Source organism: Haliotis asinina, chromosome 13 (genome assembly GCF_037392515.1).
Source record: "Haliotis asinina isolate JCU_RB_2024 chromosome 13, JCU_Hal_asi_v2, whole genome shotgun sequence".
Classification (NCBI taxonomy): Eukaryota; Metazoa; Mollusca; class Gastropoda; order Lepetellida; family Haliotidae; genus Haliotis; species Haliotis asinina.
The window spans coordinates 41,695,086-41,767,174 of NC_090292.1; the positions used below are offsets into that span (position 1 = coordinate 41,695,086).

The 72,089-nt window shown below is 39.5% G+C and overlaps 3 protein-coding genes across 5 annotated transcripts in view; 2 read left to right on the forward strand and 1 right to left on the reverse strand.

Annotated features, from left to right (window-relative positions):
• The first annotated feature begins 3,686 nt into the window (after positions 1-3,686).
• On the forward strand, positions 3,687-45,776 carry LOC137259985 (probable methyltransferase-like protein 24). Its single transcript, XM_067797650.1, has 10 exons — positions 3,687-3,762; positions 4,428-4,540; positions 15,197-15,271; positions 20,252-20,329; positions 20,594-20,671; positions 26,719-26,786; positions 36,396-36,524; positions 37,095-37,169; positions 38,774-38,909; positions 41,066-45,776. The coding sequence occupies exons 2-10, from the start codon at positions 4,460-4,462 to the stop codon at positions 41,360-41,362; spliced, it is 1,017 nt and encodes a 338-aa protein (XP_067653751.1). The 5' UTR covers positions 3,687-3,762; positions 4,428-4,459; the 3' UTR covers positions 41,363-45,776.
• Positions 45,777-52,265: 6,489 nt separating this feature from the next.
• On the reverse strand, positions 52,266-56,764 carry LOC137260134 (cholinesterase-like). Its single transcript, XM_067797835.1, has 4 exons — positions 56,721-56,764; positions 53,974-55,452; positions 53,400-53,575; positions 52,266-52,832 (listed from the first exon to the last, which is right to left on the reverse strand). Exons 2-4 carry the CDS (start codon positions 55,449-55,451, stop codon positions 52,711-52,713), a joined length of 1,776 nt encoding a protein of 591 aa, XP_067653936.1. The 5' UTR covers position 55,452; positions 56,721-56,764; the 3' UTR covers positions 52,266-52,710.
• Positions 56,765-58,621: 1,857 nt separating this feature from the next.
• The window catches only part of LOC137259773 (acetylcholinesterase-like), an 18,186-nt gene continuing 4,718 nt past the window's right edge, over positions 58,622-72,089 (forward strand). The window contains exon 1 of one of the 3 annotated variants that reach the window (XM_067797386.1): positions 58,622-58,899. The gene's annotated coding sequence lies outside the window, so the exon portion shown is untranslated. Of the gene's footprint in view, positions 58,900-61,120; positions 61,245-72,089 lie in introns of those variants that run through there. The other 2 variants (XM_067797387.1, XM_067797388.1) reach the window with 2 other exon arrangements.

A 72,089-nucleotide genomic window follows, 5' to 3' on the forward strand; every position in this document is an offset into this window, starting at 1 on the left:
CCACCACCACTACATGCCAATGTCTCCACCTACACACCACTACCACTACATGCCAGTGTCTCCACCTACACACCACCTCTACTACATGTCAGTGTTTCCACCTACACGTCACCACTACTACACGCCAGTGTCTGCACCTACACACCACCCCTACATGTCAGTGTCTCCACCTACACACCACCACCACTACATGTCAGTGTCTCCACCTACACACCACCACCACCACGACATGTCAGTGTCTCCACCTACACACCACCACCACTACATGTCAGTGTCTCCACCTACACACCACCACAACCACTACATGTCAGTGTCTCCACCTACACACCACCACCACTACATGTCAGTCTCTTCACCTACACACCACCACCACTACATGTCAATGTCTCCACCTACACACCACCACCACAATATGTTAGTGTTTCCACTTACACACCACCACCACCACTACATGTCAGTGTCTCCACCTACACACCACCACCACTACATGTCAGTGTCTCCACCTACACACCACCACCACTACATGTCAATGTCTCCACCTACACACCACCACCACAATATGTTAGTGTCTCCACTTACACACCACCACCACTATATGTCAGTGTCTCCACCTACACACCACCACCACTACATGTCAGTGTCTCCACCTACACACCACCACCACTACATGTCAGTGTCTCCACCTACACACCACCACCACTACATGTCAGTGTCTCCACCTACACACCACCACCACAATATGTTGGTGTCTCCACTTACACACCACCACCACTACATGTCAGTGTCTCCACCTACACACCACCACCACTACATGTCAGTGTCTCTACCTACACACCACCACAACTACTTGTTAGTGTCTCCACTTACACACCACCACCACTACTACATGTCAGTGTCTCCACCTACACACCACCACCACTACATGTCAGTGTCTCCACCTATACACCACCACCACCACTACATGTCAGTGTCTCCACCTACACCACCACCACTACATGTCAGTGTCTCTACCTACACACCACCACCACTACATGTCAGTGTCTCTACCTACACACCACCACCACTATATGTCAGTGTCTCCACCTACACACCTCCACTACATGTCAATTTCTGCACCTACACACCACCACTACTACATGTCACTGTCTCCACCTTCACACCACCACCACTGCATGCCAGTGTCTCCACCTACACACCACCACCACTACATGTCAGTGGCTCTACCTACACACCACCACCACTACATGTCAGTGTCTCTGCCTACACACCACCACCACTACATGTCAATGTCTCCACCTACACACCACCACTACATGTCATTGTCTCCACCTACACACAACCACCACTACATGTCACTGTCTCCACCTACACACCACCACCACTACATGTCAGAGACTCCACCTACACACCACCACCACTACATGTCAGTGTCTCTGCCTACACACCACCACCACTACATGTCAATGTCTCCACCTACACACCACTACTACATGTCAATGTCTCCACCTACACACCACCACTACTACATGTCAGTGTCTCCACCTATACACCACCACCACCACATGTCAGAGACTCCACCTACACACCACCACTACATGCCAGTGTCTCCACCTACACACCACCACCACTACATGTCAGTGTCTCCACCTACACACCACCACCACTACATGTCAGTGTCTCCACCTACACACCACCACCACTACATGTCAGTGTGTCCACCTATACACCACCACCACCACTACATGTCAGTGTCTCCATCTACACCACCACCACTACATGTCATTGTCTCTACCTACACACCACCACCACTACATGTCAGTGTCTCTACCTACACACCACCACCACTACATGTCAATGTCTCCACCTACACACCACAACACCACTACATGACAGTGTCTCCACCCCCACACCACCACCACTAAATGTCAGTGTCTCCACCCCCACACCACCACCACTAAATGTCAGTGTCTCCTCCTACACACCACCACCACCACTAAATGTCAATGTCTCCACCTACACACCACCATCACTACATGTCAGTGTCTCCACCTACACACCACCACCACTACACGTCAATGTCTCCACCTACACACCACTACCACTACATGTCAATGTCTCCACCTAGACACCACCACCACAATATGTTAGTGTTTCCACTTACACACCACCACCACCACTACATGTCAGTGTCTCCACCTACACACCACCACCACTACATGTCAGTGTCTCCACCTACACACAACCACCACTACATGTCAATGTCTCCACCTACACACCACCACCACAATATGTTTGTGTCTCCACCTACACACCACCACCACTACATGTCAGTGTCTCCACCTACACACCACCACCACTACATGTCAGTGTCTCCACCTACACACCACCACCACTACATGTCAGTGTCTCCACCTACACACCACCACCACTATATGTCAGTGTCTCCACCTACACACCACCACCACTATATGTCAGTGTCTCCACTTACACACCACCACCACTACATGTCAGTGTCTCCACTTACACACCACCGCCAATACATGTCAGTGTCTCTACCTACACACCACCACCACTACATGTTAGTGTCTCCACCTACACACCACCACCACTACTACATGTCAGTGTCTCCACCTACACACCACCACCACTACATGTCAGTGTCTCCACCTATACACCACCACCACCACTACATGTCAGTGTCTCCACCTACACCACCACCACTACATGTCATTGTCTCTACCTACACACCACCACCACTACATGTCAGTGTCTCTACCTACACACCACCACCACTATATGTCAGTGTCTCCACCTACACACCTCTACTACATGTCATTGTCTGCACCTACACACCACCACTACTGCATGCCAGTGCCTCCACCTACACACCACTACCACTACATGTCAGTGTCTCTACCTACACACCACCACCACTACATGTCAGTGTCTCTGCCTACACACCACCACCACTACATGTCAATGTCTCCACCTACACACCACCACTACTACATGTCACTGTCTCCACCTACACACCACCACCACTACATGTCAGTGTCTCTACCTACACACCACCACTACTACATGTCAGTGTCTCTGCCTACACACCACCACCACTACATGTCAATGTCTCCACCTACACACCACCACCACTACATGTCAGTGTCTCCACCTACACACCACCACTACTACATGTCACTGTCTCCACCTACACACCACCACCACTACATGTCAGTGTCTCTACCTACACACCACCACCCCTATATGTCAGTGTCTCCACCTACACACCACCACTACATGTCAATGTCTCCACCTACACACCACAACACCACTACATGTCAGTGTCTCCACCTACACACCACCACTACATGTCAGTGTCTCCACCTACACACCACCACTACTACATGTCAGTGTCTCCACCTACACACCACCATTACTACATGTCAGTGTCTCCACCTACACACCACCACCACTACATGCCAGTGTATGCATTCAATGGCAATGTCACGAACGTGAAAATTACCGCTATAGCAACCTTCCTCAATTTAACTATGTGTATTGATTGGAAATCTGTTCATTGGTCTCCTTTCCCATTGTGAATGTCTCTATAAAGGCCCAACAACACGACATGACCGGCTGTATTATATTATATTTGAACATTCACTGTCCCCGATTCCCGGTATCTACCCATTGGCCAATAGATCTGCCTGTACGGACGGCGATCTCACACTAACAGCGTACTCACTTGCTTTGCACACGTGGAAGGTAGGTCTATCAGAGTCTTATCTGCATTGTGTTTGTTTAGGGTTTCCGTCACACGAACTTTGTTCTGGGCTGTAACAGCCATTTTCGTACATTCGGGGGACCTTTCTAAACCCACATGTTGCGAATAGTCGTCGGTGTTGATTTTCTAGATTTTATGACTTGCTGTTGACTTCGATTTGCAAAATTGCACCTTCATAATGCAAATATTTTTTTAACACGTATTGAGAAGAGTAAAACACCCATGTGAAATTGGACCGGGATAGTCTGTGTTTTGAGATTCACAAAATGAAAAAGAAAGTGTAAAAATACTGTTGACCTTCCTCAATTACGTTGTACTTTGCATTTTATCAAACTGCTTCACATGTATAACAAGTGGTGGCCATGGTCCCGTAGATATCAACACCTGATACTCTCTTTAGCTTCATGCTTTTCAGTGTTAACGTTCGTATTAACTTGAAGTGACTGACAACGCTTTCAAGTACCATCGCTCATTTGAGTCGAAATCCCGTGGCACCCTGTATCATGGTCCACAAAGTTAAAATTGTATCAGAATATTGGATTGTTTTACATTTCTATAAGGAGCAAACACTATGTAAATGTTGCTACGTTGCTAGGAAATGTCATTGATTTCTGATATAGCAGTCGTTCTGTTGTCCTTATAACAGGTCAGTAGTTGAAGTCTCATTGTGAGGATACCATGACGTCCAAAGAAAGATTTGCCGGATTTATAGTTGGGCTTGCTTGTTCAGCCATGTTTCTTCTCGTCTACTCCCCGCTGGTGAGTTGTCTATCTTTGTGTAGAAGGTGAAGACAATGCTGTGTATCCTGTTATGTATGGCCTGGGTTATCCAGTGTTCCAAGTGGAATGACAACGCATTTCTCGCAGTCGGAGAACACTGACATATCACTACCCTACTCAAAGCACTCACTATATATGAAGATATACAACATACATTTTTCAGTTCGTGCATGCCAAATTTGTAACACATTCGGTGTCTTTCGGTAGGTATTTGAAATGTGTGATTTTGTTCCATCTTTTATCGAAATGTTTATTTCGTCCCCAATACCATACCCACCATATCCGAGAAATCACTCGATCAGATCGAATTGTTGTATTGAATACAAACATCACCTTCGGCATATCCTTGGGTCAGATCAAAGAAGTGTTGTTTTGAATGAAGATACATATGTACATACTTGGTCAAATTGGTAATTTTGTCGAAACTGTCCCTTAAAGTATCAGTGAAATTGGTTCCCCATCATGTAGCAGTGAGATTGGTTCCTGCAACAATACTTAAACGGAAACTGAGGGACCTAAGGGAAAGTCACTCTGTAAAAAAATAAATAAATAAAAAAAATGAACAAATAAATGAAAAGATTAAATTTAAAGAAAGAGTATAAAGGAAGCAGAAAACACATCATCGGGATAAGTCAATCACCTTTTTGCATAAACATTATTCGTTTCTATAACACAATGATTATTCCTCGGAGCACTGCAAGTCGTTTGGTAAAGAATTATCAATGTTCCCGGATCAGTCAATCTCATTGCTCAATCTCATTGCACATTCAAAGGGACAAACATATTTCTGTGGCTGAGTTTACAATTGCAATGCTGTATATTGACATGACTAAGTAGAGACAGTTAGTGGTATTATGGACCCGTGAAGGTCTACCCGGGGTAGAATAAACCCTCCGCAACCCATGCTTGCCATAAAAGGCGACTATGCTTGTCGTAACGAGTCGACTAACGGGATTGGGCGGTCAGGCTGGATTGTCTGGTCCAGACTCGATTATTTACAGACCGTCGCCATATAACTGGAATATTGCTGAGTGTGGCGTGAAACTAAACACACTGGTGGTACTATGTTTTTATCACCTGGACTCGGTAATATTTTAATCATGAAAAGCATTTTCTCTTCTTAATTTATATAAATGTTCACACTACATGGCTTACAAATGAATACAATACAATGCAGTAACTTAATACGGCTAGCATTTCCCCAAATAAGCACGAAGTTTTTATCACCAGAGCTTTCCTATGTATGTTTGTCGCAGTATCAGAGGTGTCTGCTATGGAATGTTCATGTTTTCAGTTCGTGAATGACAATCATTGGACATTTGGGTAGAATGTAGTTTACCGGGCTCGTCCCAACCAGCGTAACTTGATCGGCGTGGAGCAATTACCTCACTATAGCGCGCTCGCTATGTGGCTGCTGGCTCACGCTTTAGAGCTATATCAGAACCTTTTGTTCGGCGACGGTGCATATATACTTTTGAACAACCGCCTTGTTGTTACGCATAAATACATGTCACGAGGCTGGGCATTTGAAATGTATTTTTATATAAATACAAAAGAATCTTTGAATGACATTTAAAAGTGATACACATTAAGGCAAGCTATTCATGGACGCCAACTTCTTTATTGTATTCATACAACGTTTCAGCGTATAGTCACGTGATGAGGTAACGTCAAGAAACATGTCATCCTCTTTAGAAAACACGCATTCCAACCAATATTGTTATCATGTTTACAACCGGCGTAATTTTTTAACAACTAAGGGGTTGAGAAGCAGAACGACCTAACGATTTAGGTTGTTGTGACATAGCAATTTACTTTATGGTGAAATTACATAGAATTTCAGACAGTTGACTATGCATGTTTTATGCGAAAAAAGACCAAAGTCAGACTTCGGTTGTCCTTTCTCTGAATGGACCTGACTAAAGTTTTTTTGTTCCAATACTCTTCTGAGAGGGAGACAAATGGTCACACTGGCAGGAAACTCTGACAAAAATGAAAATTACTTCAACTCTTGGACTAAAATTAGCACGTATTGAGCAAAACTTTCAAATGTCAGGGTACACACTAATAGTGATTTTGTGTGAAAATGACAACATATGTATGTAAAACATACCCAAATGTGGATTAAGGAACAGGGTTGTTTTGCCATAAAATTGTTTGAAACATACATATTATACATAAATAAATCATATTGTAAAACATTTAGGCATTTGTAAAATTATGAAAAATAACTGTTTGATGGAAACTTTCATCACACAAGGGATTATCATAGTGTCATCAATTAGGCTGACAGGGGACATTACTAGGTGTATTCGGGCTAACTAATGCAATTTGTAAGTCCCATTTTCTCTTGTTGGAGACCCCTGTTGAAAGGATTCCAATGATCGGATTGCCAGCAGAACTCCAACTTGAAGGTCTGCAGTATAAATCCCCATATGCAATTATACAGAATGTAAGGGTTGTCTGTAGACTGTTCCGTGAACCAGTAGGAATTTGGTATCTGTAGTAAGAATTCACATATGTCTGGACCTTCAACTTCTGTGACTGTTGTGTGAAACTTTTCCCATTTATTTGCCACTATGCGTTAATCTTCAAAAGCCAATTGTGAGTATCCAGCATGATCCCCCCTTCACGAGCAATGTTGGTCAGATTCCCAAGCGTATAAATCTGACATTTTTAGGGTGGATTGATTATGATATCCTAGTTGTCTTCGGTGCTTTAATTGACACATGGATTAAGAGATTTAACTGACGATCATCAATTGGAAATTGTGAGGAGGGTACCAAGCCCCCGTAACGTGACCATTCGTAACTTGACCATTCGTAACTTGACCATTCGTAACTTGACCATTCGTAACTTGACCATTCGTAACATGACCATTCGTAACATGACCATTCGTAACTTGACCATTCGAAACATGACCATTCGTAACTTGACAATTCGTAACTTGACCATTCGTAACATGACCATTCGTAAAATGACCATTCGTAACTTGACAATTCGTAACTTGACCATTCGTAACATGACCATTCGTAACTTGACCATTCGTAACATGACCATTCGTAACTTGACAATTCGTAACTTGACCATTCGTAACATGACCATTCGTAACTTGACCATTCGTAACATGACCATTCGTAACTTGACCATTCGTAAAATGACCATTCGTAACTTGACCATTCGTAACTTGACCATTCGTAACTCCAAACCTGTTCCAGTTGACACAATGCAGTAGATTATGCCAACCAGGAAAAGACTGGCTTTGACCTTGCATTTCCGAAAGAGGTCGAGTGTAGCCATTGACTTTGTTAGAGAAATTTGTTTTGGCGAAAGCATTACGGATTATATTTAACATGATTTTAAAGAAGAAATGGATTTACTGTGTTCCATATCCAAAGAGAGCATGTGCATTTGATGATAGTAGTCAGTGACTGTATGAATTAAGTAGGCACCGCGTTCGTCTGTTATTTTCAAAATGGAGAACCTCACAACTGTAATTGTGAATAATACACATGATGTTTAGTGATGATTCAGAGAGTGGCACTGGTTCAACTTTGGAACTTGGGAGCAGTCAGAAAACTATGGAATCCGAGAAGGGACATTGTCGCGTTGTCGCATTGTCGCGTTGTCGCCCTCTCAATAACAAGCAAAATGAGGCAAAAATTAACCAAAGCGCGACAATGCGACAGTGCGACAACGCGACATTTCGCCTGTTTGTCGCATTGTCGCGATGTCGCGTGTCGCGTTTCGAATAATATTTTCTCTGTTCCTCCAAAGTGCGACACGCGACATAGCGACACTTTTCAAGGTCAAAATATGTCGCGTTGTCGCATTGTCCCCCTATCTACGATGTGTAAAAAAATCCCTAAACATTTACTAAAACGCGACACGCGACAATGCGACATATTGAAATGTCGCGTTGTCGCGTTGTCGCGTTGTCGCCCTTTCCGATTACCGATGCGCATGCGTAGAAAGTAAATTATAGTACGCATGCGCAGGAAAAGTTAAACTCTATTTCACACTTCAATGGTCCTTTTGCTACTTCCAATGGTTTTTAAAATGAAGTAGTGCTTGAAACGGCAGTTGGACTGCTTTTCTTGAACTTAATGCAAATCTTCATTGTTGGTTTGAAAATTATTTTATATATAAATGTATTTAGTGAATGATGTGTGTGTTTAGCAGCAAGACAAATATTTCATACTTTTCATTGTAATCAGGGCACTCGTTTGCCTTGTCATTCAAGGCGGGGCAATTTGCTGTGCAGATTAATGTCTCTTTGTCACACCAGATAGCTATTATCATAAGTTCGAATCCCAGCACCATACACATTAATCACTTTGGACATTTCGCCGATATCCAGATGACAGGTTGTGAGAAACTGAAATATTGTTAAAATTCAAACCACATCGGCAGAAACATCAGGTCATGTCCTCGAATGGGTCACTGTGTTTCATAATGTGGCTCCTAACACAGTTTCATGGTACAGTCCTGTCCGACGCTGATGAATTTGTTCGAGATCTGCCTCTGTTCAGCCAGCAGTGGATGGATACCAAGTAGAATGAGATATCACGTAACCACCCGACACCTCAAAGACAGTTTAGGTCGGCTTTGAACGTGATAATGGGAAAACGCCATACAAATGGACTGGTATCATTGTGACATGCTATCCCAAGAAATAAACGCATAGACGAGAAATCTGTTGAGAAAAGTTTCAAACGTGTATAACTCGTCCATAAATAGACTTTAGTGCATAAATTTTGCATCAGTAATGAGTGCATGTGCTTTAGAAGAAGGTAATGTCTATAAAACAAATAAATAATAAGCGAAGACGTTGATGACGACGTAGCACGACCCTGACGTCGGTTTTTCTGGTTCTCAAACGAATCTCTTTCAGCCTGTTCCGTACAGTTTGACCTGACATCCTCTGAGGCCCGGGTGCCCTGGCTGTTGTGCTCTCACCCGTGGGAGTACCATCACGCAACTGTAGTACCCGCATGTACCTATTTGAGCTGCAGTGGTAACGCTAGGTCTGCCTGAAAGGGGGCGGTGATTTCTTATATCTGTTTGGCTGCAACGAGTTGCAAATCATTATATCTTACTCAGACTAACATTGAGACGCCTGGCAACAGAAGAGTTGTGAAAATACAAATCGCCTATGCGTTTCTTTTGGAGGAATGGTTTATTAGAAACGATGAAATAGCTTGGTAGTGTTGCGTACCCTTGAAGTGCCAGAAACCAACTCTCCCTCCCTCACTCCTCCTACTCTGCGAAGCTCCACTCTATTCCACACCACACCTCTCCTCTCCCCTCCTCCTCCTTCACTCCTCCGGCGCCCCGTTCTACTCCACTCCACCCTAGCCCACTCCTCTCCGCTTCGCTCCACACCACTCCTCACTCCTCCGCCGCTGCACTCTCTCAAGCTTTGTTAAGCTTCGCAAATTAGCCAGGTATTTCAATACAATAATGTGTTGTCATGTCTGTTTTTAGTTCTATTTGAATCCTGTCTTATTAACCCTGCACATGAGATAATTCACAATATATCTCATACTTTTCTCATATGGATACTTGATCAAGTGATACTTATGTACTACTTTCAAACATGCACCTACTGAATCATAATATTCTTCAGCAAAATGGACAGTTTGAATGCGCCATTAACCACGCACCCTTAACCCACACACTACACGGCAACATGGATGTTCATTTATCATTGTTCTGAGTTCGAATCACGGGTATCTCAGCTCTTAAAAAGCATATAAAAATGATCATGCTTGTGATAGTTTTTGGATTCCGCCGTAACTAATAAAACGCGACACGCGACAATGCGACAACGCGACATTTCATCAAAATGTCGCGTTGTCGCATTGTCGCGTGTCGCGTGTCGCGTTTTAGTAACTATCTTATAATACATACTGTAGTCAATATTTTAACAAAACGCGACCCGCGGTAATGCGTGAATACATTTCATCAAAATTTTATTAGTTACGGCGGAATGTAAAAAAAACAACTGTGACAAGCATGATTATTTTTCGATATTTTAAAGGGTTCAGATAGCCAGGGATCGACATAAGAACAATGATAAATGAACGTACATCTAGTCGTAAAGTCCAGAGGGGTTGAGTGTCGTTGCATAACGGAATGGTTCTATTCAGACTGACCCTTTTGCTGAATTGTTTTTTTGATATAGCAGCCGTAGGTTTGAAACGATACAAGTACCTGTGTATCGCTGGATCTAGTATCCGTATGAAAAAATTATGAGGCATATTGTGAATCAGGCTATGTGCAGGATTAATAATATAGGATTCAAACAGAAATGAAAACGGGCATCACAATACATCATTGTAATGAAATACCGTGCTATTTATACCAATAAACCTTGGGTGAGTGGAGTGGAGCGGCGAGAAGAGTGAGAGGAGTGAGGGAGGGAAAGCTGGTTTCTGGCACTACAAGTGTACGCAACTCTACCAAGTGATGTCATTGTTTCTAATATCATACTGCTAACAGTCCATTCGTAAGGCGTTTTCCCACTATGACGTTCAAAGTCGACCTAAACTGTCATTGAGGTGACGGATGGTTAAGTGATATTTAATTCTACTTGGTATCCATCCACTGCTGACTGAACAGAGGCAGATCTCAGACAAATTCATCAGCGTCGGACAGGACTGTACCACGAAACTGTCAGGAGCCACATTGTGGAACATAGTGACCCATTCGAGGACATCACCTGATGAATATGCCGATGTGGCTTTAATTTTAACAATATTTTAGTTTTTCACAACCTGTAATCACAACCTGTCATCGAAATCTCCAAAGTGATTAATGCGTATGGTGCTGGAATTCGAACGTATGATAATAACTATCTGGTGTGACTAAGAGACTAACTCTGAACAGCAAATTGCCCCGCCTTGAATGACAGGGGGCCGTGATTACAATGAATAGTTGCGCTACTAATTCGTTTTGCTGCTAGAACACACTTGACTGGCTAAATCCATTTGCAATATGTAAAACAATAAAGAAAGATTTGCATTAAGTTCAAGAAGAGAAGGCCCATTGCCATTTCGAGCACTACTTCATTTTAAATACCATTGGAGGTAACGAAAGACCAGTAAAGTCTGGAATAGAGTATAACATTTTCCGCGCATGCGTAGATTAATTGACTTTCTACACATGCGCACCGGTAACAAAAAGGGCGACAACGCGACAATGCGACATACATTTTGTCGCATTGTCGCGTGTCGCGTTTCAGTCAATTTGTTAAATGCATACTATGGTCAATATGTTAATAAAGCGCGACACGCGACAGTGCGACATCGCGACATTTTGATGAAATGTCGCGTTGTCGCATTGTCGCGTGTCGCGTTTTAGTGAATTCTTACATATCTTTGATAGGGCGACAACGCGACAACGCGACATATTTTGACCTTGAAAAGTGTCGCTGTGTCGCGTGTCGCACTTTGGAGGAACAGAAAAAATGTTATTCGAAACGCGACACGCGACACGCGACATCGCGACAATGCGACAAACAGGCGAAATGTCGCGTTGTCGCATTGTCGCATTGTCGCGCTTTGGTTAATTTTTGCCTCATTTTGCTTGTTTTTGAGAGGGCGACAACGCGACAATGCGACAACGCGACAATGTCCCTTCTCGGATTCCATAGAAAACACTTCAAGACTCTATCAAATGTGCCATTGACTCTGTGGCGCTCAGTTCAGTGAGTTCAAGTTTGCATGAGTTTGAGATTATTCCATTTGGTGACTGACGCTCAGTTCCAGAGTGTTCCAGTTTGCATCGGTTTGACATTCAGTTTGGAGACTGAGGCTCGGGTTCATGGTTTTCCTGTTTGCATCGGTTTGACATAATTCCATTGAGTGACTGACGTTCAGTTACAGAGTTTTCCAATTTGCATCAGTTTGACATTATTCCTTAGGTTGACTGACGCTCAGTCACAGACTTTTCCAATTTGCATCAGTTTGACATTATTCCTTAGGTTGACTGACGCTCAGTTACAGAGTTTTCCAATTTGCATCAGTTTGACATTATTCCTTAGGTTGACTGACGCTCAGTTACAGAGTTTTCCAATTTGCATCAGTTTGACATTATTCCTTAGGCTGACTGACGTTCAGTTCCAGCGTGTTCCACTTGGCATCAGTTTGAAATTATTCCTTAGGGTGACTGACGTTCAGTTCCAACGTGTTCCACTTGGCATCAGTTTGACATTATTCCTTAGGTTGACTGACGCTCAGTTCCAACGTGTTCCAGTTGGCATCACATTGTATCTACCCTCAGTAAAGTCGGATCAACATGTTCTTCCATGACAGCTACACTTTTTCTGGCAGAGCAGAAGTGTCGCATCTTCATGGATATTACATGAGAAATTGACAGTTATATTGCTTGTCCTTTACAAGAAGGGTAGATGAGACAAGACCTTTACTTGAACTGGTTTGATTGTTGCAAGAATTCTGCAGTATACATATTATATTGCATAAGGATGAATTTTTATTACAATTTCATGTTCAGAATATTTAATGTTTGAATAAAGTTGATAATAATTCTAACATGGAGATGGTTATCACTCATTATTATGGTCAATAACTGTACTGCACTCTTTAAACAAATGGACACGCGTTACTAGTCTTCTGTAAGTTTGAGTTGAGTCTTAGAGAAAACACATCGTTATAAATACTCCTCTCTGATGTTCACAAGAAGCATGTGCAATGAATGCATACATTTTGTTTTGTGTCTTTGTCAAAATTTATTGCGTTACGATTTTATGCATAATTTCTTAAACTGTTTTGCTTCTCAAAGTTAGTGACTTAGGCTGTTCTGACACGTAAAATATCCCTGACTTGTTATTCTGCCTGAAAACGGTAATTCCATAATCAGTTTTTCCTCCATAATTCGGAGCATTTTTATTGAAACAACGTTAAACTAACACATGACTCATTTTATTCCACCACGCAAGTCTAACAAAGAAAACAATGCCTTTACTCAGTAGTTTTCACGAATACAGTTTTTCGTCTCTACTGAAAACCTACAAAAAATGAATGTTCTGCTTCTCAACAATTCAACTATCTGTATAGATGTTACATATGAATACACCACACATGCGCGCGCACACACACTCAAACACACACACACACACACACAGACACAACGTGAGTTAAGTCTTGCATACTGTTCACCTTTTGGGTCCTCATAGGGAAATAAGTGCTTGAGATCGGGAATTTGTTTAAAATTTTAACACAATAATATTGTTTTGCATGCTGCTTTACATAGGTCAGAATTATCTAAACAAACAATCCTTTGTTGTAAAAATTAGTCTGCACATTCCCCTTGTTAGACATATGTAACTGCTGAGTGTGACGTTAACCAAAAAACAAACAAAAGAACTCCCAAGATTCGACGAAACGAAATATCATTAAAAGTATGAATGGATCTAAAGAATATTTTGAAAGCCTGTGAAGGCAGTTTGTGTTGCTTTGCCTTGAAATCGAACTCGATTTTGATTTTTGATAATTTGTCCTAAACATTATCTTTATATCTTTCATAACTTGGTTTCATCTATTGACTGAATAAACAAATATTGCTGAGGTTCATCAAAGCATATTTTTACTTACTGACAACGAACCAAAAACAAAAAATCAAATCAAAGACATTTGCTTTGCGCTGCATATCCAGAGTGCTCCTCATGTGCGCTTAGTCGAGTGCTCGTTTGACGAAGATGGATTTGGGACAAGATCGGAAACTTGATATTTTCCGATTTTCTGACGTTTTCAGGTACTTCATCTGTCAAACACAAGCAGCCAGTTATGTAAAAATGTTGTGAAAATGTGTTTCATCAAACAGAAACTTTGGTTCTGTGATGTTTTTTGACTCCCTTCACTTGTGACAAATATCTCTTCTCTAGACAATTATCTCTTCTCCGGCGCAACTAAACTCAGGTTCACCACCCTCGATGTGTCAAGAACATCGCTGCGAGACATGTGACAATTACACGCAAAACTGACCACATCATTCTTCTTAAACAGCTCTCAGTTGACAACAGAATGTGTTTCAAAATCCTCTGTTTTGTTTACAAATGTATTCGTTATACTGCACCATCTTCAGGAACTGGTGGAAAATTTATGCTCAAAGTAGACCCTTCGCTCAGAAAACAAAACCATGTAAAACCATGTATAACTGTCCTAAAAGGAAGAACATCACAACTTGGCAAAAGGACTTTTACTTAGGCAGCATCAGTCTTGTGGGACATCCTGACAAAATATCTGGTAGACAGACACACGTTAGGTTACAGCCTGTCTCCTCTCTGATGACGTGTCTCTCCGTGCGCTATGAACATGCAATCAGTCATGAATACACAAATACAAGCGTTCTTATGTTTTATTATTATTTTAGTATTATGTGTTAGTGTACAACGCGTCATAAAAACATCAACCTATTCTCTCGTTCATTAACCCACATTCATTATACAAAATATTATCGGAGAAAAGATACCTCATCGGAAGGATAGCATCTCTGGACTGCTGAACTCGACAAGAAGCGAAGGCGGGTAATTAATACCAGACCTTTATCCACGTCCATATATACTTATCAAAATGCATCTTTAAAAAATCATTTGAAATCATTATTTTCCAGCGTCAATTCACAGAAGGCACCGATGGAATCAATGAACCCCCTACGGTGACCAACCTTGTGGCGGAGCAGAACATGGTAATTTAAAAGGGTGTCCATTTCTTAACCATATATTTTCTATGTGTGTATTATTTAGTTTTTGTCATTTGAATAAACCATCTAGTTTGGTCCACTGCTCCACAGGTAGTATTCACAAGCAACGCGGTTAAAACCAAACTGGGTTGTGATTAGTAAAACTATTAAAAAGTGATTAGTAAAAACATTGAAAATAATAAATGGCTCCACATTTTAGACGCTGAACAGAATTTATTGCGAGAAGAATTTCCGGTACAATAAACAATCACAGTAAAAATAAGCTGGTTTCCGAAACACTGAAACCGAGAGGAAACGTCATGGAAACCAACATTTCCAGTTGGTTTCCAGGGAGTTTCCTATAGTTTCATTGTGGTTTCCATGCAACTGAAACTGCACCATTTCAGGATGGTTTCCAGTTCGTTTCATTACCCACTCCTCCAAGCGGGATCCAGTTGGTTTCCATGTATGAGTTTATTGTAGGTTTCAACCTGGTTTCCATGTATGAGTTTATTGTAGGTTTCAACCTGGTTTCCAGGTATGAGTTTATTGCAGGTTTCAACCTGGTTTCCATGTATGAGTTTATTGTAGGTTTCAACCTGGTTTCCAGGTATGAGTTTATTGCAGGTTTCAACCTGGTTTCCAGGTATGAGTTTATTGTAGGTTTCAACCTGGTTTCCGTGTTGCAGTTTCCAACCTAGTTTAATACCTAGTTTCCATGAACTGAAACTTGCTCGTGTCGGCCCTTTACCCGGTCCTCCGGAAAAGATGTTGTTTCATGTCTCACATGTAGCAAATCAGGTATTTTATACAATTGCATAATGGTAAAAGGCTTCAGGATGACAAACAACAGAATAAAACATAAATTCATTAAAATTTTATTTATATTCAACAATATGTTTGTAAACAAATAATATGGGGACTATTCAAGTTAGTAAATGAAATAAAAGCAAGGGAATAATTAGCAGTGAGTACAGAATATTTTTCTTAAACACACTGTAGACCAGCCCATATCACTTGGCTTCCTAGTTTGAAAAATGTTAGCTCTTTCCCCAAGAGAGGAATAACTGTGTGCTTCTTCTCCTCCGGCCAGTCAATCGTTTCACAGCCTTCCTCCTTTCCAGCTTCTGAAATTTAGAAAACAAACTATCAGTACAAACAAGCATTCGTCTACGATATCCATGGCTAGAGAAAAGAAAACGGTCAAACATCGCTTGAGGTGAAATACACTGAACCCCATGTCCGATAAGCGAAGAGATCAAAAAGTATAAACTGAGCATTTGACATCAAAAGTTTCAATCGCAGAACAGCTTATTGATATATAATAGAGTGCAGAGACATGAAGATATTCGCCTTTGAAAGCCATAATTTATTTTCTGAATGTTACTTACAATGCACATTATGAGTATAGAACTACGATTTATCCGTTATTGTGAAAAGACATGTTTTCTTAACCAATAACGTGGAGTCATTCATCCAGACAAGCAATGAATATGGGGTCACAAGCAAACGCTGCAGCATAATGTGCTGCATAATATTTAAAACTTTTTAAGCTGTATTTTTCAAAGGATAAATTGCACTTTTTAAACAGTGTTCATTTTGAAATTCCTTTAATGTACATAGAAAGAATCGAAATTAACTTGATATTTTAAAGGTTTCCTTAAAATGTTTAATCTCTGCAAGATGTAAAATGACTAGAATACGTTTACTTACTCTGAACTTTTTGCCTTTCTTTGCGTACAAGCCGTGGGCCTCCGCTTTCCCCACACCTTCTTAAGTGATCCATCTTGTTCATCCAAACCCATCAAAAAGCTTCTGAAAGGAGACATGTGCATGATGCATAACTATAAGTGAAACATGTTTCCAGTTGGAGGTTACAAGAATAGTGACATGCGCCATGCATTCTTACTGATTCCTAAGATTTACATTATTTGGTTATGTTGTATGTACATTATGTACTGGACGGTTCAGGTTATACATACCTTTTGTATGTCAAAATGAGTTGCTCCTGACTGCCTTCTTCAGTTTTTCCAACACTGCCCTCCATTATGCTGGAAACGTAGAAATGCATCGATTAAAAAAAGTCAGGAACTTGTCATATTGCACTCTTGATAACAATAAAGTGTCGAATAAAAAGAATAAATATGAATTTGCAAAGTGTAGAATATGCTAGATGAAAAGAATCCAGGTCAGTAAATTCATATACTATTTTGGGTTGGCAATCCATCATTGTATACCCATATATTCTTTTTATCAAAAACTCTTCGTAACCTTTTCTGTGGGACTAACACAATCCACATTTCTTCATTCAGAGTTCGTTAAATCTTGATATGATAAGCATAACACTACTTACAACAGATGACAAATCTAAATTATCTCATAAATCAATAATAAAAATATTCAATATTAGTTTCTAAACATTGTGAAATTTCAATTTTGAAATTTCACTCAAACAATGCACCAAATCTGGTCAGAGAATCCCTAACCTACAAATGCAAAATGACACACTATCCCCGACTACATTGTTTTCAAACGTGCAAATATCAAAAGCAATATGAAAAGGATTTCTTAAATAAATATTCGCATTTATAAATACGTTTGAAGTTATTTTGAGTCGTAACAAGCACATAAGCAATAATATACTAGAGATATTTGTGATTTATTTTTTTCTTACAAAGATGATTTTTCATTCATTAACACATTGAACCATTTTAATCGTGTGTGAGCTGATCCAAATCACAGTAATATTGAGTTTTTGAATTAACCGAGCGCTGAGTGAAGGAAGCCATACATTTCTCTTGCTAAGAATTCGACACGCCTTTGTTTACCGAGGTCCATCAAGTCTAAAATTTCATATGTATTGTAGTAGTTACTTATTTACGTTAAACATTACGAATAACATGTGCTATTGCTTATTTCAAGAAAATAACACTGTACCTGACCAGATCGTGGAATGTTCCTTTTCTCCCGCTGCGATCGACGACTGCTGCTGTTTCACGTATCCGAATCTCCAAAGCTTCTATTGTAAATCTCATTGCCAGTCTCTTGAATCAGATAACACGGGCAAACGTAGGAATACTGCACTGTGTTGACTTCCTTGTCGTCGTTACTGGACATACCGGGTGAGAACTGCTTTCAAAATAGTCGTCTCAAAACAACTTGGGATCAAGTGACAAAATGGCGGCAACCGTGCGTAGGGGCATTGTGGGTAAAAAGAAATACCTGATCCTTTTTCGATTGGCAGGCACGAAATCCTTCTCTGACCCAATTTGGATGTGATTTTAAGACAAAGACTGAAAACCACCACTTCAGTACATAGAACTGTTGCTTTTATAAAATGTCACGAGTTCGCGTGCCCATGGATTACCGGTTCATTACTTCCGGTTTTGTCTGTCAACACCTGACTCAGGTAAGTTCTATTGTTTTTACAGCTTAGCTTATTTTGATAATAGGAGCCTGTTAAGTGGGGACTGCCCCAATGAAGCCGACACACGAATGACCTGACACTGATTAGTTGTCAAGTATTTGAACTCAGTGTCAAAGTATGCCAACTATAAATGCTTTTAACGCAAAACTTTACGCACTGCCTCAGTTTATTGTATAATTCACGTATATTCTGCATAAATAGCATCATGTAAGTACCGAACTGACAATTGTTTTTATGACTTATACTAATCTTCCTAAATGCTTATACTCTTTCACATTCCCAGGAGTTGGCAGTCTATAGCCTGTTTTTTTATATATATTGCATCATTTACCTTTTAATTATTAATATATATCTGAACTATTGCTATTGCTAAAGTGGCTTTAATTTTATTTATTTTATACAATATATTTACCGAAAGGAAAAAGCCCGTACACAACTCAATGATCCAATAAGTTATAATTAATATATAATAAAAGTTTGAGCAATGTTTCTATGCAGAGTCAACCTTTTATTCTTGTATATAGATATCACTGTTTTATTATTTCTTTTCAGATAAAGGAAGCGTATGATTCTCAATTTGACAAAGCAGACAACAGAAACCTGGACTTGCCCCATTCATCCCAATCTAGAGAAACAGAACTAAGTGTGCCTCGCGCAAATAGCTGGGCAAAGGCCATTTATAGCCATTCGTCCTTTCACCTCCTTTCACCATTTGCATGTTTAGTACGGTTATTGTGAAGTTTGTGTTGTGTGCATGGTAGTTGGAATATGATGCTTCATTACATTACGAATAAACAAGAATGTGAAGGAAAAAAAGTGTATAGTTTGTTCTTGTATCATCAGTTTGAAGCCACATTTAATATTGTGATATCCAAAGAATGATGCGTCAACAATTTACTTTTGTTGTCTTGTTCATCTAAGCAATGATACGAATCTACTATTCCTTCCCCAGGCACATTCAGATTGAATTATAACACCTCGTGAAAGCTAAGTCAGGAATGGAAACCAACACATGACCATAGCTTCTTGTCAGTTTCCATCACTGGAGCTTAGAGTATCCATTATGGATTCTATTTGGAAACTAGGTCACCCAGTTTTACTGAATGGATACCAACTGGATGTCAGGATGGTAAACAATTACACATTTTATGTTACTTAGTTCAAAACAGCAATGGAAACCAACATGAAACTACATTTTCTACTTTTATGTTGGTTTCCATTTAGTGAGATCTGAGAGTTGCAAATTCCAGGTATGGAAACCAACAAGAAACCCCCGAACTTAGTTTCATTTTGGTTTCCATTTACAGGAATACCAAAATCACATTTCCAAAATGGAATCTAGTTGGAAACTCAGTTAGTGAGTTTCAGGGAATGGAAACCAACTGTATTCCGCAATTACCCACATTACGGATGGTTTCCAGGTTTCTGGAAACCAAGTCATTTTTGTAGTGAATGCATCAGCTCACAGTAGTATATGAATATGAATAGTATAGTATACGAATTGTTTTGTTTACTCAACATCTAGAACTACAAGCACTGTATTCGTATCTGTACTTCAGCAAAGAAAACCAGACTGGAAGTTGCAGCCAGACAAAAATATGGATGGACCACTGAAAGACTTCCGTCAGCAGGGACAGGTATTGGTTGCCCAAGACCAATTCTAACCTGGATCTTCACGGTTCATATGATCCAGAAAGATAATAGTTGTCTTGGATGAATACGATGAAACTGAATTGGCGGCTTGTGAGCCTGAGCTGTTTGGACGCTGAAAAGATTTTCTGGAAACAGAATGTTGCAGTAAACAAAGTGTTTCATTCGTCATTTCAGAGAAGTAAGTTAAGACTCGTTTCGTCAAGTCAACATCCGTAACTACAAGCATTGTATTCCCATCTTTGCTTCAGCCAATAAAATCCAACTGGGAATTGCGTGCAGAGAGAAATATGGATGGACCACTCAAAGACCTCCGTCAGCAGGGACAGGTATGAAATTTCTTTTGCATCATCCCATCATTTTCAAGCATATGGCGCCAAACTCGCCGTGAACAGTTGTCTCCCTTCGCAGCGCCAGTAACCTATGACGTTTAGCAGCAACATACACATGTGCACTTCATCATTGGTAAAACTGTAACATCTCCATCACTTTAGGCGTGCAGGAATCCATGGGTCCGAATCCCGCTATTCTCGTGACTACATGTATCAGTGAATTAACACTGATGACAACATCGATACAGCAAATTCGCTCATACACCAGAGGGATATCTCTGGGTAACCTGAGATAAAGAGAACAAAAATCAGAGAATAAACAGTAGGTGGATCCTGGCACAGCTAAAGGAAGCAACTCTGCAAAGAAAATGGTCCGCGCTAAACAATGTCCTCGCTGCCTTGTCTATTACAAAGCCTACTGTTCATATATTGCATGTGTGTCAGGTAAATTACATTTAATGCGTGCTAATTCCTATACTTGAAACAACCTGTTCTAGCAACAATTGCATGAGACCATTCACCATTCAGATACGATTCACATCTAGCCTATCAAAAATGTGAATGTTGTAACTGAAACGTTTATATGTTGGAGAAACCTAGAGACAAGCATATATTTTGTACACACACGCACATACATGCACACACATACACACACACACGTACACACACATATACACACGTATACACACGTACACACACATACAAACGTATACACACACGTACACACACGTACATACATGCAAAAACACATACACACACACGTACACACACGTACACACACGTACACACATACACACATACATACATACATACACACATACACACACACGTACACACACATACACACACGTATACACACACGTACACACACGTACACACATACATACACACACACACGTACACACACATACACACATGTACATACACACGTACACACATACACACACGTACACACATACACACACGGACACGCACGTACACACACACGTACATACATGCACAAACATATACACACATACACACACGTACACACACGTACATACACATACACACACACGTACACACACACGTACATACATGCACAAACATATACACACATACACACACGTACACACACAAAGACACACACGTACACACACATACACACACACGTACACACACGTACACACACACGTACATACACATACACACATACACACACGTACACACACGTACACACACGTACATACACATACACACACACGTACACACACGTACACACACACGTACATACATGCACAAACATATACACACATACACACACGTACACACACGTACATACACATACACACACACGTACACACACGTACACACACACGTACATACATGCACAAACATATACACACATACACACACGTACACACACGTACACACACACGTACATACACATACAGACACATACACACACGTACACACACGTACATACATGCACAAACATATACACACACGTACACACACACGTACATATATACATACATACATACATACATACATACATACACACACACACATACATACATACATACACACACACATACATACATACATACATACATACATACATACATACATACATACACACATACACACACACATACACACGTACATACACACATACACACACATACACACGTACACATACACACGTACACACACACACGTACATACATACATACATACATACATACATACATACATACATACATACATACATACATACATACATACATACATACATACATACATACATACATACGCCAGGAACCAACACAATTTGACCGCCGAATTTTCATTGGAAATGCAGGACATGACACCAAAACATGACACAAAAAACCACGAACAAGTATAATCTTGAAAACCTTCATGGATAACAAGTTCTTTTGTTTCGTAAATGTGTACGTTTTGATACTGGTTCTTGTACAGTTGTACCAACGTTGAAACCAGAGACATAGTTGATTTGGCATAGTGGAGGAGGTCATCATCAAGAGATGGAATGAAATGTCCTCGATCTAGGTTGACAGTTGGATTTGGGCGTTTGAACTGAACAGTTTTGGTGAGTTTGCGCTCAGTGATGTCCGTCTGATTGTTCGCAAAGTCGCCGTTGGCCTTTTGTGTAAATGTTTTGAAAGCGAAAGTTTTGAAACTGGAAAAGCCGATATATTTGTAATTGTCCACTCTTTTAGTTTCTGCATTATCAATTATCAGAGGATGTTAGGGTGGATATTGGTTTGGTGCGACAAAGACTTTCTTCACGTTCATTTTCTTCTTGCAAGATGGGCGGTGGGGAGGGGAGCTGAGACGTACGCTCCTGGGGGCAAACACCACTTACAATTCTTTTAGGAGCTGTCTTCAAGTGCAAGGGGTAGTTGGGTACCCAAGTGGTTAAAGCGTCCGTTCGTCATGATGAAGGCCCCGGTTCTATGCCCCATATGGGTACAATGTGTGAAGACCGTTTTTGGTGTCACCCATTGTGATGTTGCTGGAATATTGCAAAATTGTCTTGTACATTTTTGCAGATCACACCTATAGCGATTAGTAATATAACATTATCTTTACATTAGGGTCTAGCACCTTCTCACCCTCTAAGGCATTTGATTGATGTCTCATTATTCCATAAAACGTGTTTAAAGACCAATATGAACGTGTTGTATGATTTTTGAAAAATGAACGTATCTGCAATTGACATTTGAACCGAAAACGTTATAAACTACGTGTAGCACAGCACATTCATGCAATATTCGAGACCCGTAAAGGTCCTGGGTTGATTAGGCTTTCAGCAACACATGCTTGCCATAAAAGGCGACTGTGGTCGTCGTAAGAGGCGACTAAGGGGATTGGATGGTCAGACTCGCTGACTTGGCTGACATGTGTCATTTGTTCCCAATTGCACAGATCGATGGTCATATGTTTGATCACTGGATTGTCCGGTCCAGACTCGATTATTTACAGACCAACGCCTTGTAGGTGGAATATTGCTGAGTGCGGCGTAAAACTAAACTCACTCACTCACCCTTTCACTATGGCGTTCGGTCTATGATATATGCCATATTTGTGTTATTTACAAACATTTATATAACATCTTAAACGAGATTTCAGAGTCTTGACATAAAAAGCTCCCACGCAACTGGATCATCTATTCATTTGGGTACATGGTAACAATAACGAAACAAAATTATTTTAGTCTTGAGATCTGCCATACAATTTCCTGTTGTATATAGTTGCAATGGCGAGAGGCGTCAAAGTAGTTTTACAACTAACAGCAAAGATAATGTCATGGTGCCCTATTCGGGACAACCTTCACCCAAATACTTCATAGACCAAAACAAACATCGCGAAATCATGTGATACTTAATTGTTCTAATTTATTTACAGTAAACTGTATTTTTAAATCCTTATATCACTACCGCAGTGTACATTATCTTGCCACCTACCCTGCACCACTCTGTCTAGACTACCAGTTGTCCGACTTCCATTTTGTGGAAGTCGAGGTGGCTGAGCGGGATAGGCTGCGGACCTTGAGTGCTGGCGATTAGGTGCCTGACTTTGAGGGTGCGGGTTCGAATCCCGGATGGGACTTAACCCAAAAAGTACTAGAATATGTACTTTACTTAGAAAGTGAAATCCCAAATATGATATATGTTACTGTATATGTATATGAAACCTTAACTGACCCCCCCCCCCCCCCCACACACACACACACACACACACACACACACCGTGGCTGGTTCCTCGACGACCATATCCACTCGTTGTCAGCATCACTGTAACAGCGATAAGACCCCTCTGAAATATACCACTATCACTGGAGCGACGAATTTGTTGACACAGCCAACACATGTTAATAGCAAATAGTCTTTCTACTATGTTTGACTTAAGGGCAAAGGAACAATTTATTCACCTATAATGTTTGTACATGGGTCTTTAGAAGAATTTAATCTCTGGGCTGGATGCCTTTCAGACATGTATTCATTCAAGGCAAAAAATACTGCGTTTGTGCAAAGGTACACTTCTGTCCATTGACAAGCTGTTTTAATAACTCCAGGGACCTGTGCGCTTACGTAACACCATGTCATGAGAACATGACATTAGATCATGTTTCATGTAAGGTGTCTCCTCATATACACACAATCTATTTTCTTGGTGGGCAAGATTTTAAATTTTGGCTACCTTCCGCACAATCCCCAGCGGCTAAGGTGTAGTATAAATCCAGCAAGGGTCCATGCAGGTGGCAAAGGTAGCGTAAGTCCCCATGGGAAGGTTCAAAATAATCACCGGCCCGGAGATTAAGAAATCGCCGTCAATGGAGACGAGTACAAACAGCGTCCACACCTATCAGGCATATTTTATTTGTAGTTGTCGATTTTAATAACATACACAAGAGCTTTCTAATGCCGAAATGTATGCGTCTCTTTCGGCAGGTAAAACATGCCAGTGCTCCGATATAGTATTGGCAATAACTTGTACAGATAAAGCACATTCAGCAATATGTAAATTACGTTTGCAGTGACAATATCGGGTGTTTGAGAAATCTGTTATGCCACACAAAATGAATATTGGGTATGTTTTGCTTTGGAGATACAGAATATAAGTCTCGAAGAAATTGTGTCGGGAACACGAAATGTGCACATAGCCGCAACATTATGAATCCTTTTCTTAATTTTACTTTTTCTCTTTAATTTACTTTTTCATTTCCGTTGTCCTGTCATTCTCAACTTTTGCTTTCATCTAGGGTCCATGCAAGTAGAAAATGTACTGTAAGCTCTAATGGTCCCCAAAGTTGTGATCTACAATGTAGTGTAAGCCCTTGTGGTCCATAGAGTGGTGATCTTCTTAATGTACTGGTAAGCCCTTATGGTCCCTAGAGAGGTGATCTGCAATGTAATGTAAACCCTTACCATCCATAGAGTGGTGATCTGCAATGAACTGTAAGCTCTAATGGTCCCCAAAGTTGTGATCCACAATGTACTGTAAGCCCTTATGGCCCCTAGAGTGGTTATCTGCAATGCACTGTGAGCCCTTATGGTCCCTAGAGAGGTGATCTACATTCAGTTGTGGGCGATTCTCAGCCATTTTAAACTTTAACTCACTCACTCATGTATAGCTGAAGACATTTTTCAAGGTCACATGCAAACCTCATAACCCCTGATATTTTTCAGGTCCGATTGCGGCGTGTTCATGACAATGTTAATTTTAATGAAAAATAATGTCAGCCAATGTCTGTCACCATAGACTCATTCTTATTGCATGCCTGAACATTATACCGATACCGAGTGAGTGAGTGAGCGAGGCCTACTAGACACAGAAAAACTGTCATGCAAATGCACTGTGAGCCCTTTTGAAAGCTCAACTGGTTCGCAATTTTCGCAAAAAAGTAAAATGCTTGCAAAAATTTCTTGATTTACAATACATAAATGCTGATGCCAACAAACTGTAAATTTTCAAATGAGTTCATTCCTTTGATAGTTTTGTGTCATTCTCAAGAATGTGTCCTGAACAGTTCATCTGTTAATATTACCAAAATTGTTAAACAAGATATTCAGAATGAAATACTGTTTCACTTTGTTATATTTTCACAAAAGTAATGCTGACATTTTAAATATACGCATAAGAGACTCGTGACGACTCTGTTTACAATTTGTCTTCCGTAACCAATGCTTGTCGTAAGAGGCGACTAGTAGGATCGGGTGGTCAGGCTGGCTGACTTGGTTGACATATGTCGTCATATCCCAATTGCGCAGATCCGTGCTCATACTATTCATCACTGGATTGTCTGGTAAAGACTCGATTATTTACAGACCGCCGCCGTGTAACTGGAATATTGTTGAGTACGGCGGTAAATAATAAACAAACAAACAAACATTTTCAATTCCCGATCACATATTTCAAAACGGAACTTTATCCTATATTGTGTTACTGAAGTAGACATTCTGTCTCAGAAGATTGTGAAAGTGAGTCAATATCTGCTGTCATTATAATTCAATATAATATGTATTCCTTTGATCCAGGTTCTTCTACCAGAGAAAGATGCAATAGCAAAAATGACCGGCAGTCAAGCGTTCAAAACATACCACAGGTATAGTATACGTTTTAGGATCTAACGACACAATACATTCAGTATCACAAGTTTATGAACTGTTTTACACATCTAGAATATGCTTCTAGTAGAATAGAACGGATCTGCACCTACTGCTTGTGGCTGAACGAGGTGGAGCAAAATTAATATGCATGCTAACTGATTCTACCATGACTTCCGTAAATCCTGGATTGTGATTGGTTAATCAAGGTCATTCAGAGGTACATAATCACGTTAAATATCTCGGATTTTCCAACGCAGTGTGTATTTTTTAAAAAATTTTAATAACGCGGTTATGGTAAAATGGAGAAAAACGCACTGTGTTGGGAAAATCAGAGATACATAACAAAACTATAATACATGTAACTATTATTTGTTCATTTAACTTCAGTTTTAGATTAAATTTAGAACTCTTATAATTTCGTTTTGTACCTCTGATTTTCAAACACAGTATGTTTACCTCCTAAATGAAAGGCGAATGAATGCATGACGTCACAGGTCAGAAAGGTCAAGGTGGAGCGAAAAGGTCATTGAACGAAAACACAGTGTTAGCAATGAAATTCTGTGAGGCGAGAGGTTCGCGTGCGTGCGTCCCTGCGTGCGTGCGAATGTGTTTTGCTCGAGGTCACACGAAGAAAGAGTATTTTTCGAAGACTCATATGATCGATATCTAAAATGCACAGACTCCATGATGAAAGATGACACCGATGCGTAAATATTGTCATTATTTTCACATTTATAAGGTCTAAATTATATTTCTATCAAGAAATACATAACATGTTTCTGTCAACATTCTAATAACCCAAGTCCCAGCATCTACCGCCTTAATAACATCAGTGAATTCAAATGTTTATTCCAATGTTGTAATTTAAACCAGACTGAAAGGTGAAGATCATTCACTCTGCATCCCATGTGATGAAAGAATCACAGTCAAGCATGTCCTGCTTGACTGTGTTGAATACTCCATCACAAGGGGTTACGTTTTTAAATCAGGAACCGTATAGGATCTTTTTAATAATGTTAGTTCTCATTTACGTATTGCATTTTTAAAAGAATTAGAAAAGAATCTGAACTGACTGTAAATAGGGGTGTGGTGCACGAGCTGCCTAAAGCGCCAGGCAACTGATCCAGTGATGTTGAAGTGTAGGGATCGAGCTCACCTGTGAACGGGTGTATAAACATTGGAGTCAACATTGTGTGCAGACTCCTTCAACGTTGTTACAACCATTACTGTGTAGTGCACAACCCTAAGAACTTAACATACCCCATATACCGTTGGTATATGGCCAAATGGTGGCCACTCTTACAAAGTGTTCTGACTGTGTCCCAGTCCACCCAGCTGTGAATGGGTACATCGTAAGGATGAGAAAGCTACAACAACTCACAGCGCCTAGGAGCTGCAAGAGTTGTTTGTTCCCGGGAGCTGAGATTGCTGGTGTGTTAGTATGCCCGACCTTTCCAGGCCTACGAGACACAAAATTCATAAACCAATGCAAAGCTGAAAATAATCTCTGTACACACATAGTAAAACATAGAGAATACGTTATGCTAGTTTTCCACCGGTAAACATAAACATCACTGAAGCATCTAAGATGGGTGAGTGAGTTTAGTTTTACGCCGCACTCAAGAATATGCCAGCTATATGGCGACGGTCTGTAAATTATCGAGTCTGGACCAGACAATCCAGTGATCAATAACATTCGGCCAGTGTATTTCGTTGAGACATATTAGACAGCACGCACTATGTCCCATTTCCATACCAACAAATCTTCAATGAAGGGTGTGTCTTGGTCAGTACATACTAACACAATGTCGCCTGGTAAAGTAAACTAAAGGGAACTCCGTATCGTCATGCGTGACTAGTCATTTCAGCGCAGTTATAAGCTGGCAACGTTAGGCAGCCTGTATGAGTGAGTGTGAGTGAGTTTGGTTTTACGCCGCTTTTAGCAATATTCCAGCGATATCATGGCTGGGGACACCAGAAAATGGGCCTCACGCATTGTACCCATGTGGGAATCGAACCCGGGTCTTCGGCGTGACGAGCGGAAGCTTTAACCATTAGGCTACCCCACCGCCCCCAGCCTGTAAGAAAATCTTGAACAGAGAGCAAAGACACTTCACTTAAACTACCCACGAAAAGTTTAGCACTCACCATGTTTTATGTACATATGTTACATAAAACATGTATAATCAGTAAATTGTACGACTTACACGCGAATATACGCGCATCAAATTGATGAAAAACGTGCAAATAGTGTGCATGTGAACGGATGCGGTTTTGCGAGCTCATGACAATATTTATTGAACGTTACGAATTTGTTTTCAATACATCAGTTCATATGTAAACAGTACCTTTAATCAGTATGGAATATTTTGCAAAATCGTGTTTAAAACAGTTGCCTAAATTCAATGGCTACATTTACACCAGTGAGTCTAAACTTTTAATGGATAGTATTTATTAAACAATAAAGGCCACTTTTTAATTTTCTGGATCCGTTTAAAAAATATTTCACTTGGGTTCAAAAGCTGTAAATAATATTTAAAGGCTATTTGTAGTCGTATAATGTACTTTTTAACACACGCCCTTCATGAATGATTTTGTATGAATGGACATGTCCTCAAATTGGATGACTGAGGAGTCCTAGAAAATGTGGACTCAACAACACTATTCAAACCGAGACCTAGATCAGAGATCACATAATCTATTCATGAATATTCGACCATTGTCCAGTGTATTGACATTGAATCAGGTACATCTCGCCGACAAACCTACTACGGTTTCTTTGACCCAAAAGCGGAACGATGAATTTCAATCCAACTCAAACTAATAAACTTATTATAATTGACAATGAAACGCTGATGATAATCGCAGAGTTGTTTAGTTTAGTATCATTCAAATAATGAGACAGTGTTCATTATTACAAGGGGGGTGCCAGGTGTGTGAGAAAGGATGGACTCTGCACAGCGTAGGTTAGTGAATCAATAACTTTGTGCAGGTGCTTTTCAAACATCTGGCTGTCCCTTAGTGAATAACTGAAATACATGCTAATATCGGTCTATATAAATGAATTTATTTACCTACGACCTGAATAATTGAAATGCATGCTAATATCGGTCTGTATGAATAAATTCATTTACCTATGACCTGAATAATTGAAATACATGCTAATATCGGTCTATATGAGTAAATTTATTTACCTATGATCTGAATAATTGAAATGCATGCTAATATCGGTCTATATAAATGTATTTATTTACCTATGACCTGAGTAATTGAAATGCATGCTAATATCGGTCTGTATGAATGAATTCATTTACCTGTGACCTGAATAATTGAAACACATGTTAATTTCGGTCTATATGAATGAATTCATTTACCTGTTACCTGAATAATTGAAATACATGCTAATATCGGTCTGTATGAATGAATTCATTTACCTATGACCTGAATAATTGAAATACATGCTAATATCGGTCTGTATGAATAAATTCATTTACCTATGACCTGAATAATTGAAATACGTGCTAATATCGGTCTGTATGAACGAATGTATTTACCTGTTACCTGAATAAATGAAATGCATGCTAATATCGGTCTATATAAATGAATTTATTTACCTATGACCTGAGTAATTGAAATGCATGCTAATATCGGTCTGTATGAATGAATTCATTTACCTGTGACCTGAATAATTGAAACACATGTTAATTTCGGTCTATATGAATGAATTCATTTACCTGTTACCTGAATAATTGAAATACATGCTAATATCGGTCTGTATGAATGAATTCATTTACCTATGACCTGAATAATTGAAATACATGCTAATATCGGTCTGTATGAATAAATTCATTTACCTATGACCTGAATAATTGAAATACATGCTAATATCGATCTATATGAATGAATTCATTTACCTACGACCTGAATAATGGAAATACATGTTAATATCGATCTATATGAATGAATTCATTTACCTGTTACCTGAATAACTCAAATACATGCTAATATCGGTCTGTATGAATGAATTAATTTACCTATGATCTGAATAACTGAAATGCATGCTAATATTGGTCTGTATGAATAAATTCATTCACCTATGACCTGAATAATTGAAATACATGCTAATATTGGTCTATATGAATGAATTCATTTACCTATGACCTGAATAATTGAAATGCATGCTAATATCGGTCTGTATGAACGAATGTATTTACCTGTTACCTGAATAAATGAAATGCATGCTAATATCGGTCCATATAAATGAATTTATTTACCTATGACCTGAATAATTGAAATGCATGCTAATATCGGTCTGTATGAATGAATTCATTTACCTATGACCTGAATAATTGAAATACATGTTGATATCGGTCTATATGAATGAATTCATTTACCTGTTACCTGAATAATTAAAATACATGCTAATATCGGTCTGTATGAATAAATTCATTTACCTATGACCTGAATGATTGAAATACATGCTAATATCGGTCTATATGAATCAATTCGTTTACCTGTGACCGAGCATTTTGGAGAGTAGGAAAAATAGACTGAATTTTAACCTGGACATTCACAATTTCAAAGGTATTTAAATCTGTGTCGTCAATGAACAGCATTTTCATAACATATGAAACTGGTGTCAATATTTGCAAGATGTTGACATATATTTGTTCAAACTGTGCGTAACTTTATTTCATGATAAACAAAAGGGAGTGTCCCGGCCGAATGATACGTAGATTTCAAACGTCGGACATATGGGTCCTATTCCCCATTCTCATTCTCTCTCATTCTCTATCGCTCATTCTCTCTCTCTTTCTCTCTGTCTTATTCTCTCTCTCATTCTCTCTCATTCTCTATCTCTCATTCTCTCTCTCATTTCCTCTCTCATTCTCTCTCTTTCTCTCTCTCTTATTCTCTCTCTCTCATTCTCTCTCTCTCTGTTGATACTCCCAAATTACTGTGGGTCCTCTATTGATCAAAGGTATTGATCTCATGCATTTGATTGGCGAAAGTAATGTATCATATCAAAATATTACAAAACGCTCATATTCTGGCTTACTGATTGGTTTGTAAGTATGTATGTAAAGCGGGGTTGCAACTAAAGTCTATACAATGATCTCCACAATAATCCTGTGATTGACACCCTCGATAATTGATATTTCTATCAAGAAATACATAACATGTTTCTGTCAACATTCTAATAACCCAAGTCCCAGCATCTACCGCCTTAATAACATCAGTGAATTCAAATGTTTATTCCAATGTTGTAATTTAAACCAGACTGAAAGGTGAAGATCATTCACTCTGCATCCCATGTGATGAAAGAATCACAGTCAAGCATGTCCTGCTTGACTGTGTTGAATACTCCATCACAAGGGGTTACGTTTTTAAATCAGGAACCGTATAGGATCTTTTTAATAATGTTAGTTCTCATTTACGTATTGCATTTTTAAAAGAATTAGAAAAGAATCTGAACTGACTGTAAATAGGGGTGTGGTGCACGAGCTGCCTAAAGCGCCAGGCAACTGATCCAGTGATGTTGAAGTGTAGGGATCGAGCTCACCTGTGAACGGGTGTATAAACATTGGAGTCAACATTGTGTGCAGACTCCTTCAACGTTGTTACAACCATTACTGTGTAGTGCACAACCCTAAGAACTTAACATACCCCATATACCGTTGGTATATGGCCAAATGGTGGCCACTCTTACAAAGTGTTCTGACTGTGTCCCAGTCCACCCAGCTGTGAATGGGTACATCGTAAGGATGAGAAAGCTACAACAACTCACAGCGCCTAGGAGCTGCAAGAGTTGTTTGTTCCCGGGAGCTGAGATTGCTGGTGTGTTAGTATGCCCGACCTTTCCAGGCCTACGAGACACAAAATTCATAAACCAATGCAAAGCTGAAAATAATCTCTGTACACACATAGTAAAACATAGAGAATACGTTATGCTAGTTTTCCACCGGTAAACATAAACATCACTGAAGCATCTAAGATGGGTGAGTGAGTTTAGTTTTACGCCGCACTCAAGAATATGCCAGCTATATGGCGACGGTCTGTAAATTATCGAGTCTGGACCAGACAATCCAGTGATCAATAACATTCGGCCAGTGTATTTCGTTGAGACATATTAGACAGCACGCACTATGTCCCATTTCCATACCAACAAATCTTCAATGAAGGGTGTGTCTTGGTCAGTACATACTAACACAATGTCGCCTGGTAAAGTAAACTAAAGGGAACTCCGTATCGTCATGCGTGACTAGTCATTTCAGCGCAGTTATAAGCTGGCAACGTTAGGCAGCCTGTATGAGTGAGTGTGAGTGAGTTTGGTTTTACGCCGCTTTTAGCAATATTCCAGCGATATCATGGCTGGGGACACCAGAAAATGGGCCTCACGCATTGTACCCATGTGGGAATCGAACCCGGGTCTTCGGCGTGACGAGCGGAAGCTTTAACCATTAGGCTACCCCACCGCCCCCAGCCTGTAAGAAAATCTTGAACAGAGAGCAAAGACACTTCACTTAAACTACCCACGAAAAGTTTAGCACTCACCATGTTTTATGTACATATGTTACATAAAACATGTATAATCAGTAAATTGTACGACTTACACGCGAATATACGCGCATCAAATTGATGAAAAACGTGCAAATAGTGTGCATGTGAACGGATGCGGTTTTGCGAGCTCATGACAATATTTATTGAACGTTACGAATTTGTTTTCAATACATCAGTTCATATGTAAACAGTACCTTTAATCAGTATGGAATATTTTGCAAAATCGTGTTTAAAACAGTTGCCTAAATTCAATGGCTACATTTACACCAGTGAGTCTAAACTTTTAATGGATAGTATTTATTAAACAATAAAGGCCACTTTTTAATTTTCTGGATCCGTTTAAAAAATATTTCACTTGGGTTCAAAAGCTGTAAATAATATTTAAAGGCTATTTGTAGTCGTATAATGTACTTTTTAACACACGCCCTTCATGAATGATTTTGTATGAATGGACATGTCCTCAAATTGGATGACTGAGGAGTCCTAGAAAATGTGGACTCAACAACACTATTCAAACCGAGACCTAGATCAGAGATCACATAATCTATTCATGAATATTCGACCATTGTCCAGTGTATTGACATTGAATCAGGTACATCTCGCCGACAAACCTACTACGGTTTCTTTGACCCAAAAGCGGAACGATGAATTTCAATCCAACTCAAACTAATAAACTTATTATAATTGACAATGAAACGCTGATGATAATCGCAGAGTTGTTTAGTTTAGTATCATTCAAATAATGAGACAGTGTTCATTATTACAAGGGGGGTGCCAGGTGTGTGAGAAAGGATGGACTCTGCACAGCGTAGGTTAGTGAATCAATAACTTTGTGCAGGTGCTTTTCAAACATCTGGCTGTCCCTTAGTGAATAACTGAAATACATGCTAATATCGGTCTATATAAATGAATTTATTTACCTACGACCTGAATAATTGAAATGCATGCTAATATCGGTCTGTATGAATAAATTCATTTACCTATGACCTGAATAATTGAAATACATGCTAATATCGGTCTATATGAGTAAATTTATTTACCTATGATCTGAATAATTGAAATGCATGCTAATATCGGTCTATATAAATGTATTTATTTACCTATGACCTGAGTAATTGAAATGCATGCTAATATCGGTCTGTATGAATGAATTCATTTACCTGTGACCTGAATAATTGAAACACATGTTAATTTCGGTCTATATGAATGAATTCATTTACCTGTTACCTGAATAATTGAAATACATGCTAATATCGGTCTGTATGAATGAATTCATTTACCTATGACCTGAATAATTGAAATACATGCTAATATCGGTCTGTATGAATAAATTCATTTACCTATGACCTGAATAATTGAAATACGTGCTAATATCGGTCTGTATGAACGAATGTATTTACCTGTTACCTGAATAAATGAAATGCATGCTAATATCGGTCTATATAAATGAATTTATTTACCTATGACCTGAGTAATTGAAATGCATGCTAATATCGGTCTGTATGAATGAATTCATTTACCTGTGACCTGAATAATTGAAACACATGTTAATTTCGGTCTATATGAATGAATTCATTTACCTGTTACCTGAATAATTGAAATACATGCTAATATCGGTCTGTATGAATGAATTCATTTACCTATGACCTGAATAATTGAAATACATGCTAATATCGGTCTGTATGAATAAATTCATTTACCTATGACCTGAATAATTGAAATACATGCTAATATCGATCTATATGAATGAATTCATTTACCTACGACCTGAATAATGGAAATACATGTTAATATCGATCTATATGAATGAATTCATTTACCTGTTACCTGAATAACTCAAATACATGCTAATATCGGTCTGTATGAATGAATTAATTTACCTATGATCTGAATAACTGAAATGCATGCTAATATTGGTCTGTATGAATAAATTCATTCACCTATGACCTGAATAATTGAAATACATGCTAATATTGGTCTATATGAATGAATTCATTTACCTATGACCTGAATAATTGAAATGCATGCTAATATCGGTCTGTATGAACGAATGTATTTACCTGTTACCTGAATAAATGAAATGCATGCTAATATCGGTCCATATAAATGAATTTATTTACCTATGACCTGAATAATTGAAATGCATGCTAATATCGGTCTGTATGAATGAATTCATTTACCTATGACCTGAATAATTGAAATACATGTTGATATCGGTCTATATGAATGAATTCATTTACCTGTTACCTGAATAATTAAAATACATGCTAATATCGGTCTGTATGAATAAATTCATTTACCTATGACCTGAATGATTGAAATACATGCTAATATCGGTCTATATGAATCAATTCGTTTACCTGTGACCGAGCATTTTGGAGAGTAGGAAAAATAGACTGAATTTTAACCTGGACATTCACAATTTCAAAGGTATTTAAATCTGTGTCGTCAATGAACAGCATTTTCATAACATATGAAACTGGTGTCAATATTTGCAAGATGTTGACATATATTTGTTCAAACTGTGCGTAACTTTATTTCATGATAAACAAAAGGGAGTGTCCCGGCCGAATGATACGTAGATTTCAAACGTCGGACATATGGGTCCTATTCCCCATTCTCATTCTCTCTCATTCTCTATCGCTCATTCTCTCTCTCTTTCTCTCTGTCTTATTCTCTCTCTCATTCTCTCTCATTCTCTATCTCTCATTCTCTCTCTCATTTCCTCTCTCATTCTCTCTCTTTCTCTCTCTCTTATTCTCTCTCTCTCATTCTCTCTCTCTCTGTTGATACTCCCAAATTACTGTGGGTCCTCTATTGATCAAAGGTATTGATCTCATGCATTTGATTGGCGAAAGTAATGTATCATATCAAAATATTACAAAACGCTCATATTCTGGCTTACTGATTGGTTTGTAAGTATGTATGTAAAGCGGGGTTGCAACTAAAGTCTATACAATGATCTCCACAATAATCCTGTGATTGACACCCTCGATAATTGATGACTATATGGATACTAATACCTAACCCTATTGGCTATTTAGTTACCTTGACAACGTAGATACATTGTGCCACCGCAAGCTGCGCATGGGCAAACTGGGAGATGGAGGCTGGGAGATCTGTGACGATGCCAAGTACCGTCCAGTAAAGCCTTGTATCGTGTACTCGTTTGGGTGAGTAGCTAACTAAAGGGAATACGTATTAGTTAACTGGTTATAATACGTGCAAGTCGACTGATTAGAATACGTATGTAGTCAGCTGATTAGAACACGTATTAGTCTATGAACTGATTACTATCCGTATTAGTCAGATGATTGGAAGACATATTAGTCTATTAACTGATTAGAATACGTATTTTTCAGATGATAAGACACAGATCACGTGAAACAGGTGTGGTAATGTTGATTCACGAGTACACACTGCCAATCAGAAAGTGGTCAGTTAAAACTTTCACACTTTCTTAGTAAAGTGCCAAATCTAGTACTTTTGATAGGATGACTCCCACCCAGGATTCGAATCCAGAGTCAAGGATTGCCAGCACACAAAGTGAACAATTTAACCCCCTCATCCACCGCGAAAGCCGCGGACGGGACACAACCCGACCCAGCTGTAAATCGGTTCTTTACTGAGAGTGTGTAATCCCAAATATGGCATGTGTTACAACTGTTCCTTCATGTTGAATTATGTGGAATGCGTATAATTTAGAAATAACGTCGAAGTAATAATGGCTTTCTTTACTGCAGAATCAGCAACGATTTTTCTTTTGACGATGACACAGCAAAAAACTATGAGTGTGATGTCTCAGCCTTTGATCCAAGGTTTGTATACACGCTTGTTTAGTTGTACTGGTACGTTATGAACTGGTTAGTTCGTTCGTTTGTTTGTTTTTGTTAGTTCTTTCTTTCCTCCCCTCTTTCGTTGTACCTCAAACTGCATACTCCGCAAAATTCCAGTTATATTTTGGAAGTCATAAGTAAGCAAACTAAATCAGTGGTTGATATTATGAGCAGCAATGGCAGAAAACGAAGACACAATCAACCAGTCCAGTCCAGTCGATAAGTCGACAAAACCGGCGCCGGTCTGGAGACCACTGTGAAAACCCTGGTGGTGATTGTCCTATAGGTTTTGGGCAAGGTGCTTTGATAAGAGGCCATCCATCTTTAGTGAATGGGTGAGTGAGTGAGTATGGTTTACACCTCTTGTAGCAATATTCTAGCAATATCATGGCTGGGAACATCAGAAATGACCCTCCCACATTGTACTCCAATTTGGAATCGAGGCTGGGTCTTTGTCGTGACGAGCGAGAGCTCTAACTGGGCTACCACTAATTTGAAAGTTTTTGTGTTTTTTATTATTTGTATTTTTTTTAAAGAATCATACCCTGAAAGGTTACAGGTTGAGCTACACGCAGGCATGTTCGTTTACATAACAGTTCTTATGGGTGTAACGGACTGTCTTTTTACGATCTGCTTTTGGAGATTTAACGTCCGCTTTCGGATAATTTTAGCAAATGTATATATTATTGCCGTGAGTTTAAAAACAATATAATACTATTGAAGTAATCATCTTTAAACTTTAACAGTCATATTTTAGGCTTACAATCACATGTCTGCGGATACTTTAGTTTGACGTTTCTGGGCTTCTGCATTTTTTCTGCACACTTTTAAAATGCAAGCAAGGGTATGGCAGCAAGCTTTCATGAATGTTCAGTTTGAAAAGTTATTTTTAGTATTTTGGGATTAACACGTCACAATTTAATTCTAGACTCAAAAAAGATTGGGATTTAAAATTCATTTCTTTTGCATAGTCTACAAAACAAATCTCATGTACTGTTGACTAACTCCCAATTAGCAAGTGTTGGGGCCAAAGAGATTACTAGTAACAGGGTGTTAGTTGTCAACTGACCATGTGTGGGGTTTGATTGGCTGGTTTCTAAGCAATGTGGGGTGATGATGTCAGGTTGTCCAGATTAATAGTGTCACCGGGACGAGAAAAAGGTGTCGGAATTCGGAATGTACAGGTGTTGGATAATGCAATGTTTATATGATGATAATATAGAAGAAAGCTGCTTGGATCCCCAAAATATGTCGGAATTCACAGACTGTCGGATAATTCAGATGTCGGAATATACAGAGTCTAATGTATGATTCATAAACCCTATTCAGAAATATACATTTGGAAATACAAGGAGAATTGACTGGCATCAAACAGGGATAGAGTTACCGTTCTTGTTTGAGGTAGTTCTTATGTTCATGCGTGGATATAAAATCCTTCCCGAAGGTCACGAGTCGCTTTTCGGCTTGCCCCGGGAAAACAGTTGGTCACGTATGGAACAGCCGATGTTTATCCGAATGTCGTAAACATCGTCTATCATCGCTGAAGCTGTATAATACTGATATTAATGATAATGATCTCATTTCAGCATGAACCAGGCATCTTACCAGAGGTCGCCACGCGTCCGGTTTTATAATTCAGGCCTTGACGGAAAGGACCAGAGGCGGAACAACTGGGATTTACATACATTGACGACTATCAAGAAAATGTTGAACCACACGGGGGTCAGTGACATTTTGAATATTACGAACTATTACAAATATTTGGACATATGTTCCTCATAAACTAGGAACCTTCACATGTTCTAAACTATGTGTCATTTAGAAAGTGATTAATTGTGATTAAAAGTTTTCAAGTCGGGATTAAACGTTCGTAGGTGTACAGTGTCTGTGGGAGATGAGTCCGATCTAGTCTTCAAAACCACAATAACAGAAGGATGAAGATTTTATGGATATCAACTTCTTTATATGAGAACACAACGTTTCGGAGTTAATGCTTACTCCTTCATCAGGTGATTGAGAATGGGGTACAGAGCTATATTTATATGTACAGGTAAAGCAATAACAAAGTAACAAGTGGAATGACTTAACGAAAGCTGGAAGCCAGTATAAACAAGCGCTGATTGGAACCCGACAGTTATGATAACAATGATAGAAGCCAATGGTGCCCTTCAAAGACACAATAACAGAGTCACCAAATCGGCTATCTAACCTCCTCAGCCACCGCTAGTTCGTTCTAGTACTGGAAGTAATTGTAATTCGAAATAAATTACCTTTGTTTTTAATGTCTCTATACAGGTCAGTTTCGCCACACTAGAAGCACGAAATTATAATTAATTGGCCCGCAAAGGGGCTACGATTCGTATGATTAATGGGTTAGCTGTTGATAGTCGCACGCAGACAGAAACATCCCACTTTACGATGGTGGTAGGAAAATAATCGAGGGTCGGTCAGACAATCCAGTGATTGGCATATCATCTGGACATGATGCCCGGTTCTAACAAGACGTTCATTTGGTCATCTCGGTAGTGTTAGTTACTAGCACCTGCAATCTAATTCACAAGAGGTTTCTTTGTCGCTTTGGTGGTTTAAAGACATGGTTTTGAACAAGAACAGCCCATAATAGACAGACTTCACTGTATGTCGAACGTATGTCATATTTATAACTAGACTTATCTAGAATCAGTAAAATACAGATATAAAATATAGTAAATCTGTGGGTTGAAACCCATCGGGAATAAGAACAAACACGTTCGGAGTGATGCACCTAATCACAAAGCCAATCCAATCACTTTCCACAAAATGGGAGTTCATTACTTTTGTGATTACCCTGTTACTTGTTGTTACCTTGCCTGGCGCTCGGTAAAACGGGACAGCTTAAGGATTGATCGTCACCCTTTCAAACTGCACCCTATCTTCATTTCATTCATTTGTTTAGGGGGCTGTGGGTATTCTCGTGGTAAACGACCCGTGTCCTATTCCTCACAATATCCTCCTGGATACAATGTGTGAAGCCCATTCCTGGTGTTGCTGGAATATTGCTAAAAGCGACGTAAAACAAAATCCACTCATTGGTGTGCTGTTCACGCAAGCCAATATTGTTAGGATTCGTCGACACCCTGTCAAGCTGTAACGTGCTCTCCAGCTACACTACCAAACACACTCAAGACAGCACTAGCTCAACGAGACACTGCTACACATGTGTGTACGTCCCTTTAAGTGTCATGAAGGTAAAGACAACAAATAATATTTTTGTAATAGACGAACAAATACGGGATTTCTTGGTTTTTAATGACAGACCTGGTCTGTAGTTCGATCACCTGTGTGACCTCATTACTTTAGCCCCAAATTTAGGTCGAACTTGACCTCATTACTTCTGGTCCAAATTGACCTCATTACTGTGGGTAAAACTGACCTCATTACTTTGGGCCCAAAGTTAGGTCATTACTCGGAGAGCGGTCAGATCTTATGCTCTTGAGTATTCCGTTCTGTTGACTGTTTATCACGAAGACAGAAAATAGAAGATTCAGCTCCCCATAATATTCTCAGGAAGAACACAGAAGACGTTGTCAACGAACTGGTTGAGTTTGTTACATGAAAGCTGAGATTATCGAAAAATCGCAAACCTCCTTTGACTGCGGAGAATTGATGTCAACATTACCTACACAAGCAAACGCACATAACACACGAGCACAAGAAGACCCATCTACACATTCTCAAAATGAATACAATATGTGAAGCCCGTTTTTGGTGTTCCGACGAGAATATTGGTGGAATATTGCTGAATGCGGCATTAAAGTACCTAAACCCACTCATTGTATATATTTGTTGGAAAATTAATGTATAAGGATGTCGTTTTAAAGTCTCTGTTTGTTTTCCAGAAATACATTGATGTCTTGAAGATGGACATCGAACATTCAGAATGGCCCTCGCTAATCAACATGGTGTCATCAGGCGAAATGTCGAAAGTCCGACAGTTTTATGTGGAATACCATGGACCTTGCACTGACCGGAATGACTGCATCAGTAAACTGAAACTATTGAAAGACATACATGATGCAGGATTCAGGAAGTTTTATGTCCACAAAAATCATCACTGCACACTTACTAATGCCTTATTTCCTGTCATAAGGACATTTTGCTATGAGATTCATTACGTGAATATCAATCTGCAGTGAAGTCCATGGGTGAGTGAGTGAGTGAGTGAGTGAGTGAGCGAGTGGGTTTTATTCTACACGCATTTATCGATATTCAAACAATATGTTAAGTTCTCTTTCCGACCATTTCCAAGTTTGTGCCTGTTCGAGAGCGTTAGTATCGAGCGTATGAAGCTCAGAGTGACGGACTTGTGAAGACAAAAGATACCATGGATTCCACAAAACGGAAATTTGACAACTGGTAGTCTAGATCTCACATTGTTAGCGGCGTAACGATGATCGAACTATCGATTATTGATTGTCACATAGCAATTAATCGATTGTCCAGACTAAGACCCATTGATACATGGGTGGCATCTGTGACTATTGATAGTTTAGTAACTGACTTCTTTTGGTAAATGTGCAACACAAAATACAAGATGTTTGTGAACAGACTTGCAGCTTCCTTTGGTTTATGATTTTACTGCTTTTATCAGGGTTTTCAGGTTCTTGTCATTTGTGAAAAGAGACTGAAACTACCTCAGCTGGTGTTTATCGCATATACACAATACATTCATTTGGGAAATGAAACATTTGAAGTAAAAAGTATTTTCCAACAGATGGTCACAATAGGCAATCACTACCGCAATAGTTGTTTGCCCCTGTAGTCACCCATATAATAGACAGATGTCGATGAATTTGTAACGAGAGCAGCCATATATCATAGTTGGTGTAACTGGGGTCTAAATGGTAGAAGTTGATAGTTACTAACGCAACCTTGTTAAAGGATACAGGAACATCCACAATCATAAACACTTCCTGCAACCTTTTTAGAACATACAGGAACATCCACAACCTTAGACACTGACTGCATCCTTGTTAGAACATACAGGAACATCCACAACCTTATACTCTGACAGCAACCTTGTTAGAACATACAGGAACACCCACGGTCTTGTACACTGCCAGCAACCTTGTTAGAACATACAGGAACATCCACAACGTTACACTCTGACAGCAACCTTGTTAGAACATACAGGAACATCCACAACCTTATACACTGACAGCAACCTTGTTAGAACATACAGGAACACCCACGGTCTTGTACACTGCCAGCAACCTTGTTAGAACATACAGGAACATCCACAACCTTATACACTGACAGCAACCTTGTTAGAACATACAGGAACACCCACGGTCTTGTACACTGCCAGCAACCTTGTTAGAACATACAGAACCATTCTCAACCTTATACACTGAGAGCAGCACTGTTAGAACATACAGGAACATCCACAACCATGTACACTTCCAGCAACCTTGTTAGAACATACAGGAACATCCACAACCTTGTACACTGCCAGCAACCTTGTTAGAACATACAGGAACATCCACAACCTTACACACTGCCAGCAACCTTGTTAGAACATACAGGAACATCCACAACCTTATTGCTGACAACGCCAAACTCAAGCTGGACGTATTCCTGGTACGATCTCACTACTTCTTTGTGGTGATGCCGTTTCTCATCTGGTGTGATTGTGAATGTGATTATCATGCTGAACAAATTGTACATAGATTGGACAAAATAATTTAGGGATATTGCTATTTTTATAATTAATATTTCATCAGATTGTCAGTAAAAACTAGATCATTATTCATAATTTCAAAATATATCCCTAACTATTTTGTCCAGTATATTTATGTATAATGCATAGTGCACATTATTAGTTATTTGATGGTGTGACATTTAACGCTTATTTTGTGTATGTGCTGTTTGAAACTTTCATCATATTTGCCAAATATTTTATTTTGTATATTGGTATGTATGCAATATTGTGTATGCGTGTGATGTTACCTGAATATTAGTAAAATTAATAATGTCACCATTTTTTACTCACATTCGTATATTTGCGCGTGCTATATATGCAATAAACGAAATGTGATAAACCTTTATGGTTTACCAGCAAGTACTGACATACTTGCATTTCTGCTACAAACCATAGCTTTAATCCTCATTTGGATTCATCATGGTTTAAAATGTATTCAGGAAAATAGCATTAGAAGATCCACAGGGAAATAAATTCCACGACATAATCGGGCTCTGTAAATATCTCATAACATCTTTGCGAGCTACAGTTAATAGTTTGAATGGAAGCTGGAGGGATTATGTTGAATTTTCAAAATAAGCAACATGTACTTTAAGTTTACAAAAAGGTTTTAATCCGAGTAGAGGCGTTATCTCACATGGCTTCTAATCATTACTGGAGCCTCCCTTACAGAGTAGGCAAAGCGGGACATTCATAAGTAGTCAGGCTGGGAGTAATCATAATTAGGAGATAAACATACTGTGTTGGGAAATCAGATGTATATAACGAAATTATAATAGCTCTAAATTTGATTTACAACCCAACGCGTAGCGTGAGGTTTTAAATACAACATTTAGAGCTATTATAATTTTGTTATATACCGCTGATTTTCCAACACAATACGTTTATCTCCATTCTACCATTACCATGTTATTCTGATTTTAAATAAATACGTAACATGTTAAAAAATCAAAGGTATATAATGTGATTATATACCTCTGGATGACTATGATTAACCAATCACAATCCAGTATTTACCGAAGTCATGGTAGAATGGGAAGATACCAAAGAGAACATCCGTGTCAAACCTGCCAATTATCAGACAAATCAATCAGACTTCACTACAAGACTTACCCACTGATACAGTAACCCTTTCCCATAGACTTTCCAGATGCTTTACATGAGTTGCGAGTGGTATATTTTAACATTAATTATGATTTTGTTTCTTTTTGTACAGAAATAAACTGGCGAGCAAAAGAAAGTACACAGATGTAATTGTAGCTGCAATCCCAAATTTTCGATATAATTAGTAAAGCTTTTAATAGCACTGATTGTATAGAACGTAACCGTCCTCTTTAATTTTCCAAAAAGTAACCAAAAAGTTTCTACGGGTTTCTGCACAAAGTTTCGCAAAATTGTGATTATTGTCCCATACACGAACATTTTTCGCACCGAGAGCATAAAACCAGTTTGTTGTAAAGACTGAAAAATCACTTGACAAAAGTGCAACGAGAACGGGCGACGGAATATCACAAATATGCGTTTCCAACAGCCACATTGCAGGGACATTCGGCTGCACAACACAGATCATAATTCAGCTGTTTAGTTGTTTCAATATGAGAGTCCAGTCCTGTGATCTACCCAGAAGTCACAACACCCCAAAGCAGATTACTATGAGAGGGTTATTAGCTTTCGCAACCGGATGTTGGCGATGAGGTCATCAACAGCCACATCATTTGGTAATTGAATTAGCCGATTCACAGTGACAAGACAACTTCGTGCTGCTGGCATACAGGCCTGCCGACCACTGAGTGGTATGCTTTGACTTTCCAGCGTAGAAACCGTCTGCAGTGGTCATCACTACGTCGCTGTTTACTGGGACAATGTCATTTTGCTGATAAAATACTTTTATTGCAGTGTGCTTCAAAGTACATTTTCCATTTCATCTAACTGTTTTTTTAGTTTTGTCTTATTGGAAGAAACGCAACCTGTGTACTTTCGTTTGCTCGTCAGTTTACTTTGATCAGAATATTAATAATGCTAGCTGACTTATTCAATCACCGGCTTCCTAAGCTTATTTCCATATTGTTCACTTTGATCCAAACAGGACTATGACTCCCCTAGTTTGTGTCCAGAATGTTCACGTTGATCAAAACAGGACTATGACTCCTCTAGTTTGTGCCCATAATGTTCACTTTGATCAAAACAGGGCTATGACTCACCTCAGTTGGTGTTCATAATGTTTAAAAAGATGAAACCATGATTATGACTCACCTGAAACATGATTATGATTCCTCTCGGTTTGTTTTCATAATGTTAGTTTAAAATATGACTGACTCCTTCAAGTTTGTTTTCATAATAATCACTCAGTTTAAAATATGACTGACCCCTTCAAGGTTTTTTTCATAATGTTCACTTTGATCAAAACATTATTGTGTTTCCTCTGTATGTTTTCATACTGTTCACAAGGATCAAAACAGAATTATAGATTTCCCATGTAACTAACTGAGTTACTACCATACTTGCACCTTTCTTTGCAACATAAACAAAACCTGTTGTATAAAATGAAGTGCAAGAGTCAGGGTTCACACACAAACAATGGCTGTCTTCAGAGAGTAGAATATGTGCAGTCACAGAGGGTACCCCTTAGGTATTCTGATATGTGGAGTTCAAACTCCAGCAAATCAACGCTGCTTTCTTTGACGCTGTGGAGATTGTTTGGGTAATTGTTACTACAGTCACTGTGTTGTCTGTCTGAACTACATGTGTTCATAATGAGATTAAATATGAAGCATAATATATGCGAATACATATATTGGTTTGTATAAATGAATAAGATTATTTTTTTACCATTAAAAATCCTTGCTGAATTATCTTTATTTGTTTTATGTATGCTAAATAAGGTCATTATCCATAAATTTGGATCTGCATATTACCTATAGGTAACAATGCAGTGTACCTGAGTGCAACCAACGAACACTTTTGTTGTTTCAACGTGTCTGACAAACGGGACGTCTAACCGATGGGAGAACATCGGATATAATGAAGGGTATTTGTCAAAAATAAATTACCTTACGTTGTTTTTGTTTACCGTTATTTGCCATATTGATGTGTTATTTTATATGAATTTTGTAGTCCTAGTCCTGTTTCAAGAGGTAAATAATATTGAATTGATAATACTAAGCATTAGTTCTTTAAAGGAGTTTCTGATAAGAGTGAGTGAGTTTAGTTTTACGCCGCACTCAGCAATAGTCCAGCTATATGGCGGTGGTCTGTAAATAATCGAGTCTGGACCAGACAATCCAGTGATCAACAACATGAGCATCGATCTGCGCAATTGGGAACCGACGACATGTGTCAACTAAGTTACGAGCCTGATCACCCGATCCTTACGACAAGCATGGGCTACTGAAAATCAATATTCTGACCCGGCCCTTCACTGGAAGCAATCATTGTAACTGAGTGCCATGACGCTACATCTAGGACACCTCAACGATTGGTCAACCAAGTCAGCGAGACTGACCACCCGATCCCGTTATTCGCCTCTTGCGACAAGCATAGTCGCCTTTTATGGCTAGCATGGGTTGCTGAAGGCCTTTTCTACCCGGGACCTTCACGGCTTATTGTAATAAGAGAGGGTTCGGCGAATGTGTGCTGAATTAAAGAAACAATGGATATAAAACTTAAGTGTACGTTAGGCACACATTGGAACGGTTCGGTGGTTTGAACTTGTGCAGTTTTCAAAGAAACCTGTAGAAATGTTTTGCAGGATGACAGCAGCATTGCAGCTTTGAATAAAGCATTATTATTGTGTTTATAAGACTACATGTGAACGGTGGGTAGAACACACTAGACGAGGGACTATGAGGAACTGACAAATACTAAATCATATTTTTTCCCTTCCAACCAGTCTTTCTCTAATTACTATATATCGACAACGGCAGTATGTGGTGTGTATTGTACCGATAAATACATGCAAATGACAAGACGACAGATGAATTATTTAGAAATTTGGAGAATTGTTTCGTTATTGAATGCAATTATTCCTAACACGATTTTGACATGTCACTCAATGATAAATGAGTAATCTTAACCCGTTTATGCTTTCCGACATGTCCGCATGCCGCCATTCTTGTGGCTACTGTTATGAAGTTCCAATTCACTATTTCTTTTTGTGCTTTAATTACACTGGCATAAGACGCAAAATGCCTGTCTGTACCAAAGGATGTGACATCAAATCAAAACTATACGGCCACTCTTCAGGGATCTACTAAAGATAATCTTGAATTGTTAGAATCTATCCGTTCTTCTATCGTACTGTCAGGCAGATTTATGTTGTAAAAATAAAAACGAAACTGCAGTTACAATCAAATATCAAATGATTCTGATGTTACATGTGGCTATATTAACAACATTTTGATGGTTACATTTTCAGAAAGCTATTGTTTATTGTTTGTTATTAGCATGCTTTTCTGCTCAAGACTGTTACATCTAAGTTATTTGTATTCCGGAGCGGTAGTCACATAAGTAATATACTGATTGTTTACTAATCCATTCCCTCTTTTGGAAATAAATATGTTTAAAGTGGTGCACCGAGCCGTGATATGGCTGGACTATTGCTAAAAGCGGCGTAAAACTAAACTCACTCACTCATCCTCAGCCCAGTGGTCAGAGTGGTCATTATTATTCAACAACATCCGCGCCATTTTCCGCTTTGGGCTTACGTCGTGCTCATGTCTTAATTATGCCTGTTCACTGAAAACCAATTTCTTTTGTGATACAAACGAAACATGACTGACTAGGGAACGATTATCAAAGAATTGTCATATTGTGTAGTTTGATCGTCTATAAAAGTACAGTATAGTTAACGTTTGAAACATTTTTGTCTTTGATGTAAAGTTGATATCATGACACTGCATGTCTAATGTCATATTTCTCTTCAAAAAAAAGCACAGGCGTTTTCAGTAGTTCATTTTGACATGTTTTGACGTTGGACAGACAAAAGCCACATGGGAGAGAATAGCCCTTTTACAGAAAAACGACCATTAGCTAAATGATGACAATTAGCTAAATGATGACCATTAGCTAAATGATGACCATTAGCTAAATGATGACTTATGCCGCCAAATTATGTTTGTGGTCTGAGTAGGAAGTGGGTCTTGAGGAGGAGATTAGATCTGAAAAGGGTTAATTAATTAAGACACTGAATTAAGACACACTCGGCTTCGCCACTTTCCGGGGCTTTTAGTCCCACAGGGATTTTGTCGGGCAATCATTTTGGCAGCAATTGTCATCAAAGCAATTCCGTTGTTGGAATCCAGTTGGTCATGCCATGGTTGTTGTGCATTGCACGGAAACGCATACCATAATGTGTTTGTAAACGTTTGTCATGAAAATATGAAAGTGATACATGGGTGAGCGCATGTAACAAAAAGTGTTCCATGTAAAGTTTTCTACGGAGACATGTGAGTGAGTGAGTGAGTTCAGTTTTACGCCGCACTCAGCAATATTCCAGCTATACGGCGACGGCCTGTAATTAGTCGAGTCTGGACCAGAGACAATCCAGTGATCAAAACATGAGCATCCATCTTCGCAACTGGGAACCGATGACATGTGTCAACCAAGTCAACGAGCCTGAAAACTCGATCCCGTTATTCGCCTCTTACGACAAGCATAGTCCCCTTTTACGGCAAGCATGGGTTGCTGAAGGCCTATTCTACCCAAGGACCTTAACATCGATTATGAAAGGTCAACCCCAAATTTATCATTTGATTACGAAATATGCGAAGTGAACGAAGATCTAGAAGGCCATGATGAATGCTACTGACCGTAACATCGTCGTTGGATGTTAAGAAGCAGGGAGTCCAGTCTGCCGTTGCAAGGCACAGCGTCCAACACAGCACCATATGTCGACTACGACATGGGTATACCCGCTTCAGTTTGACCCAACACCGTCCAGAGGTGGAGGATAAAAAATGACCATGGGAAGATTCTCTCCATTCCGTCTTTTCTTCTCCTTGTTATGACTTCGTAACATCAAACAAAAATTTCTGCACTAATGGTTTTGACTTAAATTCAGTTCTTCAAGGTAATCGAACATCAAGGAACAAAATCAATCAGCTTATTCATGACTCTGTTCATAAAAACATATTACTTTCAAATAGACTCAAATATTCGTAACTCTTACGTACGCAATTATACCATTTAATGTAATTGTGCAGACTTTTTTCCTGTTCTTATGGATTCCATGGACGTAATGCTTCTGAAATAATTGTTCTTATAATTTGTTTGAAATTAGTTATTCACTGTATTGTGTTATAGTTCACGGAGCGGCACTTTCATAAGCTTTCGACTTGTTGTGACAATCCATATATATGTAACGCCGTATTTCTTAATTAACTGGTCTATGAATCGCCCGATCCTATTTTTTGGCAATGGCAAAAGATATAATTTCAGTGATAAGTGTTTTTTTCTCATTACCGCCGAGTCCTAGGTATCGAAAACGTCATTAAAAACGGATCGACTGACGGATCATATTCCCAATATGAAAATCAATTGTCTATCTGCACTGGTTCAGAAATGAATAAATTTACTTATGGGGTACCCTTATTGTTTTTTTCACAGTAAAACAACATGAACAGGAATATTCGTAAAATTATGTTGACAATGTAATTGTTTTATAAGTGATCAGGCTTTGCTGGCTTTTGCCACCAGCGACGTTGTGCAAACAGTCCATGACAGTCTAGTAGAAAACATGATACCAAGACAATTACAATATCCTGCTGTTTTCAGTTGTATGCCATCAAGGAAAAAAAACACATAAGTACGAAGGTATCCCCCATTTTTAAATAGTTATATCTCTGTGTTATCCATATCCACTTGTAACCCCCAAGACTTACAAAATTTACACAAGATGTCGCTTTTCTTTTGCAACCCAACCACACTATCGTCCAAAATACACCAGTTTACAATAATAATAACAACTCCAAATTCTCTACACCGATAAATATACCTCTGACTTCAGAATCTTCAGTCATAGATTGGAATTCTGAGATAACCATTGAAAATAAAATTGGACTAAGGACATCTACACAATCATACCGTCCCTTCTTATGGAGTGGAACAACCAAATATTTACGCTACTCAGTGGGGAAAGTACCTGTAGATAGTGTAGCACTATACAAAAGTAGAGGATAAGGCGCGAGAAGACAGCCACAACAATGAATCATCTCGGCTAAGACACGATCCGGACCTGACCTGCCGCTTTACCCAACTTAAGGTTTTTATGGCTGCTTCAATCTCTACCTGTGTAATATCAGATTTGAGTATATTATTGATATGTACTACATCTATCACAAATATTCTACGTCTACGTGCGCAATTACATCACTGTTTACACTTATATCGGATAAATTGAAGACCCTCTGGAAGTAATCGAACCAATACATAATTATATAATGAGTTGAATTTTCACCCGTTCACTCAGTTGAACTAGATATCCATTTCAAAAGGCGAATCGCTTTCACCAGTGACAAATGAATATTCACCAGAATATTCATACGTTACTGTAAATCTCATTTTATCTTGGAGAAAGTTAATTTTGGAGAGGTTGATACAGTAATGTGGCCTTTCTGGATGAGCTGATGGAAACAGGAAATCATTATTTCATTTCCTCTTGAACCCCATCTTGAGAAACCATTATGAAAACATTCTGACCTTACTGACCACCATACCCCTAATGCACACGTGAATACATATAATGCAAATTAGTTAATCCTGTTGTCCCATTAATGCGGGTGTGTATGGTGTGGTGTGGTGTGGTGTGGTGTGGTGTGTGTGTGTGTGTGTGTGTGTGTGTGTGTGTGTGTGTGTGTGTGTGTGTGTGTGTGTGTGTGTGTGTGTGTGTGATTATGTGTCAATTAGTTAATGCTCATGGCAATCAATCCCACCCCATCTATTGGTACACAGTTTTATGATGGGTGTGGGGAATTGTCCCACTAGTTTCAAAACAGGTGTGGGGAAATGCCAGGATGGGGAAATGACATGTAGGGAATTGTCCTGATTGGGAAATGAATGTCTGTGAGGACAAACCTTTAAAATCGTCTGAGAAAAGTGGGAATTCGAGCATATCGTCCTGACACGAGTTCCCAATGGTGCAACGGTCCAATGGTGCAACGCACGGACGGGGTTTGATTTAGCCATGAATCGCGTAAATCAACGTCGGAGTGGAAAGCAACATCGACATCGCCGACATGAACGTTTTGCGCCGAACTGTGTTTGACAGGTGAAGATGGCGTCACGGTGTGGGGAGGCATGTTCTACACGGGTAGATTAGAAATAGTGGTTGTTCAAGGCAGCCATACGGCAAATCGCTACATCGATCGCTACAAATCATGCGACTTCACCTCTGTCCACTTTTTAATCGCCAGAAGGAGCTGTTTCAACTCGACAACACTCGACCTCCACCTCGTGGAATAGGTGCCAATCTCGCCAATTCAGACGTCAGATCTGAACCCGATCGAGCATCTGTTGGACCAACCTTGTCGACATGTTAGTAAGCATCATCATCTTCATCATCATGTGCATCGGACACCTGGAGAACTTTGCAGACGCGTTGCAGGAAGAATGGCAATGAAGTCCAACCCAAAATTCGACGACTTGTGCAATCCCATCCAAGGCGGGGTCGAACAGTAACGACGGTAAGGGGTGGTGTCACCAGCTACTGACCTGAGCCTCTCCTTGTGTCCACACACATGTAGTGAGTCAACTGACTTAATGATGCCAACAATATCGCCAACAATATCGTGCGTCGAATTTCCCTTTTCAGCGTAGTTGACTTACGTGCACTTCGATGCATTTAAAATATTCCATCTTATGGCCTGTGAGTATAGAATAACATGATATGACGCAAAGCCCAAACCTTTTGTTAAGGTAAACAATTTGGAGTATAAATAGATAAAGCATGGCGATCACTTGATCTTGCTTTGTTAGGGAAGAGAAACCGAGACTAAACAAATACAAAAGACAGGGTACAACAACAGACAGGGTACACAATACCGGCCCTGACGTGAGACCCAGCCTGTACATAACAGGCTGAATGGCGTCTAGGCTGTATATAACAAGCTGAATGGCGTCTAGGATGTACATGACAACACCCTAGAACATCACACTGGGGACATCAAACTTGGGTTGACATATTGTACCTTTGGGGAATCGAACCTAATGAACGAATTGTGTAACCGTCCTCTTGGTATTGAACTGTGTTTTGTTTTGTTTACTAGACACCTTGAAACGATGAATAAATCAATGAATGCACGAAGCAATGAATGAATGTAAGGAAAGAAAAATAACAACAAAAAATAAATGCATAAATTATTGAATAACAGGTAAACTAGCGCCAAATTGTCTGAAGCATCGAAAGTTGCCTTGCGGAGTAACGTCCCTTGGGTGTGACAGGAACATGCATGGCCTTAGATGTGGAGTCCCAGATAATGATTTCCGTCTGATAACATGACATTTGAGCGGTGGTTTGGCTCAATGGTTAAGGCGGAGTGATACATGCCTGGAATAAATTATACTGTATTGAATTATGTCAACTTTATATTGTAAGATATGAAAACGCTGTTCATTGATACTTCGAAATTTAGTACTTGATAAAGACGATTTGATACCAAATCAAATTATCTATTATGGAAATGTATATTTCTGAAAGATATTGATAAGCAGTACATTGACACTTCGTAATTCAGCACTTGACGCAGACGATGTGAAACCAATCGTGAGAGTAGTTGCTGTGCGGTGGTCTCACGAGTGAAGACAAAGTTGTCTCATGACAAAAGAAAGGGAGACAACTGCCAGAGAGAGAAAACCCCGAGGCTGACTTCCGGCATTACTTCTTGGACAGGAGAAAGGTGCTTTGGTTGTTTCTGAAAAACATGTCAGCAGTACAAAGAAAAATATTCAGTTGCACCGATATGGTGTTTTAACGTACATGCTGCTTTCCCCCTAAATTAGCAGCTACATACTGTATTGTCTTGTATTATAATTATAAGGTTTAGTTTTATATCTCTCTGTGATACACTTTTAGTTTTACTGTTCATCGTGAACACTTTTATAGCTTTTAATGTTATTGATTTTTACTGGTGATACATGGCTGAAATACTGCCGATTTGATAAGTATTAACTCACATACTCGCTGTCCCTATATTTCCTCATAATGTCACGGTTCCAACATTATACCAGGAATTATTTTTTGTTCTGTGGTACTTGTGACCTTATACTCGTTTACGTGGTCAGTAAGTGACGTGGCACTGTCCGAATGAAATACGTCAAAATATATTCTGACGTTAAAAGTAGATTGCGGCAGGATTGTTTGTGTTTACATGAAACCATCCTAACGGTGACGTCAGTCGATTTAGTCGTGGAAGGGTTTTGTTCCAGGTCTGTTAGGTGCAGTGTGAACAGCATTTGGGGAGAACGTTTAGAAGACTCACGTGGAACATCGACGCCTGGAATCATGGGAAGTATTTTGTTGACGAAGGTGCACTGTTGATGACGTAGAGATTGTCCTGTTGCTAGGCTGCTGCCAATATCCAGTTCCAGATACTTTCGGTTGGTGTTGTCGTAAACCGGCCAAGTAACGGGCACTGACACTGGAACGTTGGGATTTCTGAAATAAAGACAATTATCGAAATAATGATAAATAATGGTACAAAGTCTTGAAGTAATAATTTAAGGATAGAATTCAGTTAGGAATGATGAGTCGACAGAGGCGACAAAAGGGATCGGGCGTCCAGGCTCGCTGATTTGGTTGACACATGTCACACAATCCAGTTGCATAGATCAATGCTCATGCTTTTGATAACTGATTGTCTAGTCCAGACTCGATTATTCGATTATTACAGGCTGACGTAACTAAGCAAAACACGAAAAAGGTACAAAGACAACGTCTTCCACCTAAACGCAATAAATACCATAATTACAACTGGAGAATGTTATTTCATACCCGAGTCTACAACAGGATTGTTTGAGTGTGATCAAGAAGTGGTCATTAAGTGCAAGGCTCACCCAGTCTTAGCAAAATTGGTCCAGTAGGTCATCATGGTCCTGCTGAGGGTCGCCTCATCTTGGTCGAATCCAAACGATTCATTCAATGGTAGACCAAACACTAGCTCTATCTCAAAGGAGTGTGCTGCACCTGTCCATGCTGGAAATGGATTTGTAGAGATGCGATGGTTGAAACCATACAGAAACGTGGGGTTCATCCTGGAGAAGACTGATCCAAACTCCACAACAGGACAATTGTAAAGGACGTCGCTCAGAAGAGTGTTGATGCCATCAAAGTAGTTAACGTTGCCAGGAGGCTGCAGATTCTTGTAGTAGATGCTCAGTGCTTCTTTACCCTTATCGCTCAACTCTTTCATAAATGTTGATTTTATCATCATTTCGTATTCTGTGGAACTAAGAGTCAGATTTTGTGGTGGGAAAGTGGCATTTCTTAAGCCTGTGACTAAGGTCATCATATACAAAGTAGCTTCGTCTTTGTTAAAACCATGCAAGAGCTCGGTGTTCTTATACTCGCCTCTGGCCAGCAATGTCTTGGGGTCATCAGGGAGGAAATAGTTATCAACGACAGGAGCAAATGGGATGAGGTTCTTGACGCCGAGGGTAAACTGAAGGTTTACCATTGACTGAGCATCAGCAAATTTCAAACACTCAAAGATATCAACATCGGAATGAGTAGGGCAGTTGAGTTTCTCAGCAAGCTTTATTGTATTATCTTTACTTGTGTGAGCATCTAGGTATGTAAACGACTCTGTGATTGGTCCACTCTCCATGACTGCTCTGTCAAACGTATCTCGTGACAACGGGGACAATATGTGAAGACCAACAGATATTGCTCCAGCACTCTCCCCAAATGTGGTAATTCGATTGGAATCTCCACCAAATTTGGCAGCATTTGTCTTGACCCATTTGAATGCCATTCTTTGGTCCATCAAACCCATGTTGCCAGGCACGGTTCCCGGGCCCAGATAGGCGAAACCTAGGGGTCCAAGTCTGTAGTTGATGGTCGCCACAATGATGTTATTCTCCACAGCAAGAACTGCACCGTCGTGAAGAGGCATCTGACCAGAACCAAGATAAAATCCACCACCATATACCCAGATCATTACTGAAAGGTTACCGGTGTTGTTTGTTGGGGTCCAGACCGACAAGTGCAAACAGTCCTCGCTGTAATAATCAGGGATCTGTTTGAAGCTTTCCGGAAAGAATGGACCTTTTGGCTGGATGCAGGATGGGCCGGGAACTTGGGCATGTGTGATACTCGAGTTGTTCGGCTCAAAAGCAACAGGATGCTTGAAGCGCAGATCTCCAACAGGCGGTTTGGCAAAACGAACTCCGTGATATACGTCGACAAACTTTCCACGGACTGACAGACGGTTTCCGCGGAGGCGTCCACTGGTAGTTGTTACCTCTTGCGTCACAGACAGTGATGACATGGACAAGATGATTACCACGTCAATCACTATCTTTGATGTCACCATTCTGAAATCAGAAACATTTCACGATTTTTGCTACGTCTGACATTATATTCAGCCATGCCATTCTGAAATCAGAAACATTTCAGGACTATTGCTCTGACTGCCATTATGGTTGCTCGCGCCATTCTTACAAATCAGAAACATTGACAGGTCTGACATCGTTGATCGCACCATTCTGAAATCAGATTTCGTTTCTACATGACCGTCTTTCGTCATATCTTGACTGAAACAGGATATCATTACACTTGGTATTGATACTGACGTTGCACTCGATTATGTAATGCATTTGGCATCGTATGCCAGAACCTTGTAAATGACCTCTTTTGTTAACGGTCATATGGCCTAAGTGTGGGTGAATGCCGCAGTTAGCATTATCCCAGCAATATCACGGTGGGGGACACCTGAATTGGGTTTTACATATTGTACCCATGTGGGGAATCGAATCCGGGTCTTCGGCCTAAGGAGCAAACGCATTAATCACTAGGTTACCACACTGCTCTACACTACAAACTGATCAGTCAGTTTTTCTTTCATTTTTTAAATCTTCCATTTAAATAGTCAATACACCACATACACATTTCTCTAATGAATACACACAACGCATACAAATACTGCACGTGCACACACACGTGTCACCTTTGAATCTAACGTGCAGATGTAAAACAAGAAAGCCTGATTTGTGTTGGTCTTTTGACGCCACACTCAGCAATATTTCCTTTCATATGGCTGCGGTCTGTAAACAAACACATGGAACGCACACATAGAATGCACACACACACACACACACACACACACACACACACACTCATACAGCACATAAATACTACATACACCCACTTGCACACACACAACCGGACGCAGCACACCGTTGCTTATACAGAAGCGAGAATACGATGGTCCCTGTCAGCTTTCACACAGCACAGTGAACGCTTTGTTTGTTTCGTTCGTTGCTTGTAGTGCACTCAGCAATCAAGAACATGAGCTACGCAGTTGGTATACGATGGCATATCAACATCTGATCCATTTAGTTGCCTCTTGCGAAGATGGCTGAAGACAAATTCTAACCGGGATCATCAAAGGCAGTCGCATTATATAAAAAAGCACGAAAACAATGCTTTTCGTAAAGAAACAGTGAGGTAGTTAAGCTTGTGTAAAAAGATCGTATTTATGACCTTATGTCCGCAGTAATGGCCTCCTTGCAGCAAGTCTGTCTCACATAAAAAAACAAAACAACAATAGGCCTAATGTCTCTGACACGGGTAATTGACTTACCTGGTGTTTTGAGGTCGTTACGACACAACAGATTAAGTTAAACTGGTAGCGTATATTCACACATAAAAAACTTGCACTAGAAAACGCCTTTTCAGCTCAAGGCCTGACCTTTCAATGAATACCAAGTGAGATGGAAATTGAAGCTGTTAATTTTTCTATGACTTTTGTGTATACGGTTGGAAGGAAGACCAATCCACTACCTCGGGTTTGGCCTCGCGTGTGTTTGAGTAGACGCGTTAGGTAAACATTCCTCCTGGTTAATAGTGTACCCGTGGAGAGTGCGTGAATATGCCTCAGTCAAGTTGCGGGCTCAACTCTGACTAGGAAAGAAAGGATTTGCCAGTGGCCTTACTGCGACCTTATTCTATTTTCAGATTGTGAGTGAGTGAGTGAGTGAGTGAAGGAGAGAGTAAGTGAGACATTCTCAACGGCAATGATAACAGTTTAAAAACAGATGGTTTGTTTTATTGCCCTCACAGAATGTCAGGCACATATACTATCCCCAAAAAGAAACGCATAAGCAAATTGTATTTATAAAAAGCTATTAAAAAACTATTGCGTTCAAACAATCGTAAAATTATGTAACAAAAGTGTTGATAAAATGTTTTCCCACAATTGCACATGTAAAAAATCGATTTTACCTGAAAATGTTGATTTTGATGAGATTTCAACGCAACAGAAATTACGTCATAGTTAAATTTGTGCAGCAATAAAACTCCAAAATTTAGTATTCGTTTTGAAGGACTTTCAAGGTTAAATCACTGTCACGTCTTGACTCTGCGACTCGGAACATAGCCACTGAAAGAATGCCTGCTGGCGATTACAACTTTCTTGTTGCCAGTCGCCTGGATGTTAGTCTGAGCAGATATCATGGCTTGCAGCTCGTTGCAACCAAACATACTGTCCCCGTACAGGCAGTCCTCAAGTTACCACTGCAGCCCATACTTGGTACATCCGGGTACTACAGTTGCGTGATCGTACTGCCATGGGTGAGAGCACAGCAGCCAGGGTGCCTTGGCTTCAGAGGATATCCGGTCACACTGTACGGAACAGGTTGACAAAGATTGGTCTGAGAACCAGGAAACCCGACGTCGGGGTCGTGCTACGTCGTCACCATCTCGCTCGACGTCTCCGTTATCTACAAGTATCCACTTGTTTGTATAGACATTACCTTATTCGAAACTGGTGTAATATTCCATGTACTTAAGTCTATTTGTGGACGAGTTATACGTGTATGAAAATACAACATTTGCGCAACAGATTTCTGGTCTTTGCGTTTCTTTCTTTGGATGCTATATATGCTATTATCACCAAGAGAAATATAACATTATCTGAGTCCTATTGTAGTGGTACACAACATAAACACGTATCACTGAAAGGTACAAAGTACCACTGAACAACTCTTATATTATCAAAAAATAAATATTTTAAAATTTAAGATATATCTCCTTGTCATAACAATACCCGATGCACGTTTTGCCTCAAGATTTTCAAAAGTTAAATTTTCCACTTTACCTGTTGAGAAAAAAATGATTACTAGCAAGAACACTGGGCTAGGGGTCCGCTGCCACCGAGTTTGAACCAAGTAATATGGCTGTTCATGATATCAATCACTCGTTATGTGATATAGAATATGTACACTCAAGTTCATCGTGAAAGAAAGAAAGAAATCAGAAACTGGGGCCTGTTAATCGACTCCATCAAAGAAATTGTACTTCCCAAAATATACTAAAAGCAAAAGAAACTCAAGTTTCGAAAAAATGTGAAATCTCTTAAAAGTAAGCGTTCATGTTTGCGCGGGATTAAAAGCATGACAAAAAAAACCGAGATGCGTTACCTGTTCGGTATAGCTTCATATTACTAATTACTACACCAAATCCTGTTTCTGTGACATCAACACCGTCCGACAAAGTAGATGTAGGCCGCTGGAGTCTCTGCAGAAAATAAACCTGTCGCAATTCAGCATGGTAAAGCTTGTGTGTGTGTGTGTGTGTGTGTCAATAACACGAGGCGGTACGACCCTCAAATTCTACACTTGAGTCACGTGTCCTGTTCAACGTGCCTAACTTCAGACCAGTGGACTTACGTTAGATCTATGTTCATCTTGAATTGATCTATCGCCATACTGGTATTCTGTTATCCCGTCAGCAAATCTAGCACTCGTTAATGAAACATCAAGGTAGGTTTATTTCTTCATATTTTTTTATTTTTATATTTTAAATGTCGGTTTTGTTATTGTCAATACACAACACTTTGTGATACACGTCCATTTTGCATTGAATATGTTTAAGTACATAATGTACGGAAGCGTAGTAGGACCTTTTAGGTTCACTGTCTCCAACGTAGGACTTAGTATCTCCTACGTAGAAGATAGTATCTGCCACGTAGTACTTAATATAGCCTTATAAAGGTTCGGATTATAAAGTGTGGTTATTATATTGAGAAATGTTTGGTTATGCGGGACGTCGAATAGTAGAAATGCACGTCAATGCATATGTATGACACTAACGCAGTGTTACTACACAGTGTGTGTGTGTGTGCGTGTGCGTGTGCGTGTGCGTGTGCGTGTGCGTGTGCGTGTGCGTGTGCGTGTGCGTGTGTTACGTTTGGATGACGTGGACCTTGATTTAATTGCAGTTATCGGTATTCTCTCTCCCTCTCTCTCTTTATCCCTCTCTCTCTCTCACAGATACACACACGCACTCCCGGACGCACACACACAGACACAGGAGGTGGGGGTAGTTTCTGATATGAAATTCTCGTTATGACACGTCTTCCGAAAGTTTCCCTTGTCTTTATATGAGGCTAGGTTGGATCAGATATACCCTTGTTTGCGATTTGATTTTTTGTAACTGACTCGGGTGGAAAAGTGTTGAATGCGGCGTAAAGCAATACGGAGGCAAAAGATTGTAAGTATAGTTGTTTGTATAAGTATAAGGATATAAGTACGCATAGACTGCCACCGATAGACACGTCACTGCATGCAGATTATGAATAATGTGCAACGACCTCTGAATATCCAGAGCACAATAGATAACTGTAACCAAGTGCGACGTGTAACAGTGAAGTAACTACAAGGCGTAACAATAGATCAAACTAAACGCGAGGCAGTAAAGTACAACAGTCGTTCCAACACATGAAAGTAATATGCAACAATTCTACTGCCGTTCAAAAGTCTAGACTCACTTAAAGCACTCACTATATGTTATATATGTATACATGGTTACAACGGAGATGAATTTCTCCACCATCTTGGGGGAAACAACTGGAAACCTTATGCAGATTGCTCAAGGATGATTCATCAAATTGCTGGAAAGCATTTGCAAATATTGTGTCATGGTGTATTTTATTTTATATAAGAATTTGCCATTTTTCTCCAAGTAAAATCATTTGTTGAACGCATGACAATAATCGTGTCAACGTTACGAATTTGTTTTATTATGCATCAGTTCATGTGTAAACAGTACCTTTAAACAGTATGGAAATATTTCGCTAAATCTAGTTTTGAACAGTTGACTGCAGTATGCGGCTACACTTACACTAGTGACTTTAAACTCTTAGTGAGTAGTATAGTTGAACACACGAGTCTAAAAGTGTAGACTCTTAGAGTAAATAAAACACATGGCTAAAACTCTGAAAAAATGACTGACACATTTGAAAAGGAAATGAGAGAGAGTGGGTGTAAGAGAGGGACTATTTTGTGCATCTCTATGGACATATATGATTGTTTACTGGTTCGTTGTTTTGTATTTCCGAAATTTCCGACTGCATAGTCTGTAATTAATCGAGTTTGGACCAGAAAATCCAATGATCAACAACATGAGCATTTATCTTGCATGGGTGTGATACGACACAATCATTGGTTTGCTGGGTCACTGGGTCAAGACATATTCCACAAGGATGTGGCTATATATAAGGGTGCAGTTGGGCAGTGTACAGTAGAAATCCACGAATTTCCAGCGCGTTTCAGTTTTATCTTCAGAGACGGACTGAGTGAGTATGGTTTTACGGCGCTTTTAGCAATATTCTAGGAATATCACTGCCGGGGAACACCGGAAATTGTATCCATGTGGGGAATTGAACCCTGCCTGAAGAGCAGGCGTCTTAGCTACTGGGCTATCCCACCCCAAAGAAGTACATGCACGCGCTCACGGACACACACGCACACGCACACGCACACACACACACGCGGGCGCGCGCGTGCACACACACATATTGGTTTATCTCAGCATTGTATGTGTACTTGCATATATATTTATATCATATGTCAGTGCTTATGTAACACAACAAAAGCTTTCAGTCAGCGTCACGACTTGCTCAGTCGATAATTTTCATATTTCGCAAGGGTTCACTGGAACTAGTACACTATGACCTAGTTATTTTGTACTGGGGTTGTGTTTAAACATAACAAAACCTTTCAATGGCGTCTTGTGACTATGCACTCAGCTCCTGTTTGAACAGCCAACACTCGCCTTGTTGAGTGAGCAAAAGGCCTGCAATGTTAATGTAAGGAAAGACAAGTGGGTAAGTTTGCATATGTTCTGGAAGCGTAATTGATAGCTGAGTACAGATGGTGCAATCATAGAAGGGGACATAGAGAGATGGAGGGTGAGGATAAATGTGTGTGGGGTTCAGGGGCGGAGAGATAAATATCTACCTCTGAATTCATTTAAACGGTGTATGTTTCGTGAGGCCATGAATATCTTGCATTTTGAACATACAGAGCTTGAAATGTTAATACGCATGCCTTGAAATTTGAACATGCATACCTTGGAATTTCAGCATCATGCCTCCAAATGCAAACATTCATATCTGGAATTTCAACATCCTCGATCTTTGGACATGCATATCTTGACATTTGTACATGCATACCTTGACATTTGAGCATTCGTACCTTGAAAGTTAAACATGCATGCATACTTTTAGAAACTCCATCATGGCAAATCTTGTTTTTTGAACATGTATATCTTGAAATTCCAACATGCATGCCTTGCATTTTTAACATGCATACTGTCAAATTTCAATACACGATTTTGGGGATTAGTAAAACACCATATTTTACCTGATCGACTTTTTGCATTGATGTAAGGGACTTCAAATGAAAGCAGCAGAGAAATATACTTGTGCTCCGTTATTAGATTTCACTAAATATACTTTCGAACAGTTCATAAACAATCACTCTTGGGGATTCGAGTGGATGTTCCTTGACCCCGTGACCCAGAGATCCGGCAACCTATACTGGTCGTTAGAGACGAAGCACAGAGTCGTATCCCAAGTTCGATGTTAGAGTGGTATAAACAATGGGGGTACGGCTCCAGCCCATATAACCCATGAAATAAAAAAAAAAACCCATCCTTCCCTCAATCATATTAATTTATAAAACCCATAACATGACTACTTTTCATCTCCCATGTAAAAACGTACCCAACAGTCTTTATAGTGGGGAATAGTTTATATAAGACAGGGAATCAAATTTGTAATCATATCAAAACAGTTCTTTACCCTCCTCTTTTTCATCATTTATTAATTCATCTAAAGTATCGTTATACTTATCTTCTTCCTTTTCTACAATAGCAGTTTGTAATCTAACACCAAGTGAAATACCAATACGACCAAGACATTAAAAACTTACACCAACAGCCCCTGAACATTTTTATCTTTGAACAATAGGTCTATGAATATTATTCTGATCAGGTTCTCTCCCATTTTCCATTAATGGATGATAACCAGATATTTTTCCATTTATTATTATTGGTTTATATTTATTGTATAATTTTACCCAATCAGCAAATTGAGAAGAATGAGGTAATTCATGTATTTTAATTCGGAGAACAGGATTATCTAAAGGGGTACCATTTTTCATATTTTTAACAGTTGTTTGAATTTGTGAAAATATTTGGTTCCGTGGTATTTCCGTATCTTTTTTATTGTGTGGAAAATGTAAAGTTTCATCTCCAGATGTTTTTACAACTTCTTTTTTAACTGCTTGAGAAAGATATGAAATAGCTTTAAATAATGAAAACTCCCGTGGACTTTCATCTGAATCTGGAATTGTATGTGGTTTTGTTATTGAAATAGTTAATCCATAAGGTCTGTCGTCTTTTGGCACGATTCTCGTATGAAGAAATCTGAGTTACTATATTTACAAGGTTTAATGTATCAAAAAACACCTACTGTGCACCTACAAAGCAAGCTCGTGAAAGTGTAATGTGACGTTCTCGAATGAAGAAATCTGAGCTCATTGAATTACTAAAAAGACAAACCTCTATGGAATTCATGCCTACTGAACATGCTGTAGAAAAATATTTGAGAAATCAGAAGACGGAAGTTCAAAGAAACATAGACGTTGAAGATATAAAACAATTGTATTTGATAACATAAACGAAGAACTGAAAGATTTAAGATGTAATAAATTTCAACTCACGTTAAAGATGGCACTAGAGAACCAAAAAGCGAATGGAGCAACTGAATACATCAATGTTTATATCAGAGGTAATCAGGAAGTTACAACGCACCCTGACACTATCAGCTCTTCTATAGACAGATCATTTGGAAAAATTCGAGAAACACTAGAACGTTACACTAATAGGGAGTCTGGTTGGGTTGTTGATAACATCAACATGGTTTACCTGGATATAGCAAACTATGTACCATTGAGAAGTGGATCGTACTTACCACTGTCTGAGTATTTTAAGAAAAAAAACAAGCCATGGTTAATGTTATAACCATAGGAATAATTGTAAATTTGAAAATGGACAGGTTATTCTCATGTTTTTGAGATATTCAGAAAAACGTGTTTGAGGCAGTACGAGTTGGACCCCGCATGGTATTATTCATGTCCTGGGCTATCGTGGAATGTTCTACTGAAGAAAGCTGGTGTGGAATTAGAATTATTCACAGATTACAATATGCACCTGTTCATAGAGAAAGGGTTAGCGGTGGTATTTCTAAGGTATCAAAACATTATGCCGAAGCTAACAACAGGTATGTGAAAGGCTACATCCCTAAGAAAATTTCAAACTATATACTCTACCTCGATGCCAACTATCTATCTGTACGGTTGGGCCATGAGCCAATATCTACCCACAGGTGGATTTGAATGGTTGCCTGATCAACAGCTTTACCATCCGGAGGACATCACGAGCATAGTGCCGGATTCGAACAAGGGTTATATACTCATAACATATATGGGTTGACTATAAATAGGACGTCTCTATTACAAAATGATGGATGGCTTCAGATGGTGTCAATACCTATGCTTACGGTCATAAAAATATTTATATTTCATATAGTCCAGGAGGAGGCAGCTGAAAAATTCGATGTCGTAGCCTCCCCAGTACTGATCTGGTTTGACAATATTTTCAGTTAGTATGATGTCTTGGGCTCATGAAAAGCCCTGTAATACTCTCGGTTTGTGGTATCAGGTTTTTTTCACAGGCCATTTTATGTACTGGGGGTCAGTGAGCATTAACATGACATTTAGTTTGCTGCTCTACAACACGTCACAGTTAATCATGGATGGTTTTACTACTAACAATCTGATCACGTTCATTTTGACTTTTGTGCATTGCTAAGGGATGTAGACATTATTTGACATATTCTCCTCCTGGACTAATGTATATAATGGAGAAAATTTACTACAGCCCACGAGGATACTGGAAAGGGGTAGATGCTGTTAAAAACTTAGCTAAAGCCCCAAGTGTTTCAGAAGAGTGAGTGAGTGAGTGAGTGAGTGAGTTAATACTTAACGTCACATTGGCAATATTTCAGTCATATCGTGACGAGAACATTTTGATACTGAAATGAAATATGTATACATTATAAAATCCTGTCGTCAAAGGACAGTAAAACCACTAGAGCATCACATTTACAATTAAAACTAGTGTGGAGAGTTAAAACAATTACCACTATTCGGACAATACAACATAAAATACTGGCTGTAGATCGCCAACAACTGAAGGTAGATCACCATACTAGGGACCATGGGGACTTACAGTACTTCTGCTACCTGCATGGACCCCAGATGGATTTACACCATCCCCTCAGCCGTTGGCGATTATACTGAAAGTTAGCCATTATTAAAAACAACAAATATACTACGATTAAAAGTTTGGTCGTACTAAATTTACATAGAATGTTTAGGACTTACGTACCCTCTCAGGAGGACAGTAAGTTTACTATACTTCAACCCCCCTCGAGGGCACAGCCACTAACAATCTCAGTTATTAATCTAGACTACCAATAATAAAATATTTATCTATTTACAATTCTGATAGCAAATCTAATTCTTTTAAGAAGGCAATAATTAAATGAGAGCTGGTATGAGTAAAAAGATCAATCATAGTTCGTGAATTAAAATACTGATCCCTTGTGATGGAATACTCTATACAGTCAAGCAGGATATGCTTGACTGTGATTCTTTCCTCACAAGGGATGCAGAGGATCCTCACCTTTCAAAAGGTATTCATGAGTATATCGTGTATGGCCAATACGACATCGCCGCAAAATGACCTCTTCAAATCTGGACTGACAACCCAAGTGGGTATACCCAATATATGGTTTAATTCCATGTAATTTATTTACACCCACTTGGGTGTCCCACTTCTTCTGCATCAGATCACGGATATAAGATCTAATGGTAGCTTTGTAATCAGTGTAGGGAATAAGAAGTGGTGTCACAGATTTGTTGAGTGCTGCCTTAGCAGCAAGATCGGCCATTGCGTTACCAGAAATGCCTACGTGACTGGGTAACCAACAAAAGACTATGTCGCATTGGCCAGTAGCAAGATTATTATACAATTCAATAATATCAATTAAAAGTGGATGTTTACAAGATAGGTTTTTAATAGCCTGAAGGCAAGAAAGAGAATCTGAATAAATTATATATTGTTTATGTTTAGTGTGTCTTTGAATATATTTGAGAGCCGATAATATGGCGTTTGCTTCTGCTGTAAAAATAGAGCTGTTATATGGTAATCTAGAAGATATTGTTCTGGATCCAATGACAGTGGCGCAAGCCACTGCACCACAGTCCTTGGACCCATCTGTAAATAAAGCTTTATAATTGCTATATTTATGTTTTAATTGATTAAATTCTTGTTTGTATTGTAAGTCATTAGTTTCTGATTTTTTAAATGTGGCTAGTGTTAGGTCGACTTGTGGCCTAACTAACTGCCAAGGAGGAGAAGAAAGAAGACGGGAAGGTGCTATATTGTCCAGCTCAATGCCGGCAGCAGAAATAAACGATTTAATTCTGTGGCCTAAAGGCGGAACAAGAGAAGTTTTTCTGTTGTACCGTTCCTCAATAAGGGGATTAAAGATGCAGTTATAGGCAGGGTTTGACTGATTGGAATGTAGTTTTGTCACGTACTGTAAGGCTAATTTTATACGGCGTTGATCAAGGGATGGCTCATCAGCCTCGACGAAGAGGCTCTCAATGGGTGACGTTCGAAAGGAGCCAAGACAAAGTCTTAGACCTTGATGATGGACTGAATCTAAAAGTTTAAGGTTACTTTTGCAGGCTCCACCATATACAATTGAGCCATAGTCAAGTTTAGAGCGGACAAGTGATCTATATAAGTGAAGGAGAGTAGTCTGATCCCCTCCCCACTTTGAATTGGATACAACTTTTAACAAATCGAGCGCCTTGAGGCATTTAGCTTTAAGAGATTTAATATGTGGCAGAAATGTTAAATGGGAATCAAAAATTAAGCCCAAGAACTTGGCCTCCTTTACCACCCTGATGGGAGAGCCATTTAAGGTTAGCTCTGGGTCCTTATGAGGTTTATATTTTCTACAGAAGTGTATACAATTAGTTTTGGATTTAGAAAATTTAAATCCGTTTTCGAGACACCAGTTATTTATTTTATTTAAACACAACTCTAATTGCCGTTCAATGGTGCGCATATTTTTAAGAGATATTAAAATCATCCACGAATAATGATCCATCAATTGAATCATTTAAAACCTTTGATAAACTGTTGATCTTAATACTAAATAATGTGACAGACAAAATACAGCCTTGAGGGACACCCTGATCCTGATTGTAATGATCAGATAGGGTAGAACCCATTCGGACTTGAAATTGCCTGTCTTGTAAAAACTGTGATATAAAAAGAGGTAAACGACCTCTCAAACCAAAATCATGTAAATCCTTTAAAATGCCATGCTTCCACGTGGTATCATAAGCTTTCTCGAGATCAAAGAAAATTGATACAGCATGTTGTTTATTTACTATAGCATTTTTCACAAAGGATTCTAAACGTACCAAATGATCAATGGTACTGCGATTTTTCCTGAAACCACATTGAATATTTGTAATAAGGTTGTTGGTTTCAAGATACCATGTTAGTCTATTATTTACCATTCGCTCCATGGTTTTACATACACAACTCGTTAAGGAGATTGGTCTGTAATTAGATGGATCAGTATGATCTCGACCAGGCTTTGGTATTGGGACTACAATGGCATTACGCCAGGAAGTTGGAAAATTGCCTGTAGTCCAGATATTATCAAATACATTAAGCAGCGTTTCCAAACATGTTTTGGGCAAATGTTTCAGGAGCTGATAATGGATACCATCAGCCCCTGTAGCTGTATCATGAGCCTGTGCAAGGGCGGTATAGAGCTCATGCAATGAATTGATCTTGGAAACATATTTTCTCCAAGACTGACGTTTATTCTGCTTAAATGTGCGTCGAGCCTTGGCATTTAAAATTTTAACTTTATCTAAATTGTGAACAGTAGGGTGTCGGAGAAAATAGTCTTCTGCCTTCTTCCTACTTTTCCTGGCCTGTTTACATTCGTTATCAAACCATGGCTTACGAATGTGTGGATTTACAGAGGACTTAGGGATAGTATCATCAGCAATTTGTTTCAGTGTCTCCGAAAATGACTGGATTGCATAATGAGCGTCCATGAAAAATTCTGGTTTTAAGTTTTTAGTACAACTAGTCTGAAATAAAGGCCAATTAGCTTTAGAAAAATTCCATCTTGACGTCGACAGATCATCAGTTGGATTTATAGCAGTGATTACTGTCGGAAAATGGTCACTACCACACAGGTCACCGTGGACTGACCATGAAAATTCATTAAGTATGGTTGGATCTGTGATTGACAAATCTAGTACTGAATATGTACCCGTTGCTGGATGTAGATATGTGTTCGAACCGTCGTTAAATATGCACAAGTCATTATTAGAAACAAAATCTTCAAGAATTGTACCTTTATTGTTCGTATCGTTGCTTCCCCACAGAGGATTATGACCGTTGAGATCTCCCGTTATAACACAGGGTCCAGGCAATTGGGAATATAAATCCTGAAGTTCTGATAGCTGAAGAGTCGAGGATGGTGGTATGTACAAGGAACAGAGTGTGATCGTGACGTGTAAGGTTAGTCGGACAGCAACAGCCTGAAGTTTAGTTGTAAGAGGAACAAGGCTGTGAATGATACCCTGTCTCACCAAAATGGAAGCACCCCCGGTTGCTTTATCCCCCGGAGGTGAAAAACAGTGATACGAGTTGTACTGACGCATTTCAAACTTATCATCACGTTTAAGAAATGTTTCCTGTAGACTAAATGCTGATGGGTTTAAATCTTGAGCTAATAATTGAACTTCGTGAAAATTATTCCTAAGCCCTCTGCAATTCCACTGTACTACATTTGTAGCGTTACTCATGGCGGTTCTATTGGAAACCTCTCTCGTGTACGAGAGGAGGGTGTACCGTTATTTCGGTTTTGTGAAGATGGTGTATCATCCATCTCCAAAGGCTCAAACAAATTGTGAACCTCTACAGGAGTATCAGCAGGAGATTTCTTTGATCTACGATTTAGACGTTTTCTTTGCGATTTTGACATTTCACCTTTTGACGTTTCAACATCTATAGCTGTTTGAACAACTTCACCTGATACATGACTAATAGTCTGAGAGGCTGACGCTGTAAAAAAGCCCTGACTGCCAGAAGTACTATTCACATGAACAGGTTTCTCAGAAGCCATCCAGGTCAAATCCGTTTGACACGAAGTAGAGATTGTTTCTGGTCGTCGTGAGACTGCAGCAGAGTATGTCACAGTGGGAGAGGGATTATGTTGATTCTGGCTATGGACTTTGTTTTTAGCCTCCATGAAGGAAATATTTGTTTCATACTTTAATTTAAGTATCTTAGATTGCATTTGCCATTCAGGACAACATTTAGAAGAGGAAAGATGACTGCTTCCACAATTGGCACATTTAATATCATTGCTGCAGTCAGAGTCCTGATGATGTTCACTACAACGATGACAACGAGGAGTGTTTCGACAGGACTTAGACCCGTGTCCAAACTTCTGACAGGAATAGCAGCGGAGCGGAGTGGGGATATACACCTCCACTCCGATATTGAAATAGCCGGCTTTGATTGACTTTGGCAGAGTGCACGATGAAAAGGTAAACATGTAAGTGTGGCCAGGTACAATGCTACCATCCTGCTTCTTGACGGGAAAGCGTTTGACGGAAGTTACATTCTGATCCTTAAGTTCAGCCACTATTTCATCCTCGGACATGTCCGCCAGACAATGGGCTCTATCCCTAACAATGCCTCTACTTGAGTTCAGAGTTCTATGAGCTGAGACAGCAACATTGACGTTGGCAAATTGATGTTGTTGCAATAAATTTATGGATTGCTGTCGTCGCGCACACTCAACAAGAAGTGTACCTCCTCTGAGACGTGAAACGTTCTTAACCTCTCCACAAATAGATTGTATTGTCTTTGATACTAGAAATGGATTGATCTTAAGTGGTTCACCGTTGGTAGATTCAATAACTATGAATCTTGGCCAAGGTTCTTGGTGTGTTGGACCTGAAACATCTTCATTGCAAGAAAGATGATCAGCCTCTAAACGTCTTTTTTTGTCGTTTCTCGTGGAACCAGAAAGGGTGATTGACATGGTGATGATAATAGATTCAGCACCCCCGCTCCCCACCCGCCACCGAGTGTCAACGAGGACAGTGTTCAACTGCAGTGGAACTCCAGCCTGCAAACACTAAGGATACAGGAGTGGTATACTCCAGTAAATACGACATGAGTAGCTACATTTTTCTACCAATTCAAATGCTAGGCTGGTTCGGCTATTAGCAAGAAATTGGAGACATATAGAACACAGAGGTCGACATCACCAGATTGGCCCATGAGCCACCGCCTTCTGGCATAGGACTCTGGGCAAGTAGATATAGCAAAAAGGTATTACACACTAGACGTCAAAAAAGACCAATGCCCAATAAATCAAATGTGCGAAAATACTTTCTATGCACAGGGCATGGCGTGACCAGCCGATTGATAGAATCGGGCCGATTCTACCACCCGTCTAGGTGAAGTAAGGGCCGAAGTGGTGTGTTGAGCAATAGGAGCAAAATGGTTCAGTCTCCTACTGCCCTCAACCACCAGGATCCCGTCCTCCACCGACACGGGACGCAACCCACGGCAAACAGACTGCCCAATTTAGTCGCCTCTTACGACAAGCAATGGGGTGCTGTGGACACATTCTGTCCCGGGTCCACATGGGAGAAGAGCACTTAGCGTTACCCAGCACCCACCACGAGGAGGTGGCTCTTCATGGGTGCCTGTTTCAGAAGAACAATCCAAAGCCTGGTTACAACACAGGCAAACTGTAGCACAAATGGGGTTGCGCAAGGTTGGCAACGTACTACCTTCGCTTTGGATTGAAAAATATTTTCCATGTCAAAATAAAATATCATCGCCACGATCAAAGGTACATTGCCATTTCCTCACTTGGTTGTGTTCTCAGATTTCCTACCCCATGTTTTATAATTACTCACGTAAAATTTGTTTTGTTCAAAATTTTATGCGCCACTGGCGGTATTCAGATCGTTCTTCGCCTCCATTACCCCTGCCAGCTTCTGGTTGAATGGAGTCTCTTCATATGTCTCTTTGCGCATTCAGTCTGTGCGGCCAGCAGTTTTTCTACAGCTATATTGTGTTGTTTTCCTTCCTCTTCTACCTCAGCCGTGTTTGACTTCCTTAATCAAGAAAATTTATCCTGGCAAATGCTGGGGCATTCACAACCATCATTGCTATCGTGACCATATTGTTTATATTACTTTAAAATATTTTCAGGTATAATACCTTGCTTTATCAGAACGTCCTTGGTGGCCATCACCATATCAATGTTCATAGTAAGCATCTTGCAGGTCGAAGTTGAGGCCGCAGCCAGTCGTAGCGCACGATATAGCGAAACTGAGTTGGTCCTGCCAAAACTGCATTGGGTTATTGAACCACGCGTGATAAAATTTCACATCAGTGACCAATAACTTATATTTTCCAAACACATCTACAAACTGGGTTTTGAAGTATGAACCATCCGCATCAACAAAGATTTTCATGTGTGTGAAGTCGGAGGCATTTATGCTGTCGTTGTTTGGGTTTATACATATTTATTATATAATATATAAATATAATTCATAATATGTACATCATGCTTCCAGATATAGGTGAGGCCTTTCAACTTATACACGCTGTTGATAACACGTCTGAGCAACTCGAAATAGCACTATGCAATATCACATACTAACCGCGATAGACAAACATCTGCAAAAATAATTATAGATATTTGTCAATAATACCAGACACACAATAACCGATGGATACTACAGCGTGTGTTCTTTCAACGACGAATCTAAGGCTGCCATCAGAAGAAATAAAACCTAATATTACCATCACTGGTACGAAATTACCAGAGCTAGTTCCATACAGCGAGGTATGCGTTCATCTCAAACAGCTTCGCACAACAGATAATGTTCAAAGTGAACGTCCTTCCACGTTGTTGAGGCTGTCCTGGTTAAAACAGAAAAACACAATGACGGACGCACTGAGTCATTTTCATCGAGGCAGTATGAAAAAATGACAAATAGTAATATATCTGAATTTAAAATATCAATTTTAGATACCAAGAATAATACTACAAATATAGGATACTCAACACTACATATACAACAGTAGCTAGTAATCGAGGACCAGGAATGCCAATAAAAAAATGCATTAATGTAGGGTTATCAGACCTAGGTGATACTAGAGGATTTGATAACACGGGAATAGATGGTAAAATGTACCTGGAGTCAATGTTTTAAGTTGATTTGATTACAACTTGCTTCCCTGTCTTATATAAACTAGTCTCGTACCCCCAACAGTCTTCCTCTCACTAGTAACACTGTTGGGTACTTTTTCACAGGGGAGATGAAAAGTGGTCATATTATGGGTTTTATAAATTAATATGATTGAGGCAAGGATATGTTTTTCATTTTATATGTTATATGAACTGGTCCCGTACTCCCATTGTTTATACTTCTCATGGTGTCACTAGATTGTCAGGCCAAAC

Excerpts from the sequence above, each read along its gene's own strand:
- LOC137259985 (XM_067797650.1), top strand. The coding sequence starts at position 4,460 with ATGACGTCCAAAGAAAGATTTGCCGGATTTATAGTTGGGCTTGCTTGT. Across the intron at positions 26,787-36,395 it reads GCGTTCAAAACATACCACAG|TTACCTTGACAACGTAGATA; the intron begins GTATAGTATACG and ends TTGGCTATTTAG. Across the intron at positions 36,525-37,094 it reads TGTATCGTGTACTCGTTTGG|AATCAGCAACGATTTTTCTT; the intron begins GTGAGTAGCTAA and ends TCTTTACTGCAG.
- LOC137260134 (XM_067797835.1), bottom strand. The coding sequence starts at position 55,451 with ATGGTGACATCAAAGATAGTGATTGACGTGGTAATCATCTTGTCCATG. Across the intron at positions 53,576-53,973 it reads ACCAATTTTGCTAAGACTGG|AAATCCCAACGTTCCAGTGT; the intron begins GTGAGCCTTGCA and ends TCTTTATTTCAG. Across the intron at positions 52,833-53,399 it reads TCCAGGCGTCGATGTTCCAC|AAACAACCAAAGCACCTTTC; the intron begins GTGAGTCTTCTA and ends CATGTTTTTCAG.